The sequence below is a fragment of the Mesoplodon mirus genome (assembly GCF_964341445.2).
Source record: "Mesoplodon mirus genome assembly, chromosome: 7".
NCBI lineage: Eukaryota > Metazoa > Chordata > Mammalia > Artiodactyla > Ziphiidae > Mesoplodon > Mesoplodon mirus.
This window is the reverse complement of record NC_138983.1, coordinates 75,925,181-75,997,269: the sequence shown is the minus strand read 5'-3', so window position 1 is coordinate 75,997,269 and position 72,089 is coordinate 75,925,181. Positions and strand designations below refer to the sequence as shown.

At 38.2% G+C, this 72,089-nt stretch overlaps 1 long non-coding RNA gene and 1 pseudogene across 3 annotated transcripts; one reads left to right on the top strand and one right to left on the bottom strand.

Moving 5' to 3' along the window:
- Nucleotides 1–24,120: 24,120 nt before the first annotated feature.
- Nucleotides 24,121–31,901, top strand: LOC309808567. 2 transcript variants are annotated; one of them, XR_014294758.1, is made up of 3 exons: nt 24,121–24,523; nt 27,647–27,738; nt 31,854–31,901. It is a non-coding gene; the product is annotated as an uncharacterized lncRNA (long non-coding RNA). The 2 variants fall into 2 exon arrangements; XR_014294759.1 differs by lacking the exon at nt 31,854–31,901 and adding an exon at nt 29,054–29,500.
- Nucleotides 31,902–43,356: 11,455 nt separating this feature from the next.
- LOC309808810 (ferritin heavy chain-like) lies at nt 43,357–48,108 on the bottom strand (annotated as a pseudogene). Its single transcript has 2 exons — nt 48,032–48,108; nt 43,357–44,346 (listed from the first exon to the last, which is right to left on the bottom strand). The product of its transcript is annotated as a ferritin heavy chain-like (transcript).
- Between the last annotated feature and the right edge of the window lie 23,981 nt (nt 48,109–72,089).

Below are 72,089 nucleotides of genomic sequence, written 5' to 3'. Positions count from 1 at the left end.
AAAGCATGTGCATTTGAAGAAGAAAAAATGAACTGAAAAATATAAAACCAGAAGTTATTCTGTGGAAAATTATTTCAATCACCAGGCATGTGAAAGATAAGTCAAAGATTCAGTTTTCTTCAATGCTTAGTCAAAACGGAAATTTCCTGCTGTCAAGAATATACTCCAGGGCTTCCCTGGTGGTGCAGTGGTTGAGAGTCCACCTGCCGATGCAGGGGACACGGGTTTGTGCCTCGGTCCGGGAAGATCCCAAATGCCGCGTAGCGGCTAGGCCCGTGAGCCATGGCCACTGATCCTGCATGTCCGGAGCCTGTGCCCCGCAACGGGGAGAGGCCACAACAGTGAGAGGCCAGCATACCGCAAAAACAAAAAAACAAAAAAAAAATATACTCCAGGGGCTTCCCTGATGGCACAGTGGTTAGGAAGCCACCTGACAATGCAGGGGACACGGGTTCGAGCCCTGGTCCGGGAAGATCCCACATGCTGCGGAGCAACTAAGACCGTGTGCCACAACTCTGGAGCCTGCGCTCTAGAGCCCATGAGCCACAACTACTGAGCCTGCGAGCCACAACTACTGAAGCTCGCGTGCCTAGAGCCCGTGCTTTGCAACAAGAGAAGCCACCGCAATAAGAAGCCTGCACACCACAACAAAGAGTATCCCCCTGTCGCTGCAACTAGAGAAAGCCTGCGCACAGCGACGAAGACACAACACAGTCAAAAATAAATAAATAAATAAATAAATAAAAGGATATACCCCATCAATAATGTGTGTAATGGAATGGTGTGAATGAGTATTTTATCAGAATTCCTGTAATGCACAATCCTATAGCAGTACTGAAATCAGTAATGCATTTATAATAGTAAATATTTATGAGGAAGTAATCCATAGAGGTTTTCTCAAAGTTAACAATGAAAATTAATGTGACATTATCAATAATAAATTGTGACGCTGAAATAAACTTTTCTAAACTATTAATAACTAAAAGCAAACTCTAATCAACCATGTTAAAAGAAATCTATGTCTATAAACTACAAAGTTTATTTCTGAAAATTTTATTTCTAAAACACATAAACTGTCATATGAGGAGGCAGTTAAAGAATATATAGCTACAAGAGTGGGGAAAAAGTTTTATAGAGACACATCTGGCAGTAGTTAATTTTCAAATGTCATTTTTCTAGATTTTGTGACACCTATAGTATTGATATTTGAAAGCATTTAAAAAAATTGTAATTTGAAGATTTGCTACTTCCAGGTAGAGTAACATATTTTGAAGCAAAACAACATTTCCACTGAGAAAAATTTAAAAAGCCAAATAAAATAGTCAGCATTCAATCAAAAAGTTCTAGACATACCAAGAGATAGAATCATATGACTAAAATTCTAAGAAAGGAACAGATAATACAAAAATAGTTATATAAGATATTGTGTATCTTTATCAGGAAAAGTCTTTATCAAGAAAAGACTTTAAAATCATCAGAATTAATATTATATTTTATTTATTTGTATATTTTATTTATATATTTATATAAAGGACTTAAAGATAAAGCCCTAGTTAAGGCAGTGACAAAAGCAGTAGCAGTGGGAGTGAAAAGAAATGGTTATATTCAAGGATATTTTGTCAGTAAAAGTCCAAGATCAAATGTCTGACTGCATACATGGGATGGATAGATGGAGTGGGAAAAATCAAAGTTAACTATAGAGGTTCTAGTGAAGATGGGGTTGCAAACACCCAACCCAAGGGGTTGCGATCATCCCCAAGGTCTAGGAGACTCAAAGGGAAGGTCATGGTCGAGGAAAAGTTAATTGCTGGGAAAATAAGACTCCCAGTCTCTCCATCTCCTTATACTAGTTTTTTTTTTAACATCTTTATTGGAGTATAATTGCTTTACAATGGTGTGTTAGTTTCTGCTTTATAACAAAGTAAATCAGTGATACATATACATATGTCCCCATATCTCTTCCCTCTTGCATCTCCCTCCCTCCCACCCTCCCTATCTCACCCCTCTAGGTGGTCACAAAGCACAGAGCTGATCTCCCTGTGCTATGCGGCCGCTTCCCACTAGCTATCTATTCCTTATACCAGTTTTGTTTTTCTGCTCATATACGTAGCAGCATTTCATTCAAGGGGAAAGTCATTGATCTGACTGGTCAAATGAAACACCATAGTTCAAGGCACATTTACAGTGGTTAGTTCCTCCACAATTTAGAAAGGAACGTTCACAATTTCCCTCTTCCTACACCGCAGAACACATTGGCCATTCCTCCAAAGTTTCCACTCCATAGAGTGGACCAGAGATGACGTTAGCCCAGAACTGAGAGCTTGGCATGAGATGGTGTCAACCCCACCTAGAGCTCTGGCATAAGTTATGACCCAACCCAGTTCTACAGAGAGCTCTGCGTGGAATCTTGTCTCAGCCATAATAATGTGATTCTGCTTTTCATTTGGTTGTCTTCTTTGCTTAACTTTCCCTGGCCACTCTGACAAACAAAATTTCAGGCAATCCTGGGCCACTCACTAACTTTATTCCATCTAATGTTATCCAGATTCCCAAGAAAATTACTAACAATAAAGGGGGAAATTTGGAACATGGTGAGTTTTAGGTGCCTGAAATATACAGGTAACTGAATCCAGTTAAGTAGCAAATTATTTGGATCTCAAATATGCCAGTAGAAGAGCAGACTAAGCTCAATTTAATGTACTCTTACTGGAGACACATGTAAATTCTGGGTCAATTTTGAAAAAGTTAAAAGCACATAGCTGAGATTAAAAGAAAGAAAGGAACACCTGCATGTTTCAGAAAGTAACAGAGAAATTAAATCCAGAGAAATAAGAGCAGACTGATGTCTATGGGTTCCGTTCCTTAGTATAGGCCTTATGTAAATAGGGGCTGGAGCTAGAAATCTAACATTACCTTGAGGCCAGGAATTTAGACTCAGGATGGAACAATATTGAGAAGTTAGTACAGATATCCTACAGAAATTTCATGAGGAACTGCTTAGTCCATTAAGAGGGCCAAGGGAGGTGGTGAGGAAGACTGATATCTCTTGAAAACCTTCAGGTACAGAAAACATCAACACCTCTGAAAAGTAGGCCTGTCCTTCCCAGAGTTGTGATGGCCAGCTTGTCACTAACCTGGAAGGCCCTGTAGGAATCAGAAACTGCAAGGAGAGTAATTCAAAGAAAAACAGATGCAGGATGGGTGTGGCAATAAATCCTAGGACCCTACCAGAAACAAAATTAAAACCACTCTAGAGGGAAATTTTAACAAACCAGGGCAGAGAGTATCCTAACCAGAATAGAATAATAATTCTGAGGAAGTTACTTTACTTATTTAAGTAATATTCAATGCATTTCCATGGCCAGGCCCTTTTGAAGAATTCTAAAACATATACAAACAATTCATTTACATCTTATATATCCCACCATCCAGAGCAAAATTCACTTAAGAACTGTACTGGTGGAAATTGGGCAGCACTATGGAGAAAATAAAATGTGTTTACCATCAAAAAACATGAAGGTAAGAAAGATAATGTCTAATTTTTTAATTATCCTGTGGTTTCTTGAAATCTTTTGAAACCCAAATTAGAGAAACCTAGGAGGAAATGAAGATTTAAATATTTAGAGATTTATCAACTCATCTCTAAAAGCTTTATTAATCTCTTCTTTTAATAACATTCCTGAGAGGTATAAATGTGTCCAGTGATAGGGTTGAATAAGCCTGAGAGAATTTCAATTGTTTACCATTCTTGGTCAGCTCTTAAGACCTTTCAGGAGCATCTTGATTTTCATGGCCTCATCCAACAAAAGCAGGATATTTTACAGAAAGTCCTGGCCCACTTTTTGGCTTGCTTTTGTGTCTATGTTTTTGGTTTTTTCACATCGGGTGGTACATTAGGCTACCTATTGCATACTCCCTCATTCATGCATGCATTCATTCAAACAATATTTACTGAGTTGAGACATTTAATTAACACTCAATAAATGATGTTTAGATGAATGAATGCGCTTTCTATCAAAGTAAGTGTAAGTACTGAGAAAAATTACAGAATGTATGATCCCAGCCCCACAAAAGCTTATAACTGTGTTGAGGATATAACAGATGCTGATGAAATAACTAATATATCATATTGGACAGTTTCTAAGTTCAAAAATGAGTTTTTATAAATAATCAGAGCCTAAGGAGGACAAAGAAGGGACAGTTCATTATGGGTTGAATCTATCAATAAATGTACATTTCAGATGAGATTTGAGATTGACCTCAAAGAAGAGGACTTAGATATATGAACAGAGAACAAAAAAGGCATGGTGATAGCATGTGCATAGATAGTGTGGCCGATATTTATGTTCTTCATTAAAGATAGTCAGAGCTAACCCAAATGTAACTGTTTCCATGGGTCCATTCTCAGTATCCAAACAAAACGGCAAATCCTATCTTAGTCAAACTAATGAAAAACACAGTCTTTAACAAAGAGATTGTGAAGGAAAGGGGGAGAGAAAGGCTTGCATCCCACACCACACAACAAAACTTATTGAATTCTTTGTTTAATTTTCTCCCTCTGAAAATTTCCTCTCCCCCCTCTGTACGTGTCTCTTCTCCCACATCTGGCCACACTCTACCAGCCATCTTTCCAGATCTTTCCAGAACTCTCCATCCTAGTTTCATTAGGCCACAATTTAAACATCTCACAGGTCTCCAGGATGCATCCCCATCACTTATTCCACAAAGACAAACAAAGGACACTTCTCAGGATCACGTTTCTTTGAAGGAAGAGGTCATGAGGGTGATTATAAATAATATAAGGTGGAGAGCAGTGACTTAAAATACCATTTTTCAGCTTAGAATGTGAATACAGGGAACTTTGGGAAACTAGAAAATCTAGAAAGGATTCACTGATAATTATTTATGTTCAATGAATAAAATTAAATGTAATAATACGGCTAAACTCTGACAGATAAACTTTTTCAAAAGTTGCTTTCACACACCGTCACTATTGGGATGTTTGATAAACACACCTTTCCTTCTTTACTTTCTTCTTTCTTTGCAGATACTGGCACCAAACTTTCAAACAGTAAGAACCTTCCCATAAGTCCCTTGCCAGGCAAGATTAAGGTATAACAATCCAAACAAATTTTTGAAGAAGATAACTGGTTGAAAGCATAAGAAAAGAGCTGGGTTTCTCTTATTCAACAGTCACATAATGAGTAATGTGGGAATTGGTTTAAAAAGTCTCTCTGCATGAAGGGCTAAGGTTAAGATTAGAACTTCTGAGGCCAGAAGAGCAAAATGACTACAACAATCCACATATTTTCAAGAGCCGCCCTTTGGATGTGAGGGATTGATTTTTCCCACTACTTTTTCAGCAACCCAACTGGTGTCTTTATTAAACGACATAAGAGAATACAGTGTGGCCAAGAAGGCTTAGATTTCCTTAGCCCCAAGTCAGATATTCTCCAATGACTGTCCACTCTAATTAAAAAGAGAGATTTACAGAAGGAAACTGGATACAACTGAGTGTACCTTAATTTCAACCCTTTACCTGAGTTATTTGTTTTGCTTTCAATTCTCCGCTGAAGTGCCTACATTAATATATTTTTAAGAACATTTCCTTAAGTTGAAGTATTCATTCAGTATATTCATTTACTATAATTTAGAAAAGCCAAATGATTTAGGCAAATTCATTTCTATGTTGCCACAGCAGTGTACTGTGAACTAAATGACACCTGGCAGTTCTTTACTCAGATACTAACTCAATTAGAAGGCAGAACAAGGATACCTACCCATTCAGGGAGGGAAAGGTCACTTAGCCTCTGTAGCTGTCTTAGGTCTCATATCATCACAGTAACAAATTGAAGCCTAAAAACCATATGATCATCTCAATAGATGAAGAAAAAGTTTTTGAAAAAAATTCAATATCCATTCATGGTAAAAACTCTCCAGAAAGTGGGCATAGAGGGAACATACCTCAACATAATAAAGGCCATATATGACAAGCTCATAGCTAACATACTCAATGGTGAAAAGCTGAAAGCATTTCCCCTAAGATCAGGAACAAGAAAAGGATGCCCACTCTCACCACTTTTACTGAAGGTAGTTTTGGAAGTCCTAGCCACAGCAATCAGACAAGAAAAGTAAATAAATAAAAGGACTCCAAAATGGAAAGGAAAAAGTAAAACTGTCACTGTTTGCAGATGGCATGATACATAGAAAATCTGAAAGACACCATCAAAAAATTATTAGAGCTCAAAAATGAACTTGGTAAATTTGCAGGATACAAAATTTATATATAGAAATCTATTGTATTTCTATACACTAACAGTGAACTATCAGAAGGAGAAATTAAGGAAACAATCCCATTTACAATCACGTAAAAAAGAATAAAATACATAAGAATAAATCTGCCTAAGGAGGTAAAAGACCTGTACCCAGGGAACTATACGACACTGATACAAGAAATTAAAGATGACACAAACAGCTGGAAAGATATACCATAGTCACGGATTGGAAGAATTAATATTGTTAAAATGACCATCATACCCAAGGAAATCTACGGATTCAATGCAGTCTGTATCAACATATCAAGGGCATTTTCCACAGACCTAGAACAAATAATTTTAAACTTTGTATGGAAACACAAAAGATCCTGAATAGTTAAAACAGTCTTGAGAAAGAAGAACACAACTGGAGGAATCATGCTCCCTGGCTTCAGACTGTGCTACAAACCTACAGTAATCAAAACAGTATGGTACTGGCACAAAAACATCGATCACTGGAACAGAATAGAGAGCCCAGAAAGAAACCCATGCACTTATGGTCAATGAATCTATGACAAAGGAGCCAAGAATATGCAATGGAGAAATGTCTGGGCTTCCTTAGGGATGGTTTCATCAATTAATTTGTTTTCTTAAATGGACCATACTTTTCCATGTCTTTGTATACCTTGTGATTTTTTTGGTTGAAAATTTGTCTTTCAAATATTATAATGTGGTATCTATGGAAATCAGATTCTCCCACTTTCCCAGGGTTTCCTGGGCTTTTGATTGTTGAAGGCTGTAGTAGTCTGTTTAGGGACCTTTCCAAACTATTTTTGCAATGACTGTTTTCCTTATCGTATGTACACACTGAAGTCTCTGTTCCTTTAGTTCATGTTTAGCTAATGTTTTGACAGAGATTTCCTTGAATTCCTGCACCTAAAACAAACAAAAACAAATATACACAAGCACATCCACATGCACACTCAAAACCACACACCTCTGCCCATTGTGCAGATTGCTGGATCACTCCTTCAACATTTAGCTGACCCGCATTGAGTTCAGGGCTCAGCCCATGGTCAAAGCTTAGAGACTCCTCTGGTGTTTTCAGAACATGCATCTTATCTTGAGTATGCATGTGGCTTTCTTAATTTCTCTGGACACGTGTGTACTTTTTGTAGGTTCTAATTTCCCAAAGAATCTCCCCCAACTTTGGCTCCTGCATCTTCTGTGGTCTATTGTATTTCAATGCACAGTCTTCTGCCCCAGCCATCTGTGCTTTGTTAGTTCACCTTGCACTTTCTTTGAGCAATGACCGCTGCTTTTCCAGACTGTGTTCCAAGTTAGCTAAGACAGAGATAAGCATCTTGTGTCAGTCCTTCAGGTAGCTCCCAGACAGGTTAGAACAGATACACATGATAATCTGACAGTACGGTCTCTTCTGCTCCCTCCTGAAGCAGGATTGAGGGTCCCATACTAGGAATGGTCTGCTGCTACTTTAAGACTATCACTGCATTAAGACTCCACCACTTTAAGACCATCACTACACTAACAGTGGATGGGGCAAGGGCAAGTAAAAATGCCACAAAGCTTTCCTGCCATTTTCAAATTGCCTCTTCCCTGGTTCAGTATGTGTTTGCTTGCTATAAATCTTTGGCTGATTTCAGGACTAAGAGAAACTCAAAGAACTCCACAGCAAAAAACAGTATAATCAAACTCTCAGAAGCCAAAGGACACAGAAAGAATCTTTTCTTCCAAAGGAGAAAGAAAAAAGAAATTTGTTACAAAGCAGGGATCCTCAAAAAGATTAGAGCTGGGCTTCCCTGGTGGCACAGTGGTTGAGAGTCCGCCTGCTGATGCAGGGGACACGGGTTCGTGCCCCGGTCCGGGAAGATCCCACATGCTGCGGAGCGGCTAGGCCTGTGAGCCATGGTCGCTGAGCCTGTGTGTCCAGAGCCTGTGCTCTGCAATGGGAGAGGCCACAACAGTGAGAGCCCCGCGTACCACAAAAAAAAAAAAAAAAAAAAAAAGATTAGAGCTAATTTCCTATATGAAACCACGGAAGCAAGAGGCCAGACATATTTAAAGTGCTGAAAGAAAAAAAATTGTCCACCAAGAATTCTATATTTGGCCAAACTGGTTTCAAAACATAGGGAGAAATTAACGCATTCCCAGATGAACAAAGGCTGAGGGCATTTATTTTACAACTTCCTACCACTGCCCTAGGAGAAATGCTAAATTGAACCTTCAGGTTGAAATGAAAGGACACTAGACAGCAACTTGAAGCTGTAGAAAGAAATAGAAATCTCCAGTAAAGATAAATACATGGGCAAATACTAAAGCTAGTATTGTGTTATTGGCTTGTAACTCTACTTTTTATTTCTTACATGATTGAAAAAACAAATGCATAAAATAATCATAAATCCATGTTATTGGGCTCACAAAGTATCAAGGTGTAATTTGTGACAACAATAATGTAAAGAGGAGGAATGGAACTGTAGAGGAACAGAGTTTCTGTGTGCTACTGAAGTTGGTTTCAATTGAAATTATATTGTTTTAACTTTAGAATGGTAAATGGAATCTTCTTGAGAACCACAAAGAAAATATCAATAGACTATATGCAAAAAGAAATGAAAAGGGAATCAAGAGTTCACCACAAGAAAATCGGCTAAGCACAGAAGTCAGTAATGGAGTAAATCAGGGGCAAAAAATGCATAAGACATACAGAAAACAAGCAGGAAACAGACAGAATTAAGTTCTTCCTCATCAGTAAGTTTTGAAAAAGTAAGTGGATTAAGCTCTCCAATAAAAAGATAAACATTGGCAGAATGGACTTTAAAAACAACCATAATCCAAGTATATGCTGTCCGCAAAAAACTCACTTGATTTCAAAAGACACAAGTTGCTTGAAAGTTAAAGCATAGAATAAAATATCCCATGCAAATAGTAACAAAAAAGAAGGAAAGAGAGACAGAAAAAGAAAGGAAGGAAGGAAGGAAGGAAGATAGATCTGGGATGGCTATGTTACTATCACACAAAATAAACTTTAAATCAAAAACTATCACAAGAGGAAAAGGAGGCCACTATATGTTGATAACAAGTTCAATCTATCAAGAAGATATAACAACTATAAACATATATGTACCAAACAACCCCCAAATATGTGAAGCAAACATTGACAGAATTGAAGGAAGAAATAGATAGTTCTAAAATAATAGTTGGAGATCAATACCTTGCTTTCAATAATGGAAAACACATCTAGACAGAAGATCAGTAGAGAAGTAGGGGGACTGAATGACACATTTAACCAACTAAACCTAACAGCCGTATATAGATCACTCCACTCAACAACAGCAGAATACACATTTTTCTCAAGTACACATGGAACACTCTCCGGGAAAGACCATATTTTAGGCCACAATACAAGTACCAATACATTTTTAAGAAATTGAAATCATACAAAGTATCTTCTTTAGCCACAGTGAAATGAAGGTAGAAATCAATAACAGAACCATTGATAGCCATTTCCCATCATGCCTGCCACACATGATATAAAGCAATGAAGGGAAAAACATAATTTACCACTTAGAAAAGTGGGAAAGAGGACATACCATTGACCCAGAGTGTGTGCTGTTTCCCGTTGTCAGGGATAGAAATAAATTAGCATCATTTATTCATTAGTGTGTAAATTTCTTGGTCAATCATTGGGCAGCCAGTGTTTCTGCCTGATGGGAAGATTTCCTATACTCAGTGTTGAGTGGAGCCAACCTTGAAAGGGACATTTTAAAGGATTATACTGTGATGGGCTTCGCAGTACCCTTCCTCCTATGCCAGTATTTAGGCTGGGGTATTTCCATGGAGTGTGTACAATCGTAGGCCCCAGTTCACCAGAATTTAGTTTGACTCGTTTTGTTAATACATTCCCTCAGTACTTTGTCTTTTGTAACCTTTTGCATTTACTTCATTCTTTATTATCACTGCAAAACAACTTTGTTTCCTGTTCAGATGCCAAAAAGTGGATATCAATACCTCCTGAGTTTTACACATCACAGATCAGTTTTGGATATCAGGGACAGAGACAACAGCTATTTCCAATAACTTTGAGACATACTTTGAACATGTGATTAACATCTTGAGTGTTGAAATGTGTGTCGAGCTCATTATACGTGCTCTAAAAGGTTTCAAACTGCAAATATTTAAAACTCTCTATCTTTGAATAGTTTTCCTGTGCTGTCCCTTTGTGTCAGACTGTTAATGTGCAGTCTGGCACCTTCAAATAATGTGGCTTTGTAACCAATTACTTACATGTTGTTTTATCCACAGAGAATCTTTTTTAAAAAAATTAATTTATTTATTATTTATTTTTGGCCATGTTGGGTCTTTGTTGCTGCACAAAGGCTGTCTCTAGTTGGGGCGAGCGGGGGCTACTCTTCGTTGTGGTGTGTGGGCTCCTCATTGCTGTGGCTTCTCTTGTTGCGGAGCACGGGCTCTAGGCGCTGGGGCTTCAGTAGTTGTGGCACGCGGGCTTCAGTAGTTGTGGCTCATGGGCCCTAGAGCACAGGCTCAGTAGTTGTGGCACATGGGCTTAGTTGCTCCGCGGCATGTGGGATCTTCCCGGACTAGGGCTCGAACCCATGTCCCCTGCAGTGGCAGGCGGATTCCCAACCACTGTGCCACCAGGGAAGTCCCCACACAGAGAATCTTAAGGTCAAAACATACAACTCGATTAACTACACTTCCTCCTGTTCACATTTCCCTCATCTTTTCTTCATCTTCTGTCTATGTTTCCTTGGCCCTGTTTATATTAAGTGCTTTTGCCATTATATTTGATTGTCTGTATTCCGGTGAGTTACCACAATGCTTTATGAGACACGCTAGGATATAAATGCATTTAAGTAATATGTATATATATATATATATATATATATGTATATATATATATATATACACATATATATGTAGTTTGCTTGAGTGCAGTGTTTTTTGTTTTCTGTACTGAATTCATTAGCATGGGTCAGTATAATATTTAGCATAGGTCGATATGTAATTTGTAAACTAATGAAGTCTTAAAAGTGAGGAAATAAGTCTTTCAAATTTAATTATTTATTTTAAAGAGCAGAATAGCATACATAAACAGGTGCCTAATGAAAACTTGTATTCTAATTTGGAACTCTCATGAACACCTATTTTTTTGTTCTCCTAATGGTATGATAGTAGGCCATTTGATTATTTTTATTTTTATGGCTTTAACTTTAGAACAATGAAATATTCGTAAATTTTAGAAAGTATTTTTCTTTATTTGATGGGGTTGGGATACTGGAGAAATGAAAGGTCAAACACCTATTGAGGAATCCATACTTGTCTATATAGTGTGTACTTTTATTTCAATAACTGATTTAAAATTCCTAAAAGGATGCTATAATAAGTTATTATGCCATTTTACAGACTGCATTAAGTGAATTTCAGGGAGGTATGAAACTTGCCTAAGGCTATCCAGCTGCCAAGTGGTAGAAGTGAGAATTAAATCCAGGTATACCTATCGCCAAAGTTTCTGCTCATCTCTTTACGTCATCCACTTTTAATAGCCAATGCTTTTCTGCTTACAAATATGACTGAGGTTTCCAGACAGTCAACATTGCTTTTTAATCAGATAGAAAAATTACTGTTGCTTCTCTAAAGACATATTCCTTTTCCATTAAGTGACTTTAGTTGTTCAGATAATACTTCCAGACAGTAGTCATCATACAGTTGGAGACTAAGAACAGAACTCAGGGACGTGTCTAGCAGTCAGTAAAGACCAACTGGGCTCACTGATGGTACCTACGGTCATTTCCTCTAGACTAACATAATCTTATTAATAAGACCCTAATAATTCACAGTACTGCCCTTGCCTGATTGTTTGTTCTTCTCCCTCTATCACTCTCTCCTTCCCCATATTATTATTATTTTTGACAATTTTTGGTGAATTAAATTCAGGGATTAGTATTCAGGAGCGCTAGTCACAAAAGCAGAGAATCTTAGCTCACACCAAAGGAAGAAAATAGAGAAAAAGTATAAATTATATGAATACACACATATCACACATGTACCAAATATATGTTGCACTTCTCCAAAACCTATTCGGTATCTGCACATTTATTGTATATTAGCAGTAAGACAAGAAATGAGCGTAACGCTCTGTTTACAAGATACAGAAAACAGACCCAAATATGGAAATTACTAGCAATGAGAATGGGGAAGAAAGACTACAACAAGGAATGTAGATGATATTTTTGTTTCTTAGCTATGATGCCAAATATTGAACTTTCAACTTGAGACAAGGAGGCCATAAAAAGTTGTATTAGTTTCCTAGAGCTGCCATGACAAAGTACCAGAGACTGAGGAGGTTAAACAACAGAAATTTACTCACTCACGGGTGTAGAGGTTAGAAATCTGAGATAAGGTGTCAACAGGATTGATTTCTTCTGAGGTACCTCTTCTTGGTTTGTAGATGCCATGTTTTCCTTTTGTCTTCACATGGTCTTCTCTCTGTGCATGTCTGTGTCCTAATATTTTCTTTTTATAAGGACACCAGTCATATTGAATTAGAGCCCACCCATTTGACCTCATTTGACCTCAGTTACCTATTTAAGGGCCTTATCTCCAAATACAGTCAGATTACGAGGTATTGGGGGTTAAGACTTCCACATATTAACTTAAGCAGGACACAGTTCAGGTGATAATAGAAGATAAGAGTAATTTAAGCAAGTAAGTAACTATTGTTTACAGTGAGTTGCTTAAGGATATGAATTTACTCAAGAAAAACAAGAAGAAATTACATAACACTGCATGTTATACAAAGATATTAAATTAATCATCATAACATCCTGTGAGATGGGCATTAAATTAGACTAAGCAAGAGTAAGCAACTTATCCAGAATTGTATAGTTGGTACTTTCCAGAATTTAACCCAGGTATTTTCCCAGTTCCATTCTACGTTATATATTCATTTCATTATTTGAAATGAATTTTGAGTCTTCATTTTGCTTAGTTCCTGAAGTTATATGGGGATAGAATGGAGTTGGATATTTTCAGTGACATTCACACATGGGGAAGGAAATTGAGTCCAGAAGCTTCAGCAATGTTTCCATGGAGAACACTAACAACAGAACCAGAAACACCATTATCCTTTTGGTTCAGTGATCTTTCCTAAAGCACTACAAGAATCAATTTTAAGAAGCCCAATGTTTTCCAAACTTTCACCAATGGGCTCTGTAGGGTCCTCTAACAATATCTAAGAGACTAACTAGTTTCACATTCCAAGCCACTTAAGACAAGGAGTTCTGATTGTTCTCTGAGGAAATCAAGTGACAATCATAGCTGGTAATTTAGGAGAGTTTCTTCAGGGCCCAGGCAAAACCTAATACACAAGTAATAATCATTGTTAAGTGCATCTTTGACAAGGATTCATCAAGTATCAAAGAGGTCTATAAATTGGGAGAAATTATGATCAAAGACAAACATAGACCACAGATATTTAATTAATGCTCAATTATTTATGAGTTTAACTTTGGTTAACCTCATTTTCCTTCTTCTACACAATTTCCAATTCGTCTCTACAAAGAGACCATAATACTTACCTTCCAAAACAAGATTTATTTTGTTCCTTTAATTCAAAGCATACAGTGACTTCTACTTTCACTCCACCAAGTTTTGCTAGGAGAGAAAAGGAGACATTATATTTTGTCTTGAACTACATATGCCACCATACTTGACTTAGCCCATCCTACTGGAAGCACTTTGACGCAGATTCTACAGTGTTGTCTTACATCCTCTACGGAATCAAGCCAAGGGAATCACACATAGTTACAGCTGGAAAAACGTTTGTTCTGGGTTGATACTTTTAGCCTTTACCACCAAGACTTTATCACCAGGATCTATCTTTACAGTCTCTGAACAGGAGACCTTCTTGCCTTCCATTTTTATATTGACAAGGAAGGTAAAGGGAAGAACTGAGAAGTACCCAAAGTCAGCTAGCAGCCAGCACAGATAAATCATCTGTGGAGATATTGTTTCTTTCCAAAGATATAAACATGAGAGGAAGTCCTAGTGTTTGAAACAATTGTGCATCATAAAATTCCATGAAAACCTAGAAATCCAGATGCAGATCAGTAACATATTGGCTAAATAAGCTGTTATGTTCATGCAATGGACAAGTGTACAGACATTAAGAAGAACGAGATACTCATTTCTATGAGATTCTCTTTTCACTGAACTCATCAGTGCTGCAAAAACAATGTTACATAATACTTTTTCTTTAACATTATATCAGGCATCCTCATCTTGTCCTGCGTTTATTGCCAGTGTTACTAAAGTTTATCATTTACCTCTTTCTCTTTTAGACATATAATTTCTTCTTATTTTGGAAGCATTCATCAATCCCTATTTTACTCTTTCTTTTAAATTACAAATGAATATTGAATTTTATAAACTATCTTTTGGGGGATATTTCAAGTGATTGTATAGTATTGCTCTCCTTGGACCTTGTTATATGGTAAATTATATTTTGTTATTTTATATATGCTATTTATTATATTTCATATTATGTTTACTAATTACATTTATTATATTATAATTACATTATAATTAAGGTAGCATTTTGTTTTAGATAGACAAAACAACCAGTGGAATAGGAAGCATCTTAAAATTAGATGCAAGAGCATAAGGGAATTGAGATTAAACTAAAATTCACATTTTGGATCAGTAGCAAAAATTATTCAACAAATGTGGGAAAATATGGCTATCATTACTAAATTCTAGATACAGCAAGTAGTTAAAAGTTAAAAAATAATGAAACTGTGAAAGTATCAGAAACCTGGGAGACATGAAATAAAGTATTCATGAGGAATACCTTTCTAAGATACAAAGAAAAAAGGATACATTTAATTATATAAGAAATAAAATTTGCCTCATGGCAAAATGCACTACAAAGGTCAGAAAACAAGCAAAAGAAATTGGGAAATATATTAAGAAATGGGTATGCTTTCTTTACAACTTTTGAGAGAAGCACATGTTTCTTTTTCCTTTAACCTGTTATGGGGGTATTAATCTATAATGTAAGTGCATGATTCCTTTCCTTTAACCTGTAATGTGAGATTTAATCCATATGGTAAGTGCATGGTTCCTTTCCTTTCATCTGTAACGTGAGTGTCAACATGGGGCAGTGTTTCCAAGCACAGACTTTGGATGTTCCTGTACTGGTCCCATCACTGACCATCCACAAAACTTACAAATGTTGCTTCACTTTCCTGGGGGTTAGAGTCTTAGCTAAGAAATGGAAGCAAAATAGAATTTTCCCACAGGGATGATAGAAGGTTTAAAGGAGTAAATATGTAAGTGACTTAGCACAGTGCCTAGTACAAGAGAGATCAATATAAGTACTTATCAATTTTTTAAAGAGACAGATGAAAGAAAGAAAATGTGGTGTTTTCAATCTATTGATATATATTCTTGACATTAAACTACCTTTTCATTCATTGGATGACCTAACTTGCTCATGCTTTTTCTTACTCTAGTGAACTTGGGTAGCTAATATCATAGTTTAAAATTTTTGCTTTTATATTTACAAGTAAATTTGACCTGTAAATTTCTTTTTCCTTACAGTCCTAATCTATTTTCAGTATTAGGATTATATAGACTTCATAAGATGAATAAAGAAGCATTCTTCCTTCGCTATCTCTAGAAGTTTTTCGTTGTTAATATTGATGTTATCTGCTTAATAGAAGTTCGATAGAATTCACCTCCCAAATGATCTGGCTGGGTCTGGTATTTTCTTGGTGAAAGATTGTAAACTATTGACTTCATTCCTTTACTGGTGAAAGAACTCCAGCTATAGATTTCCTCTTGTGTCAGTTTTGGTAAACTTTAGGAGCTAGGAAATTGTCCACTTTACAGAAATGTTCAAATTTACTGGCATTTTATATATTCTCTGTTTGTACTCTCTGCTATAACATTGTCCTGATTCTTTCTGTATATTATTTACTTATGTTTTTGTTTTGCTTAATCAAAGTGTGTTTTTTAAATCTTTTCAAAGAATATTCTTTTGACCTACTAAATCACTTCAATTTATACTTTTTTCTGTTTTATTAAGTTCTGCTCATATCTTTATTTTCTATTTTATCTATGTTCTCAGGGTTTATTGTTTTACTCTTCGGATGTCAATTAAAACACTTGGTTATTAATTTTAAGAAATCTTTTTAGTTATAAATAGTTGAACTTTTTGAAGATTCCAGCTTAGTTGTAAGTATCTAAGGGTCAGCTCGTCCACATTGTTGCTAGCCTAAGGCTAAGTTCACCCTACCGCAATGTATATATTGACATTTTTTCCCCTCGACTTTCTGTGTTTTGCTACTTCTCACTTTTCTTTGGAGAGAAGCCCTTTGAAATACCCTTAACTTATTTTACAGCCAATAAGTCTTTAAAATAATGTGTATTTTTAAAAGATAAATCTACTTATATAATTAGGCAGGGCTTCCCTGGTGGCGCAGTGGTTGAGAGTCCGCCTGCCGATGCAGGGGACACGGGTTCGTGCCCCGGTCCGGGAAGATCCCACATGCCGCGGAGCGGCTGGGCCCGTGAGCCATGGCTGCTGAGCCTGCGTGTCCGGAGCCTGTGCTCCGCAACGGGGAGAGGCCACAACAGTGAGAGGCCCACACACCACAAAAAAAAAAAAAAAAAAAAAAAAAAGGCAGAAAATCTGACCTGCCATATTTTTAAAAACAGCATAAATTCACTCTTCTCCATGATTAATCTGCTGTATTACACAACCTTCGAGTTTTTAGCTTTATCAATGACATGTACTTGAAAAATGTTTTAGAGATCCTACCCAGTCTTTTAAAACATCCTTGTTCCTTGTTTCAGTTCTAGTTTTATGTATATTTTCTGCCTTGCACCTGATTATTCCAACATCTGATGGATGGCCTTGGGAAATCTAATTCTGCTATTGATTGGTTTTTGCTGATTCTCTCCACTTCTAGCTGATTTCTTCATTATTGTGTAAATTTAGATCATGAGCTCATGTTTACCTAAACTTTATCTGTGGGAATGCTATAGGCCTGTGTTGAAGGTCTACCACTCCAGAAAGGGTTTAGTTTTGTGTTTGGAATACCACCGATTTGGGAGCATTTTAAGTTAATTTCTTAGCTTCTGTTTGCAAGACCGCACATAAATTTGCAACCCAAACACTGGGAACACGGATTTGGGGTTCAGAATTCTGAACATTTCCTACCTGTTTCCTACCCAGAGCAGAGGCCAAGAGAATTTGGTCTTAGTCTCCCTTTGCCAGCAGATATTTTTTCTCCTGGCACACCCTTTCATTGAAGGTGAAGCTAGGGATAGATAGGTTTAGTTCTAACTTCCCATCTAGTAGGGATGGAGTTTTACCTCCTGCCTCTCACGTGGTTATGGCCATTTAAAAACAAGTCTCTATGTCAGGTGTGTCATTAAACCATGGCCTGTATTACAAATCCAGACAGATGCCTATTTTTATGGCCTATGAGCTATGAATAATTTTCACATTTTAACTGGTAACGTTTTAAATGGTTACATAAGTACCTAAATAATATCCTCAATTTTGCTCTTTGGTCTACAAAGCCTAAAATATTTGCCACTTGGCTCCATAAAAACAGGATTTCCAGCTTCTGTTCTAAGCTATCAAGATCTTCAATCCACTCCTAATATAGCTATAACTCTCACACATGTACCACCCTTCTTTCATGGGTCCTGGAAATTTCTACTGCATACTTCAAAAATCAACCACACACTTAAAAATAAGTTGTGTACATTTAACCTAGCATACCTAACCCTTTTCCTTTAGGAGAGTTTTTCAAGTAATCTTGCCCACCGTATTCTTTAGAGCTTCATTAATAATGGCAAAAAAATTAAAACAACTTAACATTCAACAAATGGGAATTGTTCATAACAATTATAGAAGCACATACAGTAGAAAACTATACACTGTTATTGAAACAGTGAGACATAACTAGTTTTATTCTTAGAGAACTATGTTTATTTGGGTCCCTTTTGTTTAAATAAGTATATTTCTGTGTATGTATGTATATAGTCATGTATTTATATACACATACATTATTTGTATGATATAGTTATATAAACGTATGAAATACCTACCTATACACATACCTTTGATTTATATTTGTATACATACACAGGAATATAATTACATATATTATATAGTTATATACATTGAACTGAAAAATGGTAGTATACATATATATCATGTATAAATGTGTGTCATCTATGTGCATGTGTAGAAAAGCAGGTTGAGAGATATGGAAGCATGAGTTAGACAGGGTTCACGATTATAAAAGTACTTATGTGTAGATAGTGAGGTTAAGGCCCATTTGATTGAAAATATTGCATATTTTTAATCAATTGTTATGATGAACAGATTCCTATGCAAATAAAATTATAAATAGCTATACATACTTGTATGTGTAATGTTTAATTAAAATATATATAGTATTATAGATGTATTATATTTATATTACATAATATAATTGTCTTATACTCATACATTATGTATTGTGTTATATAGAATATATTAACTATAGTGTATTATATCAGATAATAATAATTATATATTTATAATATATATAAATATATATTTATAATTTATATATTATGATATAGTTGTTTTATAATCAATATTACAGGATATATCATATTAATATTATGAACATACTAACCATATAAATATACTTCATTACCCATATATTTTGTATATAATATATGCTAGGCAAAAATATATATTAATATAATACATAATTGTTATACATTAATATAAATATTAGTATATTAAATTTATATATCCATATAATATTTAATATTGGTATATTTATATTATATTTAATATATACATAGCTAATGCTCTTTAAAGCCATCTGCTACAAGTAGAATAAGACCAGGAGTATGGCCAAAGCTAATTCTAAAAATATTAGATTACTTATATTCATTTATATGTCATTTTCCTGGAATCTGCATCTGGCTATTAGAGAGGACACACAGCAAAATCAACAAAAAGTGCCCAGGAGGACATAGGATCCTTTATTTATCGGAACCTCAAAGGAAACACAGTGCTATCCAGTCCCCCATCAAAGAGCCAAGAGCAAACCTTGAAGCACCCAGTAAAAGCCCATTCAAACAAAAAAGCTTTCCCACTTAAACAGGAAAAAGTTAAGTTCCCAAGAGACCCCCTACATCAACCACCGAAGCTCATTTGGTAGTAAAAACAATAACGTTCACCGAACAACAAGAAACCCCAAACATTAGTTGTTTTAGCACAAACACAAAAAAGCAGCTAATTAGTGTCTCCTGTTTGAAAGAAGGGGGTGGGAAGTGGGCAGAAGACCTGATAGGAAAGATAAAAAGAAAAGGAAAAGGAAAATAAGTTTCCAGTTTGACACTCAAGCTGTCTTCTGCATCCATTTCGTCAAGACCACCAAGTCAATGTGGAGGCTTTTTCCTCCTTCCCTTTCTTTTCATGAGACTGATCACAACCAGCACTGCAGAGTCCATCGAATTAAGGAATGCTGTTGCCTACATGTGTGAATGAGCTGTGAGTAAAGTACTGAAGTAGAGGACACCTAAAGTGAAACGTCTTCATCAATGTCCACGTGGCTGAGCAGGAAGTTAACCTTTCATAGATGTGCTAAAGAAGAAGAGTTGGCTTTTATTTTATTTACTTTTCCCTGGACTGTGTTGAATGAGTATCATCTACAAGTTTAGGCTACTTTTTGCTGAGGATTAATGCACTGGGAGAGCTGAGAGAAAACTGAACAGTAGAGCTGTCTTTTTCTTGACCAGTTCACCTTACTTTCCCAAACTCTAAGTCTTTCCCTAATTCTTTCTCCTTTTTAGTGTAGTAAAATGAACAGAACACAAAATTCACCATTTTGATCATTTTACAATTCACTGTACCATTCAGTGGAATTTAGTACTGTCACAATGTTGTGCAACTATCACCACTGTCCAGCTGCAAAACATTTTCATCCCCCCAAGAGGAAACCTACACCCATTTTAAGGACTCATTCCCTATTTCCCCCTGTTCCAAACCCCTGGCAACCACTAATGTATAATATTTGCCATGTGTATGGATCTGCAACTGCTGGACATTTCGCATAAATGGAACCATACCATATGTAGCCTTTCGTGCCTGATGATAAGTTGTGCAGTGGTGGGAAAAACTAAAATGCGATGTACTGTATGATGTATGTTTTACTGAAGTGGCTTGGTCAGATTATAATGATTTATGATAAAATCACGTAAAGCAAGCATCACAATTCTCCAGGAATGTTCTGAAGAATGCTAATGTTAATTATGAATATGTGAATCCCAAATCTTTCATTTGTATTGACCTTATCTCATTAATTCTTCTCCCAACACTGCTATAACTAGAGTTGAGTTCTAAAATATACCTTCCTCTTTTCCCATAGAAATTGTCCCACAATTTCAAAAAGTTCTCAAAGGTGAAAAAGTGCACACGACACTTATCACGTTTGCAAATGCCAATGGAAATGCTAAGCTAACGCTGTCCAAAATGCAATATTCTTCTGTGAGAGCACCCAACTTTAAACAAATACACATATTCTAAATACAGCTTAGATCTGTGACATGTTTTGGTCACTGAAGTATGAGCAGACATGATGGCCTTAAATGAGCAGAAGAGGCCTTAAATGGGCTTGTGCGGTTGGGCTCACCTCTTATGTTTCAGTGAACTTTTTGAGAAGACAGGGCCTGGGAGCTGAGGCCTCACAGTTGGGCTCCAGAGGAAGATGTGTGTGACAGACCTCAAACTGACCCAGGACACGGAGCAAAACTAGCCATCTAGAGGTCTAAAAGAGAGCCACTGCAGCTAGCCCATAGGTCCAAGAAAAATAAATTCTTGTTTATGTAACTGAGTTTGGGGTGATTTGTTCCAAAGCATTATCACAGCAAGAGCTGACTAACACAACATCCTCCAAATCATTGCTATGTAAATGGATGCCACCATGCCTACATTTAAGGCAACTGTGTCCTCAAATTGTGAGAAATCTTGAACTCTTGGTGCCTCTCCAACACAATGTACATGGCTAAATTTCCACAAATAAGTTCACTAATATGCCACAAAGATCTCCCTAAACTTGTATTAAATGTAATGCAAAGTTCTTTCTTTTCATTTTCTGCTTCTACATAGTTAAAATGCTGTTTATCAATGGAAAACGGTTCTTGCCGTTTGGCTTCTGTTGTTAGAGTCTTTTGAAGTCTTTGGCTTTTCAGCTCCTAGGCTGTAACATTTGAATCAGCAAATGCCCCAAGGAGAAAAGCTGCACCAAATGTCAAGCTTGCGTCGGTGTTTCCCTTCTCTCCAGAACTTGGCCCACATGTCTTGGTGTCTCTCTAACATTCAGACGCCAGCGAACAGAAGTTCTCCTACTCTATCCAGCTTTTCTAAAATTTCTTTAGACTTCGCCTGATCTTATGTTATTATTCAACTATCATCTCAATTACCCCTAGGAAGAAAATTTACAATTTTTAGAGAAAACGGAATCCTGGTACACTCTTGGTAGGAATGTAAACTGGTGCAGCCTCTGTGGACAAAAGTATGGAGAGTTCTCAAAAACTAAAAATAGAACTACCATATGACCTAACAACTCCACTCCTGGGTATAAATCCAAAAAGAACAAAAACACGTGTTTTCAAAAACATGTATTTGAAAAGATACATGCACCCCAATGTTCGGAGCATCAGTGTTTACAATTACCAAGATATGGAAGCAACCTAAGTGTCATCAAGTGATGAATGGATAAAGAAGATGCGGTACATATAACCAATGGCATACTACTCAGCCTTAAAAAAGAAAGAAATGTTGCCATTTGCAGCAACATAGATGGACTTGGAGGACATTGTGGTAAGTGAAATAAGTCAAACAAAAACAAACACCGTAGGATATCACCTATATATGGAATCTAAAAAATACAGCAATCTACCGAATATAACAAAAAGAAGGGGAGTCACAGATATAGAGAACAAACTAATGGTTGCCAGTGCGGAGGGGGAGGAGGGGGCAATACGGGGTGGAGAAGTGAGAGATGTAAACTACTGGGTGTACGATAGGCTCAAACATGTATTGTACAACACAGGGAATAGAGCCAATATTTTGTAATAACTGTAAATGTAAAGTAACCTTTAAAAAGTATATAAAAAATTTTTAAAACAGAAATCATACTGAAAATTGGAAACAATTTAAATGTGCATCAACAGGAAAATGCACATATAAATTATTGTATTTCCCTACATGGGAATCCTACATAGTGAGGAAAGTACATGAACTAGACAGATCTTTACGTGTCAGCATGGATGAACCTAGCAAAGATAACACTAAAAAAAGCAAGTAAGAAGAGAAAACATAGCAGAATACTCTATGAGGTTTAAGAACACTTAAAAATGTAGCCTAAGTAGAAAGACATCCATGCAGTGATGGAGACCAAGTTCAGAAGAGTGGTTACCCAGGGTCAGCTGGGGAGTGGCTGTGTTTGGGAAAGTGGTCACAGCAGGCTCTTCAACAGGAATGGTCATGTTTCAGTTCACACGCTGGCTGGAGGACGGAGGAGTGTCTGCGATGTTATAATGTGAGCACGCTGCATGTGAAAGCCATTGCTGACCACATCTAGGGGATCTGATATGCGGGAGCTGGTAGTGGGTGGAGGCATCCAGCAGGTGGTGGTAGAAGAGGAACGTTGTATGCATAACGCCTAAGGCCTCACCAGAGGACGACCACTGTTCTAGAAACTGGACACAAATCCAACTTCTACGGCCAATGTTAAAAGACAAACTGAGGCATGTTTAAAAGAAGACTTTACGTGAGCAAAACTAGATTCAATTCAGGCACCGCCAAAGCGGAAGTGGTGAGGAGCACTCCAGCCACAGGAGCTGCAGAGATTTTTAGTTTCAAAGGGCAGAAGCAAAGCAAGGAAGTGACTGACTTGCTATCGCTTTAAAGCCTAGTTGGTGGTTTGTGACTGGTTGTCCTCAGCGGTGTGCGTCACCCTGAGGCATTGACAGGCTTAGATTTCGGTTGCTTTACGTAGGCGGCCACATCACTAGAGCCACCGCAGGCTAACGGCCTCCTTGCAGGGTTCATTTACTAACACCAGTTGTCTGAGTCCTTACTCTTACTCGGTCACTTCACTTCCTACGCCTCACTTTCTCTTCTGTAAAGTGGATATTCAGTAGTAAATTCTCTGTGGAGTTGTCAGTACAAAACAAAGTGATTATTAGTAACCACGATCATGTCCTGAATGCATGGAACACGTCACCATTTGCCAACTACCGTGTCAAGTTAGCAGAAACGACAGAAATTAAGAGCTCTCCGCATAAATTCACACACCCGTGCACCAGGTAAGGGACCACAGGCAGACGTTCACTCAGCCTTTCGTGTGTCCCTCACGGAATACACGCTCTCTCCTGGGCGGGGGGAGCACAGACACTTACGGGAGTTTACTTTTCAAACGCGTTGATACAACCAGGTCTCACTTTTGTTTGGATGAGTCAGCAAACGCTTTTTGGAAACCCCAAAGTCTCCACACCTCCAACGTTTCGCGCTGCCTTAGTCTCAGAGCTCAAGCCCCTGCTCTTCAGGCCGCGTCACCATGGGAGACAGGCTGCATGCGGACGCGACGCACGGCGAGCGTGCTGACGTCCTCGAGCCCCGCCCCCACGGTCCCGCCCGCTGACTTAAACGGCAGCCCCGCGGCGTGGAGGGCGTAGATGCGTGCGCCAACACCAGGCCCTGCGGGGTGTCTGGAGCGCGGCATGGGGGGGGGTTTGGCGTAGCTGGGGCCCGTGGCCCTATGTCTTCTGGCTGCGACGCCGGTCCTGCGCACGCTGCGGGGCCGCAGCCGCCGGGCGGTGGGCGCCCGAGGGGCCGGGAGGCGAGCCGGGGCCCCCAGGCGGGTGTGGGCATCGTGTCCGCAGCCAGCGTCCCCGAGGCCGCGCTCGGGCCATGATCCCTTGGTGAAGCTGCGCCGGGACAGCGTGGCCGATATCTTTCCGCGCTCTGAGGACCTGTGCGCGCTGCAGGACTCGGTGCCTCTGCCCTCCGTGCGCGCTTCCCTACAGGAGGGCCTGCTGGACTTAAGGCCGACCGCCTCCGCGGGGTGCACTGGGCGCCGCTCCTGAGCACCCGCTGCCCCTGATCTGTATCCAGAGCTTCTTCCAGCCACGGCTTGTCGAGACAGGTTTGTACTTCCCGCTTCCAGGGCCCCTCGTGTGGGCGCTGAGAAGCGGGGTTTTAAATGGTGCAAGGTGGAGGGTGGGCACTAGAACCAGTGCCCAGTGACCGGGTGTGCGTGCACTAGACGGGGCGTGCGGCCTAGGACTCCTGCCAGCTCGGTGACCCCGGCCGAGTGCCTTAAGGCTTCAAGGTCTCAGTGTTCTCATCTGTAGCGTGGGCTTAACAGGACCCCATCTCTGTGGTGGTTACAAGGATGCACTGTGTTAATGCTTCTAGACTCTACAAAGTAGAACACTTAGCACAGTTTGGAGCATCGTTAATTGTTGCACAGATGTTACCTGGTCTGTTGAATGACTTTGCCTGGTACACACCAAAGCGATTAGGAAATGGATATATCCCAGCTTCATTTCCTTTCCATTAAAACAAGGCTCAGGGAAAAAAAATCTGTTTTTCAGTACTCGTATCATATAGTGGAAAGGGCACTGGTGTGAAGGCAGCCTAGGGTTTGAATTCCAGGGCTTATGCTGTCTGTGGCCTGGGCAGGTTACTTTTGCACTACAATCCCCACACTTGTAAAATGACATTAAAAACCACTCTTTCTGTGGGTTCTTAGAATTAATTAAGCAGGTTATGTGTGTAAAGTAGCCTGGCACTTGAATGAGTTGTCAGAACCAAGGGCTGCTGGAGACGATGCTTCTGCCCTAGGTAATCTTCCCTTCTACTGGGCGGTAGGTAAACACAAGCACAGTAGTCAGTGCTCTGGAAGAAGTGAGTTCTGGTGCTATAGAGCACAGAATATCTTTTTTCTTTAATTTTTATTTTATATTGGAGGATAGTTGATTTACAATATTGTGTTAGTTTCGGGTGTACAGTAAAGTGATTCCATTATACATATATCCATTCCTTTTCAGATTCTTTTCCCGCACAGTTTGTTCCAGGCTATGGAGTAGAGTTCCCTGTGCTCTGCAGTAGGTCCTTGTTGATGATCTATTTGATATAGAGTCGTGTGTCTATGTTAACGCCAAAGTCCTAATGTATCCCTCCCCCTCCCACCTTTCCCCTTTGCAGAGCACAGAATCTTGGAAGGGGAAGTTCAGGGTAGGATTCTTGGAGGAGGTGCCATCCTTTCTAAGGATATGTAGAAGCTCCTGGGGTGGCAGGAGAGAGCAGTGTGTGTTGAAGTTTGAGAAATATAAGAAAATATGGCAAAACTACTGTACAGGACTGGAACTCAGGGTTTGGGAAAGAAATGAGAGTTGATACTGGAAACTTAGTGGGGCCCAAGAGAAGGGGGCCTTGTTTGTCCTGTCAGAAGTTTGGATGTTTATCCTGAAGGCTGTGGGAAACACCAAAGAACAGTGAGATGAACTTGTGGTTTAGAGGCTCACTCGGACCTCCATGTTGGGAGGCAGTTGATCTGGTGCAGGGTGAATTGTAATCTGAGGGTCCCACTGAAGTTATGAAAGGTGGGACTGGGTTTTGCAGATCTGAGAGAGAATGGGTAGGGCCTGGTGACCAGTTAGAAAAGGGAGGGCAGCAAGCGTGGGTGACAGTTTACAGCTGCATCTTTTTGAGAGATACAGAGCCCAGTAGGAAGGGATTGGGGGTGGCGAGAGGATCTTACTTCATCTTCAGTGCTTTAGAGGGGCCTGGTAGATGGGTCTGGACCCAAGGTACAGATCTGGGCTTTTTGGGAGGACAGGTGTTTGAAGGCATGGTAGAGACTTAGGTTATCCACAAGAAGATCCAAAGAATCATAGGTCTGAGAGATTTTTAAGTGGGTGTATTTGAGGATGTTTATAAGCTGTGAGAAAGTAGCCAGCAGAGGAAGGGTGTAAAGATCTAGGACAGGAAATGATTGTTCATTTGATTTTGAAAAGCTGAATACTTATCGTGTGCCTGGCCCTTTTCTAGGATCTGGGGTTCACACCATCTGTTATCTCTTCTGCAAGGATAGTTCAACTCCTCCCCTGGTGAAGAGAAGTCAGATTATTCTTTGCGTCCCATTCAGGTATAAGAACTGTTCTGTACCTCTGAAGGGACTTGACTTAACCAGAGTAATAAGTTAGAAATCAAAAGAAATTAGAGCTGGAAGGGACCTTAAAGGCCACTGTACTTAATTTTGCCTGATATTTGACATTGAATGTAAGAAAAATTTATTGTAGAGCCCATTCTCTTCAGAGTTCCTTCACTGAACTTTCTTTATGTCTTGCATCCAGTGGGTCTAGCTTGTAAATTTTGGCCTCCTCCTAAATTTGCTTCTTCATCCATATTACATTTTGCCCAGGCTGTGGCAGAAACTCCTGGGTGGTTTCACGGCCCCTGGGTTCAGTTCCTCTAAGTTCATCTGCCTCCTCGGGTTAAGTGATCTTCTAACAGAAAAAGATGTGCTTAAAATAATGCTGCTAATGGCTTTCCCACACAGAGTTAGTGCATACTAGCCGCCCAGCATGTGCTCTGCACGGAGGCGAGTAGTATGAACTGTGCTCGGCCAAGCCTTATAGGGCTCTTTGCCCTGAGGAAGGGGAGCTTTTTGTGATCACTCCCTTTATCTAGTCGGTCCTTCAGCAGCGGGGAGCCTTTTTCTAATCAGCAGAGAGCCTTTTTCTTACTCAGCTAGTGGTAGCCCCAGGTCTCACCACCTGTGGGATACAAGCCATGCTCTCTCCCAGGCTTGCTTGGACCAACATCTCTATTTTCATTTCTGTCTCTTCTCACACTTGGACCCCTGGCCTTTAGTCATCCCCACCTGCAGCATTTACAGTGCCCAGCAGGAGTCAGGCTTGAGTGTCTTTTCACACATGTTCCCTCTGCAGCTAATGCACCTCCTACTCCACCTCTGCATAGCCTCATCTTTCCAGACTGTACTTCAGGGTTATCATGAAGCCGTCACTTAGATATAACTTTTTGCCTCCATAGGAAGCTCTGTGCATAAAGGTTACGTTTATTTATCTCATGTGATTGAAATTTTGAGTTTATACATCTTCCTCCTTAATGAAGGCTTTAAGGGCAGGAGTCGTTTCTAATCCTTAGCCCAGAGCAGATGCTTTTGTTTTTATTTAGATACTTTTTAATGATGATAAAATGTATGGTTTAAATCACTCATTTTACAATAATTTTGCTTTAGGTTGTGACAGAAAAAGAGTTTACAGAAGTCGTGTTCCTGCGATAAGAAATAAAGATGTGACCTTTCAGTTGTGTAAAGCTCATAAATGCTGTGTAAGTGCGTCGGGTGCGCTAAGGAACATGGAGCTAAGTGGGCTAGTTGTGTGAGAGAGAGACTTCACTATGTTAACAAACGTGAGCCTTCATTGTGTCCTGCCAACATTTGATAGTTGCTTTTGGGGCTAACTAAACCAGTAAAAGTTTAAACTGTTCCTCCCCATTAAAGGGATTGAATAATTGGCTTCTTTGGTGCACCTGTGTCTTGTGAATTGTCCAGTTGGGGATGGAGGTTTAGAAAGTGGGTTTCAGTCTTGTTTAAGTGTCTTCCCATCAGACTGGTCTCGTGATTTCCTACACACCATGTCTGTCTACCTTTTCCTGTCTACCTTTTGTTGGTAGTGTTCATGCCTGGATTGTCTCCTGTACCTGCTCAAACCTTGGTCCATTCTCATTTGTACCATGGAAGTTTGTCATGCTGGATACTGTCAGAATTAATCTTACTTAAGTTTGTGTTAAGCCACAAACTACATGTTTTGTATATTTTCTGTTTTCTCTGTTTGTTTATATTTTTATGGTTTCTCTTCAAGAAGTATTATGGGAAGGGAAATAGCAAGATGAAGAGCAAAAAAGTCATCATTCTCTTTCAATTGTTAGAACATCTATCTGCAATCATAATTATGAGGCACTGTGGTATGTGTTAAAATAAGAGATAGATGTAACGTCCCACAGGAGCAGCAAACTCAGTGGTGTTGGTGAGGGTGTGTCATGGAAGTAATCACAAAGCAGGTGACTCTTGATTAGGGTCCTGAAAGGTTAGTGTGCCTTCCCTGTGTCCAGTAGTGGTCTGGAGGGGTCAGGAAGCCTGCCTTTCAATCTGAGGGAACAGAGAGTTTGAGGTCCTCTCTCTTCTATTGCTCTAGTATACTGCATAGCAGCTCATAAAATACTAGGTTTATAGTTGACATTTAAATCGCTGATTGATCATCAAGATTGGCATGTATCATTGGAAATGAAAATCGGAGGAGTCTTATGCTTTTTAGGTTTTTCTTTCTTTTTCCTTTGTCTCAAAAGTATGTAGTACTTTACTGAGTGGTTGGGAATAAAGTTTGCAGTATTCAGTGTATTCAGTTTTCGTACCTAAATAGAATTAAACTGTTGCTGTAAACTGGAATAACACTTTGTTACTGATGAGTTTTAGGATGCATCAGTTCATCAATTACCTGTTTGGGAAGATTGTAGTTAATGATTTTAAGAATGTGGCTATAAACCTCCAATTGACTCAAGAAAAGCAAATAAGTCAAGATTGACAAAGGTATAGGCTCTTCATCTTATTGTGTGTGTGTGTGTGTTTTTTTTTTTTTCCTTTTAGTTACTTGTCAAGGTATAAAGAACTCTATCACTGTTAAGACAGTAAACTTCACAGGGTATAATCTGACATGGCAGGGAACAGATCACATGGTCAAGATCTTAAAGGTGATTTGATGTTTAAACTTTCATGAAAACATATGTGATTGAAGCACATTAACATATTGATACAGATGGCAGTTAATTTTTGTCTTTTCATACATGTGAGTGCAGCTTTTGTTTTGTAGAAAGAATATGACCAAATGGTGATGTGAATTGCTGTTGCCTAAACTATAGTGTTGAATCCCCAATGTTTGCACTTGAGTTTAACAACTCTGTGGTTTCCTATCTTCTTCCTGAGACACTTAATCTCAGGTCCATCCTCGTTACACAGAGTGGTAAATTAGAGAACAATTAATATCACCATTTAAAGAAGTGAGACTGAAATCTCAACCATCCTGAACATAGGAACTGAAGGGGGCTCTCAGCCGTTCAGAGAGTTATTACCAAGCCAGTCGGCTTAATGCTGTTCAGTTTTCTCCATAGCAGAGCTTTCCAGGTCCTTCTTTTGAGCTTATTTATTTTTATACACAATTCTACAGTATGGATACTGTACATAATACTAAATAGTTGTATTAACTGGGTTTAACTGGTGATGTATTTACATGAAGATCTAACTTCGTCTTGTTGATATCTTTTTAGGGGCTTTCCATTCATCAAAGCTCATGATGTATGTAATCAGTTGGTGGTGTGTAGCTATCATATTTATGATATATAGGGCTTGAATTGGGAAAGGTGGATGGTCATTCTTCTTGCTTTTTAAACTGACAGAGCCTTACATGAAGCATTTCCCTCTCTGAAATAAATCCATGTAAAACATGTTTGGTCGCTCTCCCAATGCAACTGTGTAGTTGTGTGGATTTGGCACACAACGGGCAGCCTTGTGGTGATGTCTGTAAACAAGGAATCCTGTTTTCCAGTCCGCAAATCAGCTGTTACCCAGTGAGACGAACTTGACTGCCATTTCTGACCCCTCACATGGAGCTGTCATACTCAAGAATATTCGCATGTTTTCAAGAAACGTTGTTTGAGGGCTGTATGTACAAATTCCTGATCTGAAAGCCAATATAAAGCAACATCTCCCAAACCTCTGCTCTCTCACCAAGGCCACACACATTCCCTCGCTTATGGCCTCGTGGCAAGCGAATACTGTCAGTATCAGATTCTCCTTCCCAGTGGTCTTGGGAGACTGCATAGTTGCTCTGTGAATGGCACCACTGCTGAGGTTGAGGGAAGAGCATCTTGGGTGTCAGTCCTGGCCTTGCGTTCCTGGAGAGAGGGGTGTGCACCTCGTTCTCCTGTTAGGGTTTTCCTAGGCTGCAGGGGTTGCTGCTTGTTGTCAACATGATGTCCTAGTGACTTGTCTTCTGCGTGGTTATATAATCCCAGCACAGCTCTTTATGATGTGTAGACTTTTATGGGGTTGTGGCCAGGTCAGTTTTAAATGTTTGGAAACGTCCTATTGAACAACACTGCAGTGGCAGTGAAGCTTGCTGGGAGAATTGTTGCCCTGGTTTTGGCTTAAGGGTGGTGAGAAGATGAAATTTTTGATGGGTCAGTTTTAGTTGTGTGTGTGTATGTGATTTATCTTTTAAAATTCTAATGTCTGTTATTCACAGCTTAGATATGTTGACTTCCTGATTATTCATCAGTCCCTTTACTGATGTATTTTCCTCTGAAAAACTACATTTTCTTCCAGACTGTTTTTTTTTTGCCTTATTTTATTTTATTTTTATTTATTTTTTTAATTAGTTTCTGCTTTATAACAAAGTGAATCAGTCATACATATACATCTGTTCCCACATCCCTTCCCTCTTGCGTCTCCCTCCCTCCCACCCTCCCTATCCCACCCCTCCAGGCGGTCACAAAGCACCGAGCTGATCTCCCCGTGCTCTGCGGCTGCTTCCCACTAGCTATCTACCTTACGTTTGGTAGTGTATACATGTCCATGCCTCTCTTTCGCTTTGTCACAGCTTACCCTTCGCCCTCCCCATATCCTCAAGTCCATTCTCAAGTAGGTCTGTGTCTTTATTCCTGTTTTACCCCTAGGTTCTTCATGACATTTTTTTTTCTTAAATTCCTTATATATGTGTTAGCATACGGTATTTGTCTTTCTCTTTCTGACTTACTTCACTCTGTATGACAGACTCTAGGTCTATCCACCTCATTACAAATAGCTCAGTTTCGTTTCTTTTTATGGCTGAGTAATATTCCACTGTATATATGTGCCACATCTTCTTTATCCATTCATCCGATGATGGACACTTAGGTTGTTTCCATCTCCGGGCTATTGTGAATAGAGCTGCAATGAACATTTTGGTACATGTCTCTTTTTGAATTATGGTTTTCTCAGGGTATATGCCCAGTAGTGGGATTGCTGGGTCGTATGGTAGTTCTATTTGTAGTTTTTTAAGGAACCTCCATACCGTTCTCCATAGTGGCTGTACCAATTCACATTCCCGCCAGCAGTGCAACTTAATAAAATAATATGGGAAATTCCCATTACTAATCCTAACCACGTACAACAGAGGTCTGTACAGTAACATAGCAAAAATAAGTTCCTGTAATTTTACTTAGTCATTGCCTGTTTTAGACTAAGGAGCAGTGAGAGACATTTATAAATAATGATACCGCAGATCACTTTTGTTAAATGCCCTTTAATATTTGCATATTTGGATCTGGCTTGTGTTATCTATTTTACAATCTTGTCTTCTTTCTTTGCACTTTAGTGTAACAACTCTGTGATTTCGTATCTTCTTCCTCAGACACTCAGGTCCATCAGAATTTCCTGTGACTGTGGCAGTAGAGAGTCCTTCCTCCTCAGAAATCGAAGAGGTCGATGATTCCTCAGAACGTGTTCAGGAGGAGCCAGAGAAAATCCGTTTGAAACAAGAAGCATTGCAGGTACAAAGTTACCACTTTAAAGCTATAGAGAAGATTATTTTTCAAACGGAAGGCTGATTGCAACACAGCACAGCTTGTGTGAGGGTTCTGTTTTCTCCTCCCACCTGCATTGTATCCCCTTGAATGGTTCCTTAAGCTTAGACCAAGGTGAATGGTGGACATTTGAACTCTAAGAAACGGAAATCAAAACATGTCGTTAGTAATATATTTTCCTTTCCTTAGAACCTTAGTATATTAGATTTAGGGAGAAGCTTAGTGATCATAAGATAAGGAAATTGAGTTCTGAATGAATACAGTCAGCTGATTCAGTGCTCTTGTTTTACAGATGAGAAAATTGACAGTTCTAGTTGAACTCTCTTTTTATAAGAGGAAAATATGGCCTCATTTTAAATAAAAGTAAAGTTGAAAAACGTTTTGATGTTGATACTCTCCTTTCCTAAAATCAAAAATATCAAGAAGCTACATTCTTTTTTTTTTTTTTTTTATAAAGGTGTCACATTTTATTTATTATCTTCGGCTGTGTTGGGTCTTTGTTTCTGTGTGAGGGCTTTCTCTAGTTGTGGCGAGTGGGGTCCACTCTTCATCGCAGTGTGCAGGCCTCTCAGTGTTGTGGCCTCTCCTGTTGCGGAGCACAGGCTCCAGATGCACAGGCTCAGCAGTTGTGGCTCACGGGTCCAGTCGCTCCGTGGCATGTGGGATCTTCCCAGACCAGGGCTCGAACCCGCGTCCCCTGCATTAGCAGGCAGACTCTCAACCGCTGCACCACCAGGGAAGCTCCAAGAAGCTACATTCTATTACCAAATAAACCTGACCTCTAACGTCATTCCATACTTTTGTTTGTATAGACAGAAAAGAAAAATGGATTTTCATAAGAAATTTTTGCACCTCAAAATTAATATATTTATTTTATTTCAACTTCAATGCAGAGCTGAACACTTCTAGTAAATAAAGCAATACCATTTGGGGGGACCTTGTCTTTGTGCTACAAAGTCCATGTTTAATTTTTAAAAATTATTTAAATTTAATTATTTAAATTTAAAAATTATTTAATGTGATTTTCTTTTCATAAGAAACATGAAACTTGACAGGTTTCAGAACTAATTATCCCATTATTGTAGGACTATGGGAATTACTCTTTGATTTTCAAAAGAGAAAGTTAGATTTTTATTTTTTTATTTTATTTAATTTTTTTTTCAGTACACGGGCCTCTCATTGTTGTGGCCTCTCCCGTTGTGGAGCACAGGCTCCGGACACACAGGCTCAGCAGCCATGGCTCATGGGCCCAGCCGCTCAACCGCATGTGGGATCCTCCTGGACCAGGGCACGAACCCGTGTCCCGTGCATTGGCAGGCAGACTCTCAACCACTGTGCCACCAGGGAAGCCCGATTTTTATTTTTTTAATGAAAATTAATGATAATATAGAGAAATTTTAAGAAAAGAACTTAGAAAATTATGATTTAGAGCAGGAGAAATCTTTAGTTCATGTAGAGTTACCCCCTTTCGTTTTATAAATGAGCACCTACAATTTGTAGCACGTAAGTGGTTTATTAGTAAATGGCAGAGTACGACAAGACCCTAGAGCATGTAACCCGCATTCCTTGTCATTTTAGATGTGGTGTATTCATTTCCTTCACGAGTAGACCAGGAGATTGTATTTCTAAAAGCAATGATAGACACTGGGGAAGACCAAGAAGTTTAAACACTGGGACCACAGAATAGCAGATTCAGAATGCACTGAGAACCCTTTTAGCTCTTCTCCATTTTGACAAGACACAAAAATGATGGTATCAAAGTGTTTAAGTATATAAGCCCACAACAATCAAGAGATTTCAACATAGTTTGGAAAGACGGAAGACAGGTGGAAGAGTGTGAAACTGAAGCAGTAGAACAGAGGAAAAGCATCACCTAGAATATGCACAGGGACCACGTGCAACTGAGGAGGATTCTGACCCCACCTGCAGAAGTAGCTCCGTGCTTTGATGCGCATGTATGAGAGAGGGTGGAGTTAGTTAAAAGTGTGACTGAAATAGGGGAGCTCATTGAAGGGTTGTGTTTGGAGGAGTGGACACCCAGCCCCGCCCTCACCCTCCTGAAATGAGATGATTTCATTTTGAAAACAGTGAAACTGGCGAGATCTAGGGCAGCTAGTGTGAGTTTTTACACCCGAGAAAATTGTGTTTGGGGGGGATCCTGTTACAGTTACTCCCCGCTTCTTCCTGCATAAGAAGCCAATCAATCGTTGACTTCAGGGAGCTTTCTGCACTCATTCTTTTTTTTTTTTTTTGCTGTACGGGGGCTTCTCACTGCTGTGGCCTCTCCCTTCGCGGAGCACAGGCTCCGGATGCGCAGGCTCAGCGGCCATGGCGCACGGACCCAGCCGCTCCGCGGCATGTGGGATCCTCCCAGACCGGGGAACGAACCCGTGTCCCCTGCATCGGCAGGCGGACTCTCAACCACTGCGCCACCAGGGAAGCTCTCTGCACTCATTCTTAAATAGAAAATAACTGTCATTTGCCTGATAGCTGAGTAAAGCTTACAACATCAGAGAGGGGGAAAAAGAGTGAAAACATATCCTAGTAGGACCAGGGACAATTTAGGGAACAAAATAATTTAAGGAAAAACCTTAATTAATATCCTGAGAGAGGTTTAAAAACAGCTAGAAACTATAAAATAAGACTAGGGAGTTAATTAAAAAGAGAATGGTCAGAAATCAAGAGAGGTCTCCTGGAAATGAAAATATGGTTGCCGAAATAAATTCAGTAGGAATCTAAAAAATTTCTCAGTGTATAAAAAAGAAAGACACAATGGAAAATGTGATAGAAATATGTTAGAGAGGCTGCATCTGGGAGATCCCACATGTTACTATTAGAAACTCCAGACCCAGAAAAAAACTGGAGGGAAGCTATCAAAGGGCAACAAAATTCCCCACAGCTGAAAGTAGACATCAGGCCTCAGACTGAAAATAGTTATACAAGACGAGCAAGAATAGCCTCATACCTAGGCACCCTTCCTTGTGAAACTTTAAAATACTGAAAAAATAAATTAAAATAAAATAAAATACTGAGAGGATACATCCATTCCAGAGAGAAAAATACTGGCTACCTAAAAAGAAAATTTAAAATCTGACTTTATCATACTTGTCATGAGCACCATGGATCCTGGAAGGCATTAGAAAGATACCTCTAAAGTTTTTCAGGCACATACTTTTCACCCTAGGGGTTTGTATCCAGCCAAACTATGAGTCATAAGTGGAGGCTGAAGAAGATATTTTGTACAGAAAGAAATTTGAAAAATTGACCTCCTGTGCTACACCTTAAGCTATTTATAGAAATAATCCAGCAAAATGAGGCAATAAACCAAGAAGGAAGGTAATAGGGCATTCAGTGCAGATTGCAGCTAGTCTAGAGTGGAGAGGCTTCTATTGATTGTGTGATTGAGAGCTTAGAAACACCTTGAGGCATATTGTACTTACTAGGTATTAGGCACTGTTGGAAGGGAGGAGGGAGAGGAAGAGGAGAAGGAACTTGAACTCCAGAGGAGAAAAGGCTATACGGACATAAACATAAAGCCAACTAAACTATGGTTGATTTTTAACCTAGTATTGGTGAGGAAAGGAAGAATCCACTTCAACGTGACACTATAGATGTCCCCCTTTTCAGTGACACACAGGGGTAATGACCACGGATCTAATTTGTTGTCCAAACCAGAACTTGTCCAAACTCCTTACACTTCAATAGTGTAAGGAGGCACTCTAATGCTGTAACATCAGGACAACAGGTATAAACTGGAACAGCCCAAGGCGGCTTGGGGTATGTGGTCACCCTGCACAAGGGCAGTGACACTGGCACAGTATGGAACGAGGTGTAGTCTATACACAGAGACACAGTACATCTGCAGTGGGCAATATTAATTTCATTGTAATAATGGCAATACTGTCTTGGTTTGCAGCTTTTATTGTCAATTTGCATGTAAACACAAATAACTAAAGTAAACTGTACTTAGTATGTATGAGTATTAACTTGGTATGTACTGAAATGTATACTGGTATGTACTTAGTATATATTAGGCTCTAAGTGTTTTTGCATATATTAACTCATTTAATTCTCTGAATTGCCTTATGAGGTTGGTGCTAATATCATTCCCACTTTTGAGAACAGGAAGCTAAGTCAGGGAAGGAACTTGCCCAGGCTGTACCTAATTTAAGGTTGGATCGAGCCTTTGAGTTCAGGCTCTCCGCCTGTTCTCTTAAACCTTACTCCGTACTGACTCTCAAATAACAGAAGACTTAACTGCACATAGAACAGAATATAAATTTCAACTTTGACAACTAGGTTTGGAAGGTAGACAGGAGGTAGAAAAAAGGGAAGATGGTATGAATGTCCTCATTTTACAAAGTGTGACGTTGAGAGAGTTTCTAGTTGATCAACAATGTAGGTTTTTAAGTATATGACTACAAGTCAAAGAGATCATGAGCAGTGGAATAACTCATGATGACATAACTTTACTGAGCAGTGTGGACATAGGAAAGAGTGTAAAGGAACTAAACCCTTACTTATTAGTAAGTTAGAAAATGAAGAGATAATGCCTCCAATTTAGTGAGAAAATAGACATGTAAGAGTATTACTTGGAAATGGAGAAGAATTCAAAATAACAATAGTTGGACTTCCCTGGTGACGCGGTGGTTAAGAAACTGCCTGCCAAGGCAGGGGACATGGGTTCGAGTCCTGGTCCAGAAAGATCCCTCATGCCGCGGAGCAGCGAAGCCCATGCTCCACAACTACGGACCCGGCGCTCTAGAGCCTGCGAACCACAACTACTGAGCGCACGTGCCACAAGTACTGAAGCCCGTGCGCCTAGATCCTGTGCTCCCTAACAAGAGAAGCAACCTCAATGAAGAGTAGCCCTCGCTCGCCGCAACTAGAGAAAGCCTGCACGCAACAACGAAGACTCAACACAGCCACAAATAAATAAATAATAAAATAATAAAAATAATAATAAAAAATAACAATAGTTGATGTAAACCTCATAAAAAAGGAAATCCAAACAGCCAGTAAACAGAGAAAAGCGTACGACTTCGTTAAGTAATAAGAGACAAGTGAGTCAAAACCAAGGAAACTACATGCCAATGAGATGGACAAATACATACAATCTGGTAGTATCAGGTATTGTAGACCTCGAGTACTATGGGAATCTTCTACCCTACTTATACTGGAGTATAAATCGACACAACTACTTTGGAAAGCATTTAGCCCTCTCCATCAACTGAAGTTATATAAATAGCCTGTGAGCCAGCAGCCCTCACCCCTGCCCTGTGTAAATGCACCAGAATAACCGGTACAGCAGGATTCCTGTCCATGATTTGCATTAGCACAAACTGAAAACAAACGAAATGTCCATTAAGAGTCAAAAATTAAAGATGATACAAATAGATGGAGAGATATACCATGTTCTTGGATTGGAAGAATCAACACTGTGGAAATGACTCTACTACCCAAAGCTATCTACAGATTCAGTGCAATCCCTATCAAACTACCACTGGCATTTTTCACAGAACTAGAACAAAAAATTTCACAATTTGTATGGAAACACAAAAGACCCCGAATAGCCGAATCAATCTTGAGAACGAAAAATGGAGCTGGAGGAATCAGGCTCCCTGACTTTAGACTATACTACAAAGCTACAGTAATCAAGACAGTATTGTACTGGCACAAAAACAGAAAGATAGGTCAATGGAACAGAATAGAAAGCCCAGAGATAAACCAACACACATATGGTCACCTTTTCTTTGATAAAGGGGGCAGGAATGTACAGTGGAGAAAGGACAGTCTCTTCAATAAGTGGTGCTGGGAAAACTGGACAGGTACATGCATGTAAAAGTATGAGATTAGATCACTCCCTAACACCATACACAAAAATAAGCTCAAAATGGATTAAAGACCTAAATGTAAGGCCAGGAACTATCAAACTCTTAGAGGAAAACATAGGCAGAACACTCTATGACATAAATCTCAGCAAGATCCTTTTGGACCCACCTCCTACAGAAATGGAAATCAAAACAAAAATGAACACATGGGACCTAATGAAACTTCAAAGCTTTTGCACAGCAAAGGAAACCATAAATAAGACCAAAAGACAACCCTCAGAATGGGAGAAAATATTTGCAAATGAAGCAACTGACAGAGGATTAATCTACAAAGTTTACAAGCAGCTCATGGAGCTCAATACCAAAAAAACAAACAACCCAATCCAAAAATGGGCAGAAGACCTAAATAGACATTTCTCCACAGAAGATATACAGACTTCCAACAAACACATGAAAGAATGCTCCACATCTTTAATCATTAGAGAAATGCAAATCAAAACTACAATGAGATATCATCTGACACCAGTCAGAATGGCCATCATCAAGAAATCTAGAAACAATAAATGCTGGAGAGGGTGTGGAGAAAAGGGAACACTCTTGCACTGCTGTTGGGAATGTGAATTGGTACAGCCACTATGGAGAGCAGTATGGAGGTTCCTTAAAAAACTACAAATAGAACTACCATATGACCCAGCAACCCCACTATTGGGCATATACCATAAACCATAATTCAAAAACCATAAATTCAAAAAGAGTCATGTACCTAAATGTTCATTGCAGCTCTATTTACAATAGCCAGGAGATGGAAACAACCTAAGTTTCCATCATCGGATGAATGGATAAAGAAGATGTGACACATATATACAATGGAATATTACTCCGCCATAAAGAGAAACGAAATTGAATTGTTTGTAGTGAGGCGGATGGACCTAGAGTCTGTCATGCAGAGTGAAGTAAGTCAGAAAGACAAATACCGTATGCTAACAGATATATATGGAATCTAAGAAAAAAATGTCATGAAGAACCTAGGGGTAAGACAGGAATAAAGACACAGACCTACTAGAGAATGGACTTGAGGATATGGGGAGGGGGAAGGGTAAGCTGTGACAAGGTGAGAGAGTGGCATGGACATATATACATTACCAAACGTAAAATAGATAGCTAGTGGGAAGCAGCCGCATAGCACAGGGAGATCAGCTCGGTGCTTTGGGACCACCTAGAGGGGTGGGATAGGGAGGGTGGGAGGGAGGGAGACGCAAGAGGGAAGAGATATTGGAACATATGTATATGTATAACTGATTCACTTTGTTATAAAGCAGAAACTAACACCAAATTGTAAAGCAATTATACTCCAATAAAGATGTAAAAATAAAAAGTGTAGGCTGTTTTTATTATTGGATGCAAGCTAGTGATGCTGTAAAAGCTTTCAGCAAGTATGTGTTTCTTTCTTATATAAAGAACTGCCATTAAGGCTGCCCTAATATTTTTTAGATTACATTTACCTATAGATTACTTACAGGTTCAAATCTACAGTGGAAATAACTTTTTTTTTTTTTTTACTAGTTTTGGAATGATGTTTTTAAACCAGTTCCTTAGAAGACTCCTATGTGACCCACACTAGTAAAATATACCTTCAGGTGCCTCCTCTGTCTGTAGGGAACAGCAGTGTAAAATATGTAAACAAATGAGTGTCCTTGTTTGCTAAAATTTAGTCTGTTGATCATGTTGTATTATTGCTCTTCCCCAAATTCTCTCTCTCCATCAGGTAACATTCCTTATTATTAGGAAGAGGAAGTTCCTTAACATGTTATTTCGACAGCATAATTTACCCAGATGATGGTCATTATGATGATGCTTCATTTGTTTTTGATTTATTTTACTTTTTTTGATGATGCTTTAGATTCATTTAGAGTCCACCATTCAGAGAGGAAGAATAGCTGGCCTACATTATTTATCATACTTATTAAAAATTGCTGCATTCCCATTTGTGAGTTTGTGGAACGACTGGGTAGCATACCTCTTTATAAAGCTAAAATGGAGAGTAATAAATGAAAACACTCCCTAGCTATACTATTGATTTAATTGTTTATTAAAATAACCTCATATTGGACTTGTATTTTCCTCTTAGAAAATTGGCAAAGTGCTAATCTATTTAGTTTAACTGGACCAAGTACATGTCTTATTTAACTTTGATTCCCCAGCACAAACTCATTTATTAAGAATAACTGCTTGGGACTTCCCTGGTGGTGCTGTGGTTAAGAATCCACCTGCCAGTGCAGGGACACGGGTTTGAGCCCTGGTCTGGAAAGATCCCACATGCCGCGAAGCTGCTAAGCCTGGGCGCCACACTACTGAGCCTGCGCTCTAGAGCCCGTGAGTCACAATTGCTGAAGCTCACACACCTTAGAGCCCGTGCACCGCAACTACTGAGCCCACATGCTGCAACTAATGAAGCCCGTTCCCTCTAGGGCCCATGTGCTGCAAATACTGAAGCCCACATGCATAGAGCCCCTGCTCTGCAACGAGAAGCCACCACAATGAGAAGCCTGCACAGTGCAACGAAGAGTAGCCCCCGCTCGCCACCACTAGAGAAAGCCCATGCGCAACAATGAAGACCCAACGCAGCCAATAAATAAATAAAATAAAATAAAATAGAATAAACAGTCGAGAATATTGGACTTTATTTTAAAAAAAAGAGTGAATGCCTGTTGAATCGAATTAATCAGCCAAACAGTAGACAAATGAAAGTTGTGGTTAATAAGATGGGCCAGACTGAAATAGTATTCTTGTTGAGAAGCTTGCTTTAATCACCTTCTTATTTTCCAGCCTTATATAATCATGTATTAATGTGATAGAATATTTCTCATATTGAGAAAATAATAGTTTTGTATTACGCTGAATCTGCCTGGGAATAAAATAGACACCTTATCAAATTCAGTGGAGGTGTCATGAGAATTGATACCTAAGGGTTGTTGTGGGAACACATTTAAATTTTAAAAATATACAAGATTTTTGATATTGTCTCATGCCCACTATATTGTTTGGGAATCATGCAGTTTCAATTTATAGACTTGCATCATGTATTTTAGGGCTGGAGAGAAACTTGATAAGTCCTGCATTGAACCTAAAGAGGAATGCATTGCCATAAGGTGCTCATTCAAAAATCAAATAATGATGTGAATAATGTTGATCATCTCTGCTGGAGGAAAAACATGCTACACATTAAAGACATTACTTGTTATATATTTATTTAACAATCTTGGACTTTATTACTACAGTGTTTTGTAGTATGTATGCCTTATTTCTTTTCTTATAGTTAAATGTCTGAATTCTGAGAAATTTCAGCATGCTTTGGTGAGAGGAACAGTCATCTTATTTTCAAAAAGATGCAGGCACAGACTGTTTTTGACCAAAAGGTGTATTACTGACCAAAATTCAGCCATCTAGTCTGGAAAATAAATGAAGAATTCTGCTGCTGGTGAGATGAATGCATAGGTAGAGGGAGGTGAAGAATATAAACTACTTAGCAGCCTTAAAGTTTCTCTTGACTTTGATATAAGTGCTGGAGAAACATCAATGTTATCATTCCCAGAGACCATTCATTTAGAAATGGAAATTAGAACAGATGGAAAAATACAGTGTTGGGAGTTACCTATCAGGAAACAAAATGGATGTGTGTGATATCTACCCACTGTCATGGTGAGGGCCCTGCATTACACTTACTGTCTAAAGCTTACTGTGCTGAAACCTTCACAGCAAAGGTTCCCGTTCCTCATAATGACCTCTAAGTGAAAGTGAATGAGGTTTAGCTACCAGGTGTGTGCTTCTGGAACAACACACGAAGGGCCCTATTTTTTAATTTTATTTTATTTTTATATTATTTTATTTTTTGGCTGCGTTGGGACTTTGTTGCTGCATGCGGGCTTTCTCCAGTTGCGGCAAGTGGGGGCTATTCTTCATTGTGGTGCATGGGCTTTTCATTTCGCTGGCTTCTCTTGTTGCGGATCATGGGCTCTAGGTGCACAGGCTTCAGTAGTTGTGGCTTGCGGGCTCTAGAGCACAGGCTCAGTAGTGTGGCACATGGGCTTAGTTGCTCCGCGGCATGTGGGATCTTCCCAGATCAAGGATCAAACCCATGTCCCCTGCATTGGCAGATGGATTCTTAACCGCTGCGCCACCAGAGAAGCCCACAGTGGGACCTTTTAACGTTGTTTCCAAAGCTATTTTCTTTGGAATACTGTTCTGTGAGATTTGGTAGAAAAAGAATCCCATGAGAATGTTTGGGAAACACTGAATATTTTATCCCCACGTTATACATTCAAAATGTATATTTTTTACATCAGACATAAAATTCCTAGAATAAACAAAAACTGAAAAAACAAACCAAAAAATCCTGCTAATTCGATTAATACAAGTTTTCCACTGAACACTTGTGAATGTTTTTGAGGCACTGGCTGATACTGAACACAGTCTTGGGAAGGTTGATCTAAGGAATTAAAATTCTGTAAATTATGAGGAAGACACTTTTAGGTGAGAAGAGATGCATATGGTAGCAGGCTTCAGTATTCTGTATTTCCATTCGGGAAATTGTTCTTATTTGATCCCTTCCACCCTTGATCCTTTTTCCTTTCAGTGGACTCTGTAGTAGGGATAAAGGGGAGAATGTCATTTACTACCCTAGAAGAGCTATTTACTCTAGTGTAAATACAGTGGAGGCTGGTAAAAGTGTGTTGATAATAAGACATATTAGCTTAGGTTCTCTTGGTAGCAAATAACAAAAACTAAATCAAAGTTGGATATGTGAAACCCAAGGGCAGAAATACAGCCAGGCTCAGGAAAGGTCTAGGAAGCAGCTATATCATTTCCAGTAATGTGATCGCCGAACTGCTTTTCAACAAAGGGCGTCTTCCTAATGAACTTCAAAATGAGCTCTGCTGCTTGTTGGAGTTAAAATATATCTATATATCTATATATCTATATATATATGTTTATACATATATATATGTATACACACACACACACAAGCATGCATATATACATATGATACAAAGAAAGAAAACATATATAAGTGGATGTTTTGTTATTACAACATGCATGCCAGGCATTGGTGACCATGGGAGGTCACCTCCGTGTTTCTGAGCAAGACAGCCTAACACTCATTTTTCCATTATCACTGTTGCCCAGAGTGAACTTGTCAAAGAGATACTCCACCATTCAGACTTCCAAACCCCTCCACCCCCCATCTTGCTACTCATACTTAACCATTAGTATTTGCATAATTAATGCACATAAACATTTCAGGTGAAACTGCAGACACCCTTTATTTTAATCCCTGCCCAATCCCATTCCCTTCACTTGTTCCCCGGAGGCAACTGCAATCATGATTTTCAGGCTATGGTTCTATACTTTCACTATGCACATGCACCCACGTTCACCAGGTACCCCTACCTCACCCCACCCCACCCCAGTCTACCCCCATATACCTACATTATTTATAAGGGGAAGACTGATTTTGTGTTTTCCAGGGCCCCATGGAACACCTTCTCCCTCCCACTGTGGAGATCCTGAGCTGCATCTGGTTGGGGTATGGCTGTGTTCAGAAACTCCTGGATACCTGTTTTAAAACTTAAAAAATGAGAGATTTGCCCACATGAATCAACCAGAGACCTTTATTTATTTATGAACCAATAACTTTATTGGAAGAAACGGAAAAACTGGAAGAAAAAAACTTAAGTGATAAAATAAAGTCCAGGAAAAGAGAGTCCTGCCCTTGTTGCCAAAAAAAAAAAAACAAAACCAAAACTTAAGTGAACTTCTTCTGCAAGGGCACTCTTGCCGTCTGCATGGCAGGCATGGTGACCAGGGCTCTGGTCACCCCGTGGCTCTGGGGAAGTCCAGTCCAGGCTCATTTCTTCTTGTCGCTGTCGCCCAGGGTGAGCTTGTCAAAGAGTTACCCTGCCAGCTCGATGTCTGGGGCCCCCATCATGCTCAGGGTGGTGACATGACCCTCCAGCTGTCTGATGAGCGCCACCTACTGGCTGAGGTAGTGAGTTGCCAGGAAGTGGAGCAGGTGGGGGTCGCACTTGTCGGTGGCCAGCTGGTGCAGTGGAGCAGGCTCCGGGTCGCTAGCTTCTCCAGGAACAAGGCGCACTTCATGGCCTTGAGGCCGCTCTTGCACTCGTCACTGACTGGCTTCCTGATGTCTTGGAAGTTGAGGCGGCCCCCCGCGCTGGTTCTGCAGGCGCTTCAGGCCCTGGGCCCACAGTGGCGCAGGAAGAACCGGCTGAAGTGCTTCAAGGCCACGTCGTCGCGGTGGAGGTAAAAGGCCACGGCCAGGCACACGAAAGAGGCGTGGAGCTGCAGGGTGAAATGGCTGTTGACGGCGGCCTCGCAGTCGGCGTGGTAGCTCTGGCGCACCTGCGAGGGCGGCGCGGGCAGCGTGGTGGGTGTGAAGGCCAAGGTGAAGGCGAAGCCGCGGGGCCTGCGGTACCTGTCTCGGAGTCCCTTTCACGTGATTTAGCACTTTCCTTCGTCTTGGGTAAGTGCAGACTTCTCTTTTGTTTGTCAGAAAACAAAAGGCTTAGGTGTATTCTTAGAGAAAGAGCTTAACTGTGTGGATGTATTTATCCCCTCCAGCCTCATTTGTCCTTTCACTGCCACTCAGCAAGCATTTTTTTTAACCCCTCAATGATGTTGTATGGAATGAGCCACAGTGGTAGGAAATACCATTGATCTCAAATTATCTTTCATTCATTCATTCAGTAAATATTTATTGATTACTTAGTATGGCCCAGGCACTGGTATGGGATTTGGGCATATATTAGTAACAAAGAAAGACAAAGTCTGTTCCCATGAGGTTTGTATTCTAGTGGAGAAGCAGACCAAAACAAAACAAAACAAAAAACTACTGTTTTTCTCCCTTTCTTGTCTCCAGTAAATACGTATAAGATATTACACATGTATAAGTCAATATTTTCTTAGACGTTAAGGATGTTATAGTGGAAGACATAAGACCAATCTAGGTATTTATAATTAATTAATTCAACAGCCATTTCTAGACAGTATTCCAAATATGTGTCAGTGTTTGACTCTGGAGATACACAGAAGAATCAGACATGGTCTCTGTTCTCAAGGTACAAGAAAGAGTGATGGACTGTTTTAAGTGCTCTCAATGGTTTTAAAGTTTTTGGATAAAATAGCTGTTTTCACTTACAGTTTTATTACCATGACTTTGACTAATGTACTTTTTTGGGGGGTCCCTTTATTTCTCTTTGAAAGCTCATGCTGTGCTATAATCATTGTTTATGAAGGAAGCAAAGGATCAAATATCAACTGTCACTTTGTACACTTATCTGAGCAATTTTAGAGGCATTTAATTGTTGAGTCTGTAAAGAAATAGAATAATAACAATGTCTATTTGATAAGTTGATGTTAATGATAGGATCATACATTAGAGATGGAAAAGAACTACATGATCAGTTTCTCAGTGAGATAAAATTGTATTCTATGTTTGCTTAACACCAGTGTTTAGTCTTAATATAATTGCAATCCTTCAAAAATTTCCTTGGAAGAGTCCATTGTAGACTTCACTGGAAGAATCTATTTAAATAGAAGAAATCTTGATTTTGTAGAACATTTTCTCCTTATGTCCCAAGATCATTTAATAATTAATTTATCTGGACAACTTTACTCTTCAAATATTAAAATAATACTATTGAATGGTTGTATGTCTACTAAGGGGTGATAATGGTGTTTCTCAGATTTTTTATCCCTCATCATTACTCCCTAGGTTAGAAGATAATGTTAAAATACATGTTATAACTAAGAGAAACCTAAGGTTTAAAATCTAACTTTTTAAAGGGAAATCAATAAACTAGCATGAACTGGAACCTCAAATTTCCATGAAGGAAATATACATATATCTAAACAAAAACATTGCATCCAGTTTTTCTTTAATGAGGAATGTAAAGCTAAATACAAACACAGAATGAAAAAACTTCAGAGCAGATGATGTTTTTAGAAAAATTTTAAATTTTATTTTTTAAATGTATTTATTTTATTTTTAAATTTTTGGCTGCATTGGGTCTTTGTTGGATGTGGGCTTTCTCTAGTTGCAACGAGTGGGGGCTCCTCTTTGTTGCAGTGCATGGGCATCTCATTGCGATGGCCTCTCTTGTTACGGAGCACGGGCTCTAGGTGCTTGGGCTTCAGTAGTTGTGGCATGCCGGCTCAGTAGTTGTGGCACATGGGCTTAGTTGCTCCGTGTCATGTGGGATCTTCCCGGACCAGGGCTCAAACGGATGTTCCCTGCATTGGCAGGTGGTTTCTTAAGCACTGTGCCACCAGGGAAGCCCCCGAAATTAAAAAAATTTGATAATCAAATTTTATAGTTTATAACTTGGTCTGTGCTAAGATAATGTCTTTTAAAATATCAATATAGGACTATAAGATGAAGGTTTCTTTGAAATGTTTGTGGTCAGTGTTGGTATTATGTTAGGATTCTCCAGAAAAACAGAACCAATAGAAGATATATTTGTATATTATATAAAATAAGGAATTAGCTCACGTGATTATGGAGGCTGACAAGTCTCAAAATCTGCAGTTGCCGTACTTGAGACCAGGAGAGTCCATGGTGTAGGTCCAGTCCAAAGGCCAGGAGGCTCAAGACCCAGGAAATTCAAGTTGAAGGCAGGAAAAAACAATGTCCCTGCTCCAAGGCAGTCAGGCAAGAGGAGTTCCTGCTTACTCAGAGGAAGGTCAGCATTTTTATTTTATTCAGGCCTTCAAATGATTGTATGAGGCTCATCGACTTTAAGGAAAGCAATCTGCTTTACTTAGTCTACTATTTCAAATGTTAACCTCATGGAAAAACACCCTTTCAGGCACAAACGATAACATTTGACTAAATATCTGGGTACCCCCTTTGAAGTTGACATATAAAAATTAGCTATCACAGTATTACTCATGAGAAATGCAGAGTCAACAAATAAAAATTCTCATGCTATAATCTGCAAAAACTGTTTTGACTTTCAGTTCCCTTCATTAATTTACAAATGTTACAGAACTAATAGTTACACAACTGATATTAGACAATAAGTTCTGACTCCGTGTCAATGATTAGCTCTCATTCATTCATTCAGCATATTTCTATTGAGCACCTATTATATGACAGGTATTTTATAGGTACTAACATAAAAACTTGTTCTGTAAGCTCCTCATATTTGTATTTCTTTTGTAGCTAAGTGCTAGTAAATGTTACATATAATTCCTTCTTTGAAAATTAATAGATGAAGTAGGATCAATGGTATAATCGTAAGGAAGTAGACCATAAGTAGCAGCAGTCGGTGGCTTATCTCACTCTCTGTGTTTTGTGTGTGTGTGTGTGTGTGTGTGTGTATACATATGTATAAATCATTTAATGAGAGGTAGTGAAAAGTGATACATCAATATTCTATATCTCTGGGCTGTTCACTCTGCATTACCTCATTATTACAGATACTGGATTAGATTTGATTATTATTACCCATATTTCACAGATAAAGAAATTGTGAATTAAAGTATGTAACATGATCAAACACAGAGCTTATAAATAGCAGAGAGTGACACTCTGAATTGGATTCCTCTCTGGGTAGTTTGGGAAGTTTGGCTGGACCATGAGCTCCATTAGAACAAAGACTGTTCAACTTGTGATGCTAAATTTCACATAGTAGGGGCTCAAAAATATAAATTAAAATATTGAGTGGCCTATGAAAAGCTTTAGTCTCATTATTTCTCCAAATTAAAAAAATGAGTGGGAGTAGATGTTGAATATATATTTAAACTCTATTTCCTTTAGAAGGAAAAAAAATCAAAGACACCCAATGGTGATAAATTACTATTATAATTTTAGTTTAATATGCATAAACATAAAACCAGGCATAGAAATTGGTATGTTTTTATAACTGTAAACCAGACAATTTGTAAATATATGCAAATACAACTATAAAACTATTAAAATTAAGAAGTTCCAATTATGCACCCGATTATGCTTTTTGTCTTAAACACAGTCCCTTGTCACTGAGAACACACTAGTTGACGAGATGCAGGTTCCCTTTCGAGTGCGCCGTGTCTGTGTCCCGACATCCGTGAAAGATCTCAGTGCTCTACCGCCCTTCTGTACTGAAGACATGACGTACTTTAGCTCATATGATGATTCATAATGTATTTTTGCTTTCAGGTAGTGGAAGTCATCATTCAAATAGTGTCTGTCCATGTTCTTTTTTATTAGTTTGTGAAAAGTAATTCTGATGCAGTTTGTTGATTTCATGAAATACCATTAAAAGCCTCAGTAACTTCAATAACTGAAGAGGCTGTTCAAACTGGGAATTGAGGGGGAAGAGAACTACTGACAGAATTTTAAGGGATAACACTCTTCCCTTTGAGTTTCATTCTATTAAACTATTTTTCACCTCCCAGTCATCACTTTAAAAGGAAATTTTAGTGTTTGCAGCTGGTAAAATGTGACTATAAGGGTGGACATGCGACAGTTGTCCTTTTTACACTAGAACATGCCAGCCTAGCAGCAGTCACACTCAGTGTGATTCAAAACACACACGCAGGCATGGACAGTGAGTTTGTGCTGCTGCATTGAGCTATAGACAGATCCAGATAATTCTGAAAATGCTTCCAGTAATTTTTCATTTGGATGTAAACACAAGAACAGATCCATGGAATTCACCAATACAGGTAGAGAACACTGAGTTAGAATGGCATGGACACACCATATATCTAGTCAATAACTATCTAGGACCTAATATATTCCAGCTTTGTGCTAAATGCTGAATGATTGCAACAGGCGTTGACTTTAATCTCATGGGCCCTAGAGTCGGTTTCAGTTCACTATGTTCATTGACAGAATGTATATGTGATGGATGTAAAATTAGATGCTAATGAGTTGATAATAGAATATGTATATATATATTGAAATATTCATATATATTCAATAATATTTTGTTTGAAATCTTTACTACTATTGTCACAGATACAGAAATTGCTACAGACGTTCTCATACCTTTTCCTACATAGCAATTAGGTTTAGGGAAAATAATTTTGGTGGAATGGTGTTAGTCAACCTACAAATCCAGAATGTCTTGGTTGAAGGTGTAGATACTTTGTTTCACTAAAATCAAGTGTAAGTTTTTCCAAACAAGTTAGGAAAAAAATGCAAAATCCTTATAAAATGTTCCTTATGATTCCATACCTTACTATACTATTAACCCAATGTGTTAATAAGCTTGTATTTAATGTAATCATTATTCTTCATAATTTGACATAAGTAATGTGCTCTCACATTTTAATTTTCTAAATTTTTTTTTTTTGCAGGACGCGGGCCTCTCACTGTTGTGGCCTCTCCCGCTGCGGAGCAGAGGCTCCGGATGCACAGGCCCAGCAGCCATGGCTCACGGGCCCAACCGCTCTGCGGCATGCGGGATCCTCCCGGACTGGGGCACGAACCCGTGTCCCCCGCAACGGCAGGCGGACTCTCAACCACTGCGCCACAAGGGAAGCCCTAATTTTCTAAACTTTTAAACCATATTCTCAATGACTTATTTGCTGATTTCCTTTTTTATAAAAATATGATACCTCAACCAACCACTGTTAAACTCAGCAAAAAGCAGTTTCCAAAGTAAATGTTTTGTAAAGTGTTTCCTGTGTATTACTCACATTTATTACTTTTCCTCTGACCTTTTTATATTTCAGTTCATACATGAAAAATAAACAATGTCCTTTTGACTTATTTTCTTGAAGTCTTTTGCCATTTTCCAAATATATCTGAGTAGTTAAGGTCAGTTAAACCTATTTAAAGTTTCAAATTTCTAGGAAATATCTGATATTTAGTAACTTTCTGCCCAAATGATTTTAAATCTCATTTATTATAAAGTGAATTAAAAGATTGGCATACGTTCTTTAAATAGAAAGATTATCAACCTGCTTTTGCTAATGTAGATGGTGCTCTTCAGTTCTGATTTCATACATGACAAACAACCCAGGATTAAAGGCTCATTAATAATCTGCCAAATACTGTCAGCTGTATGACTCAATGCTCCATTAGTAATGTAATCCATTGATTTTCTTCTGCCAGAAAAGTGATTCTTTGAAACCATTGGCAGTAATATAAATTTATACATTATATGTGTGTGTGTGTGTGTGTGTGTGTGTGTGTGTGTGTGTATCTCTTGGAAGAGAGACTGAACGCCAAGACAAAACCTTGCATTCCTTTACAGGACGTGCAATGCAGATCTATTGTGGAGTAACTGCTGGATCTGGGAAGGAAGGTGAGGCTAAAGGCAGCCCATTAGAAAGGGAAGAGGCTGTTGGAACTGGGAGTTGAGGGGAAGAGAACTACTGACAATTTTAAGGGATAACACTCTTCTTGCCTTTGAGTGTCTGTGTGGTAGAGTCCATGGCCTAGAGTAGAAGGGGGAAGCTGTACTAGAGCAGCTTCTGGTGGCGGGAATATTATTTTCTTACACATGCAGCTATTGAAACATTGCTTAACATTCCTCAGATCTTAACTGTCAAGGACAAAAAACAGTAATGATAACTGGAAATGTCAGTTCCACATCCACAATAATCTATTTACAATTGCTTCCCTCTTTCACGAGTTCTCTATCAATTATCCACGCTTTTATCCCACCCCCCCAAATCATCACTTTTTCCTTAATCACATGTATTCCTCAGTTATGCTGTAGAGAACTGCAGTTTTCCCTTCGTGGCCCTTCCCCCTTAATCCTTTTTTTTTTTATTTTCCACATTAACAATCCCTAATTTTTAGAAAAAAAGACAATAGTATATAAATGAATCAAGGTGCAGAATTCCTCAGATTATAAAAATCAATTCCTGGAGCGTTATTGATTGGTAACTATATTGATCACATCAATGTAAGTATTTTAATCAGTCTGTGTACAGAGATTGCAGCTACAAGATAAAAAAACATAATCAGTTTATTCAGTTGTTACAAATGTAGGAGGGGGAAATGGAAATAGGATTAACAAGATTTTATGCAGAACCAAGAGTCCACTTCCTTTTCTTTCCAGAGACACTATTCTATAAACCATGGTATTGCTTCTCCTAGCCAGACTATGAAGCATGTTTGGTTAGATTACATTTTGAATTATACCAGTTCCTTGGAGTAAATGTCTCTATGGGACACTTGGGTTTATAAAACTCTGTTTCATAGCTGGATGATGTAGAGCATCCCTCAGACTATCTTGTTGCAAAAGAATGCTGTTGGGTCAAATGAACAAGAGAAAACAGGTAATAATATAATATTAGAACTCTCTACAAAATAACATCTCAATTCACATTTTGCGCTACGTTCAGTGACATCTTAGAAAACCATTCTGTGTGTATGTATGTATGGAGTGCACAGATTCGTACGTACATATTGGGCTTTGATCACGAATGTTAATGTTCGCTAAAATTTGTACCTTAATGTGGATTGTAGTATGAATATATATGTAGTAAATTATTATAAAGAGATATGATTATTAATATAAAATAGTATTCTGTATTTTATAATTAGGGTTAGAGTGGTATAATTTAAAAATAATAATAATATTGAATATTTTTGCCTACCCTTCCAATATTGGACGTTAGTTAGGTAAAGCAGACACTAGTGGAAACATGCATCTTAGCTGATTGTGTATGTATATACTCTGTCCATTTTTAATTCTTTAAAAAATACAAATGTTGTATTAGAAGCCATGGAGTGTTAGAAGTCAGCGGTAGTGAAAAACTGAGGTTATTGATTATTTTGTGTTTTCATATCCACAATATGAAGTGATTTTGGAAGTTTTTTGCTAGCTACTAGAAAATAAGCTAAGATTTATGTTAGCTCTTTGAATGCATCTACCGAAGTTCCATCACTAGGAAAGTGAGGTCACCCTTCTTTGATTAAATCATCAAACATAACATAGTACCATTTACATGTCCTCAAAGTTTTATTACAACACAATTAATAGCCAAGATTTTAGCTATTTACAAGGTCTTCTAACTATATACCAGATAGTTTGATGTGTACATGGCATGAACTACCTTATAAAATAGAGCTGCCTCTTTTTATTTTCTAAATATTATAATCTATCTATATTAGTGAACTGGAGCTGTGGATCAGATGATAAGATATGCATAACTGTGTGCACTGAGTGATTGGAATGCCACTTGTTATCTTTTTTCTGGAAATGTCTATATAAGAAAATAAAAGGTACTTTATAGAAATATGAAAGACATAGCAGCCTGATACTGTTCATTCTTACCCTTTTTGGGAATTTGAATAAGTAATTTATTCTCCCTTAACCTCAAGTTCTCTATTTAAAAAAGTGACCTTGGACTAGATCCTGTTGCAGATACTGTGGTCAAATGATTTTATGCCCAGGGATTCCAGCCGTTGGCTGTGAATCAAAATCAGTTGAGGAAATTCTGATTCAGCAAGTTCGGGGTTGAACTCTGGCATATGTACAGTTGACCCTTGAACAACTTTGGGGTTAAGGGTGTGGACCCTCACACAGTCGAAAATTCAAGTATGACTTTACAATCGGCCTTCCGTATCTATGGTTGAACATCTTCATATTCAGTCAACCCCAGACTGAGTAGTACTGTAGATTAAGTGAACCCACCCGGTTCAAGTCCGTGTGGTTCAAGGATCAACTGTACTTTTAAGAAGTGCCACAAGTGATTCTGATACTCAGCCAGGATATGGAATATTGATTCTATGCTATTTGATGCAAAGAACAAAATGGGAATCTCTCAGTCTATATATTGATTATAACTTATCTAAATATCATACCTTACTAAGAAAAAATATCATTGGGTGTAGCAATGGTAAAATAGCTACAGTGTATTTCATTATAAGAGAAGATGGTTACAGTGTTACTGGTAGAAAAATGATCAGAATAGTGTATTAGTTAGGGTTCTCCAGAGAAACAGACCTAATAGGATATTTATATTATATTGTATTGGATTGGATATATAATAGGTTATGGGTAAGCTATCGTATTGCGGTTGACCCTTGGACCATATGGGTTTGAACTGTGTGGGTCCACTTATCCACGGATGTTTTTCAGTAAATACTGCAGTGCTACACGATTCGTGGTTGGTTGAATCTGCGGACGCAGAACCGGATTATGCAGTTTTTAACTGCACTCTAACCCCCATGTTGTCCAAGGATCAAATGTATATATGTGGGGAGGGGAGATTTCTTTTAAGGAATTGTCTATTGGCTTTGGTTTATGTGATTTTGGGGCTTGGCAAGTCAGAAATCTGCAGGGTAGGTCAGCAGGTTGGAAATTAAGGTAAACGTTCATGTTGCAGTCTTGAGTCCCAAAGCTAGAAACTCAGACAGAGTTTCTCTATTGCAGTCTGGAGGCATAGTTCTTTATTCATGGGAGGACTTCAGTCTTCATTCTGAAGGCCTTCAACTGATTGGATGACGTCCAGCACACTAGGGAGGAATCATCTGCTTTTCTCAAAGTCTACTGATTTACAAGTTAATCACATCTAAAATACACCTTGACAGCAGCTTCTAGACCAAAGAACCAGGCACCATAGACTAAGTTTACATGTAAAATTAACCATCATAAATGGTAAACATGAGTGAGGGCTAGCTGATGCAGGCAGAAGAATGCCGAAGTGGGTTCATTCAGAGGGAATGTGATTGGGTGTCAGAGGAGGGCTGGCATATGCTGTGTGGGTGGAGGAGGCAGCAAGGTTGTGGACTACTTGAATCTGTTGGGGCTCAAAACTGGTGCCCTGAGCCAGCATGAAGTCTACCACAGTAAATGTGGTAGGCAACTGAGGGTGGGCAGAGACACACAGGATGTCATACTTGAGACCAATTAGGCTTCATTTAACCAGTGAGTTTCATCACGTTGATTTTCATAGTTTATTCTCATTCCCTTGTTCATCTGTTCATTATAGAACACTCCAGTCAGAGCCTTTCAACTTGCTTGAGCATTTGTTTATTAGCTTAGTGGTGTTGGTTTTGGTTGTCAGTACAGCACTCTTCATTTTTGGAGTAGTATCACTTCATACTAAGGCAGTTGTTGCCTATTGATTGAACAGGCCCGTTGTAATTTCTCTGCACTCCATAGCAATATCACTTTTCTTCAACCCAGGAAGGGTTGATTGAATAAGCAAGTTGCTTCCACTTTTAGTCTTTGAGCTGCCACTTGGATACTTACCATACTTTGAATCCACTTGCCAAACTATCATGACCCTGTTATCCTGTGTGCCCACCAGTTATATACATATTATCTTTCCTTACTATCTTGCATATGCTGAATTTTGACTTTCTTCAAATTTGGTTACCTTGGATAATACCATTACTACTTTGGTTTTTAAAGCCTTTAAAAGTCTTTTGGGACTATAAAAGGCACAAGGCTCTAGAAATGGAATCCTCAGATTTTGGTGTGCATAAGATTCACCTATAGCTATATGAAATGCAGGTTCTTGGCTCCATTTCTAGAAAATTCTGATACAATTTATATGGAGAGAGGGGGTTTTGCAAATCTGCAGTTTACAGGAGCTACAGTTTCTACTATGCTTAATAGCTATTCTGTGTTGATTCATCATAATGCAATGCAACTATGCACTTAAACAAAAACTAAACCTTCTTTTGAGAATATTAGATTCATCAAACAGTTGCAGAAATAGTACAGAGAGTTCTCATATACTCTTCACGCATCTTACTCTAATGTTACTATTTTACGTAGTACATATGTTAAAACTAAAAAGACAGCGGTGCATTACTTTTAGCTAAACTCCAGACTTCATTCAGATTTATCGATTTTTTTTTTACAATTATGTCTTTTTTCTGTTCTCGGACCTAATCAAGTATATCACATTGAATTTAGTTATCATCTCTCTTCTATGGTCTCTGACAGGTTCCCAGCCTTTCCTTGTTTCCCATGACCTTTATAATTTTGAGAAGTACTGGCCAGCCTTTTGTAGAATGGCCCTGAATTTGGCTTTGTTTGCTGTTTTTCTCATGATTAGACAGACCAGGGTTTTGGGGGTTTGGGGGAAGATTACCATAGAGGTGAAATGTCTTTCTCATCACCTTGTGTCAGTCATGACTTACTGGTGATGTTAACCTTGGTCACTTGGTTAAGGTGAGGTCTGCCAGATTTCTTCACTGTGAAGTTACTATTGTTCCCTTTCCATAATCTATTTTTTGGAATCCAGCCAATACTCCGAAGAGGGAGCTTAAGCCCCATCTCCTGGAGGGAAGAGTATTTACATATGTTATTTGAAATTCTTTGTAAGAAAGATTTGTACCTTTTTCCCCATTTATCTATGTATTCAGTTATTTCTATCAGTATGGACTCATGAATATTTATTTTATATTTCTCTATAACTTTAAAGTTTAATTAATTTTATGACTCAAATTGTTCCAGCTTAGGCCATCAGGTGCTCCTTCAGTTGGGTTCTTGTGTCCCTTTGATCTGCCTCTATCCTTTTGATTTTTGAGTGCTGCCTTATTTCCTGTCCCTACATAATGCTCCAGGCTCATCTTGTGTTTTCATTGCCCCAGGCCTAGAATTATTCATTTCTCCAAGGATGTCTGGTTTTTGTCATTTTGGAGAACCATGTTTAGAAACTAAGGCCTGGATGCTAGCTGTGTTTGTTGCTACTTGGTGTCATTGTTTCTAGTCTCTCCGCAGAGTTATGGAATATATGCATGTATATTAACCAATGTATACACATATCTATAATCCTTTCTATAGGTGTCTATCTCTATACCTATTAAACTAAACGTGAGTTCATACTAATGTCTGACTCTAATCCAGTATCACATGGTTCATTCTAGCTTTTGCCTCTTGCTTATTTGTAACTTCTTTTTACTAACAGTGAGAAACCTGACTCAAATTATTTACCATTTATTTACTTATTTGTTCTACACTAGTGTAAATGTGTTTTCATATTTCTTAACTGTATTCCTGTGAGAAACAAACTTACCAACTAAAATGGTGTTTATGTACAGTTATTTTTGCACCTAGTCTTAGATTTACCAATCAGAACATCATTTTCCAAAGTCACTTATGTCAGTTCCTTTTTCTCCACCCCCTTCAGTGCCGTTTTATCATATATTGGGAATACAGTTAAATTTATTTGTCCCAGTATGCATTACATCCAGGATACTCTGATTAAAAATTGCATACATTAAAGTTCACCCTTTGATGTACTATTCTACGTGTTTTGACAGATGCGTAGTCATGTATCTTATGCCTAGTACCATACAGTACAGTTTCATCAACCTAAAATATTCTTTGTGAGTGGCCTTTGTAGTCATTCACTCCCAACCTCTGACAAATGCTGATTTGTCTTCCATCCCTATAATTTGTCTTTTCCAGAATGTTGAATAAACGGCATCATACAATATGTAGACTTTTGAATTTGGCCTCTTTGACTTAGCAACATGCATTTAGGATTCATCCATGTTGTTCTGTGAATCTATAGTTTCTTCCCTTTTATCCCCTGAAGTATCCATCATCTTGAGTACCAAGTTTGTTTATCCATTCACCTGTTGAAGGATAATATGATATGATTATTTCCAGTTTGGGACAATTATAAAAAAAGCTGCTATAACCATTTGGGTATAGGCCTTTGTGTGAATATAGGTTTTCAATTAGCTGGGGAATATGATTGCCTGATCCTATTGTAAAACTATGCTTAGCTCTGTAGGAAACTGTCAAACTGTCTTCCCAAATAACTGTATCATTTTATATTCTCACTAGCAATGAATGTATGTTCTTGTTGCACTTCAACAGCATTTGGTATTGTCAGTTATCGGATTTTAGCTCTTCTAATAGGTGTGTAGTTATATCTCATTGTGGTTTTATTTGTATCTCCCTAATGACATATGATGTTGAGCATCTTTTCATATGCTTATTTGCCATCTGTATATCTTCTTTGGTAAAAATATATGTATATGTATTTTTCTTTCTTTTGTTCTTATAGATTGTGTGTGTGTGTGTATACACACATATATAAAGTTAGGTTGCTTGTTTTCTCATTGTTGAGTTTTAAGAGTTCTTTATATATCCTAGATATGAGTCCTTTATACAATATATTGTTCTGGAAAGTAAAAAAAATGAAATGGATACAAGGTACAAATAAAAGTTTTAATCAACAGTCATATGAAAAATTTTGAAGCTGTCCAGTTGAACTTTAGGATATTTTAGATGAGGGAATACTCATTAGCTTGCTAGTTACAGTATTATTAAAGGGAATGGTTGAAACATTGGCTCTTATATAAGTTCCTCAGAATTTTTCTAAGTAAGGAAGCTAAAATTATACCCTTATGAAAATTCTCTTACTATATAAATAAACATGAAATCTACTAAATGTCTTGAGACTTTAAAGCATATTCCTATAAATAAATGAAAATATTTGTGAGATATAAGAAGATCTCTATGACTTTTGCTTCCCCTTTATGCGTTGAATATAGTGTACTTCTGTTTTCTAATTCTAATTATACTGTATGAAATAGCAATATTATACTGGATGCTTATTCTGAGACAGATAACATGCAAAACCATGTTATATAAATTATATTGATTTACAACTAACCCATTTGTTTGATTTCATACGAAATTTAGAAAGAATCTATATTGTGTCCAGTTTACAGAGGAAGAGCCAGAGGCAAAGGAGTCATTTATCATTCCTCATTCACAAGGAGAAACTAAGGCATACTTGTTAGTTAGGTAGAAAACATCATTCAGCTACATCTAACAAAGGAAATGATAAATATTCCCTTGACAAGTTAATAAACATGTTTAGAACAATTAATTCTGTCATGAAAAATACTGTGATAAAAGAATAATCCAAGATGAATTCAAATCTTTAGAAAACAGCTTTTTCATGGGCATTGTTGTAAGCACCATGAAAGAGATAAAAATCTAACTGTTATTATTCATGGAAAAATCAAGGATTGCAATTGGATCTATAGAGTAACAAATATAAATCTGTGATGTTAATCACCTACTGCTTAAGAGGTAAATGTCGAGAAATACAGCTACACGTGGAACAACTCCTACAGAACACCTACTGAACGCTGGCAGAAGACCCCAGACATCCCAAAAGGCAAGAAACTCCCCACATACCTGGGTAGGGCAAAGCGGAGAGATCCGCACACAGAGGATCGGTGCCGAGCGGCACTCACCAGCCCGAGAGGCTTGTCTGCTCGCCCGCCGGGGCGCGCAGCGCTGGAAGCTGAGGCTCGGGCTTCGGTCAGAGCGCAGGGAGAGGACTGGGGCTGGTGGCGAGAACTCAGCCTGAAGGGGGCTAATGTGCCACAGCTAGCCGGGAGGGAGTCCGGGAAAACTCTGGAGCTGCCGAAGAGGCAAGAGACTTTTTCTTCCCTCTTGGTTTCCTGGTGCGCGAGGAGAGGGGATTAAGAGCGCTGCTTAAAGGGGCTCCACGGACGGGCGCGAGTCGCGACTGAAAGCGCGGAGCCCAGTGACAGGCGTGGGACGCTGGGGCTGCTGCTGCCGCCGCCAAGAAGCCTCTGTGCGAGCGCAGGTCACTGCCCACACCGCCCTTCCGGGAGCCTGTGCAGCCCGCCACTGCCGGGGTCCCGGGATCCAGGGGCGGCTTCCCTGGGAGAACGCACAGCGCGCCTCGGGCTGGTGCAACGTCACGCCGACCTCTGCCGCTGCAGGCTCGCCCCGCACTCCGTGCCCCTCCCTCCCTCCCGGCCTGAGTGAGCCAGAGTCCCCGAAGAGGCTTCTCCTTTAACCCTGTCCTATCTGAGCGAAGAACAGACGCCCTCCGGCGACCTACACGCAGAGGCGGGGCCAAATCCAAAGCTGAGACCTAGGAGCTGTGAGAACAAAGAAGAGAAAGGGAAACCTCTCCCAGCAGCCTCAGAAGCAGCGGATTAAAGCTCCACAATCAACTTGATGTACCCTGCATCTGTGGAATACATGAATAGACAACACATCATCCCAAATTGAGGAGCCCGGAGTCAGTGCTGTGCCTCTGAGGTGGGAGAGCCAACTTCAGGACACTGGTCCACAAGAGACCTCCCAGCTCCACATAATATCAAACGGCGAAAATCTTCCAGAGATCTCCATCTCAACACCAGCACCCAGCTTCACTCAACGACCAGCAGGCTACAGTGCTGGACACCCTAAGCCAAACAACTAGCAAGACAGGAACACAACGCCACCCATTAGCAGAGAGGTGGCCTAAAATCATAAAAAGTCCACAGACACCCCAAAACACACCACCAGACGTGGACCTGCCCACCAGAAAGACAAGATCCAGCCTCATCCACCAGAACACAGGCACTAGTCCCCTCCACCAGGAAGCCTACACAACCCACTAAACCAACCTTAGCCACTGGGGACAGACACCAAAAACAACAGGAACTACGAACCTGCAGCCTGCAAAAAGGAGACCCCAAACACAGTAACATAAGCAAAATGAGAAGACAGAAAAACACACAGCAGGAGAAGGAGCAAGATAAAAACCCACCAGACCTAACAAATGAAGAGGTAATAGGCACTCTACCTGAAAAAGAATTCAGAATAATGATGGTAAAGATGATCCAAGATTCTATTTCCCAGATACAAAATCTTGGAAATAGAATAGACAAAATGCAAGAAACAGTTAACAAGGACCTAGAAGAACTAAAGATGAATCAAGCATCGATTAAAAACACAATACATGAAATAAAAAATACTCTAGATGGGATCAATAGCAGAATAACTGAGGCAGAAGAACGGATAAGTGAGGTGGAAGATAAAATAGTGGAAATAACTGCTGCAGAGCAAAATAAAGAAAAAAGAATGAAAAGAACAGAGGACAGTCTCAGAGACCTCTGGGACAACATTAAACGCACCAACATTCGAATTATAGGGGTTCCAGAAGAAGAAGAGAAAAAGAAAGGGACTGAGAAAATATTTGAAGAGATTATAGTTGAAAACTTCCCTAATATGGGAAAGGAAATAGTTAATCAAGTCCAGGAGGCACAGAGAGTCCCATACAGAATAAATCCAAGGAGAAATACGCCAAGACACATATTAATCAAACTGTCAAAAATTAAACACAAAGAAATCATATTAAAAGCAGCAAGGCAAAAACAACAAATAACACACAAGGGAATCCCCATCAGGATAACAGCTGATCTCTCAGCAGAAACTCTACAAGCCAGAAGGGAGTGGCAGGACATACTTAAAGTGATGAAGGAGAAAAACCTGCAACCAAGATTACTCTACCCAGCAAGGATCTCATTCAGATTTGATGGAGAAATTAAAACGTTTACAGACAAGCAAAAGCTGAGAGAGTTCAGCACCACCAAACCAGCTTTACAACAAATGCTAAAGGAACTTCTCTAGGCAAGAAACACAACAGAAGGAAAAGACCTACAATAATGAACCCAAAACAATTAAGAAAATGGGAATAGGAACATACATATCGATAATTACCTTAAACGTAAATGGACTAAATGCTCCCACCAAAAGACACAGAGTGGCTGAATGGATACAAAAACAAGACCCATCTATATGCTGTCTACAAGAGACCCACTTCAGACATAGAGACACATACAGACTGAAAGTAAGGGGATGGAAAAAGATATTCCATGCAAATGGAAACCAAAAGAAAGCTGGAGTAGCAATTCTCATATCAGACAAAATAGACTTTAAAATAAGGACTACTAGAAGAGACAAAGAAGGACACTACATAATGATCAAGGGATCGATCCAAGAAGAAGATATAACAATTGTAAATATTTATGCACCCAACATAGGAGCACCTCAATACATAAGGCAAATACTAACAGCCATAAAAGGAGAAATCGACAGTAACACACTCATAGTAGGGGACTTTAACACCCCACTTTCACCAATGGACAGATCATCCAAAATGAAAATAAATAAGGAAACACAAGCTTTAAATGATACATTAAACAAGATGGACTTAATTGATATTTATAGGACATTCCATCCAAAAACAACAGAATACACATTTTTCTCAAGTGCTCATGGAACATTCTCCAGGATAGATCATATCTTGGGTCACAAATCAAGCCTTGGTAAATTTAAGAAAATTGAAATTGTATCAAGTATCTTTTCCGACCACAATGCTATGAGACTAGATATCAATTACAGGAAAAGAGCTGTAAAAAATACAAACACATGGAGGCTAAACAATACACTACTTAATAACGAAGTGATCACTGAAGAAATCAAAGAGGAAATTAAAAAATACCTAGAAACAAATGACAATGGAGACACGACGACCCAAAACCTATGGGATGCAGCAAAAGCAGTTCTAAGAGGGAAGTTTATAGCAATACAATCCCACCTTAAGAAACAGGAAACATCTCGAATAAACAACCTAACCTTGCACCTAAAGCAATTAGAGAAAGAAGAACAAAAACATCCCAAAGTTAGCAGAAGGAAAGAAATCATAAAAATCAGATCAGAAATAAATGAAAAAGAAATGAAGGAAACGATAGCAAAGATCAATAAAACTAAAAGCTGGTTCTTTGAGAAGATAAACAAAATTGATAAACCATTAGCCAGACTCATCAAGAAAAAAAGGGAGAAGACTCAAATCAATAGAATTAGAAATGAAAAAGGAGAAGTAACAACTGACACTACAGAAATACAAAAGATCATGAGAGATTACTACAAGCAACTCTATGCCAATAAAATGGACAACCTGGAAGAAATGGACAAATTCTTAGAAATGCACAACCTGCCAAGACTGAATCAGGAAGAAATAGAAAATATGAACAGACCAATCACAAGCACTGAAATTGAAACTGTGATAAAAAATCTTCCAACAAACAAAAGCCCAGGACCAGATGGCTTCACAGGCGAATTCTATCAAGCATTTAGAGAAGAGCTAACACCTATCCTTCTGAAACTCTTCCAAAATATAGCAGAGGGAGGAACACTCCCAAACTCATTCTACGAGGCCACCATCACCTTGATACCAAAACCAGGCAAGGATGTCACAAAGAAAGAAAACTACAGGCCAATATCACTGATGAACATAGATGCAAAAATCCTCAACAAAATACTAGCAAACAGAATCCAACAGCACATTAAAAGGATCATACACCATGATCAAGTGGGGTTTATTCCAGGAATGCAAGGATTCTTCAATATACGCAAATCAATCAACGTGATACACCATATTAACAAACTGAAGGAGAAAAACCATATGATCATCTCAATAGATGCAGAGAAAGCTTTCGACAAAATTCAACACCCATTTATGATAAAAACCCTGCAGAAAGTAGGCATAGAGGGAACTTTCCTCAACATAATAAAGGCCATATATGACAAACCCACAGCCAGCATCGTCCTCAATGGTGAAAAACTGAAACCATTTCCACTAAGATCAGGAACTAGACAAGGTTGCCCACTTTCACCACTCTTATTCAACCTAGTTTTGGAAGTTTTGGCCACAGCAATCAGAGAAGAAAAGGAAATAAAAGGAATCCAAATTGGAAAAGAAGAAGTAAAGCTGTCACTGTTTGCAGATGACATGATACTATACATAGAGAATCCTAAAGATGCTACCAGAAAACTACTAGAGTTAATCAATGACTTTGGTAAAGTTGCAGGATACAAAATTAATGCACAGAAATCTCTGGCATTCCTATATACTGATGATGAAAAATCTGAAAGTGAAATCAAGGAAACACTCCCATTTACCATTGCAACAAAAAGAATAAAATATCTTGGAATAAACCTACCTAAGGAGACAAAAGACCTGTATGCAGAAAATTATAAGACACTGATGAAAGAAATTAAAGATGATACAAATAGATGGAGAGATGTACCATGTTCTTGGATTGGAAGAATCAACATTGTGAAAATGACTCTACTACCCAAAGCAATCTACAGATTCAATGCAATCCCTATCAAACTACCACTGGCATTTTTCACAGAACTAGAACAAAAAATTTCACAATTTGTATGGAAACACAAAAGACCCCGAATAGCCAAAACAATCTTGAGAACGAAAAATGGAGCTGGAGGAATCAGGCTCCCTGACTTCAGACTATACTACAAAGCTACAGTAATCAAGACAGTATGGTACTGGCACAAAAACAGAAAGATAGATCAATGGAACAGGATAGAAAGCCCAGAGTTAAACCCACGGACATATGGTCACCTTATCTTTGATAAAGGAGGCAGGAATGTACAGTGGAGAAAGGACAGTCTCTTCAATAAGTGGTGCTGGGAAAACTGGATAGGGACATGTAAAAGTATGAGATTAGATCATTCCCTAACACCATACACAAAAATAAGCTCAAAATGGATTAAAGACCTAAATGTAAGGCCAGAAACTATCAAACTCTTAGAGGAAAACATAGGCAGAACACTCTATGACATAAATCATAGCAAGATCCTTTTTGACCCACCTCCTAGAGAAATGGAAATAAAGACAAAAATAAACACATGGGACCTAATGAAACTTAAAAGCTTTTGCACAGCAAAGGAAACCATAAACAAGACCAAAAGACAACCCTCAGAATGGGAGAAAATATTTGCAAATGAAGCAACTGACAAAGGATTAATCTCCAAAATTTATAAGCAGCTCATGCAGCTCAATAACAAAAAAACAAACAACCCAATCCAAAAATGGGCAGAAGACCAAAATAGACATTTCTCCACAGAAGATATACAGACTGCCAACAAACACATGAAAGGATGCTCAACATCTTTACTCATTAGAGAAATGCAAATCAAAACTACAATGAGATATCATCTCACACCAGTCAGAATGGCCATCATCAAAAAATCTAGAAACAATAAATGCTGGAGAGGGTGTGGAAAAAAGGGAACACTCTTGCACTGCTGGTGGGAATGTGAATTGGTACAGCCGCTATGGAGAACGGTATGGAGGTTCCTTAAAAAACTACAAATAGAACTACCATATGACCCAGCAATCCCACTACTAGGCATATACCCTGAGAAAACCATAATTCAAAAAGAGACATGTACCAAAATGTTCATAGCAGCCCTATTTACAATAGCCCGGAGATGGAAACAACCTAAGTGTCCATCATCGGATGAATGGATAAAGAAGATGTGGCACATATATACAGTGGAATATTACTCAGCCATAAAAAGAAACGAAACTGAGCTATTTGTAATGAGGTGGATAGACCTAGAGTCTGTCATACAGAGTGAAGTAAGTCAGAAAGAGAAAGACAAATACTGTATGCTAACACATATATATGGAATTTAAGAAAAAAAAAATGTCATGAAGAACATAGGGGTAAGACAGGAATAAAGACACAGACCTACTAGAGAATGGACTTGAGGATATGGGGAGGGGGAAGGGTAAGCTGTGACAAAGTGAAAGAGCGGCATGGACATATATACACTACCAAACGTGAGGTAGATAGCTAGTGGGAAGCAGCCGTATAGCACAGGGAGATCAGCTCGGTACTTTGTGACCGCCTGGAGGGGTGGGATAGGGAGGGTGGGAGGGAGACGCAAAAGGGAGGGGATATGGAAACATATGTATATGTATAACTGATTAAATTTGTTATAAAGCAAAAAAATAAAATAAAATAAAATTAAAAAAAAAAAGGAATGTAAAAAAAAAATAAAATAAAAAAAAAAAAAGAGGTAAATGTCTCAGTTTCCAAAGTCTTGTGTATTTATTTATTTATTTATTAAATTTCTTTATTTTAAAAAATGTATTTATTTATTAATTTATTTTTGGCTATGTCGGGTCTTTGTTGCTGCACGTGGGTTTTCTCTAGTTGCAGCCATAATGTATTTATTTTTATTTCTTTGGAGATTTATTTTCTTCTTACAGATCATATGGTATCACCACTGTCTAAAATTCTCATATTATTCTTTCATTTAAAAATTATTTTGCTAAAGTACTTAAAATTTTTATACAACATTAAAGGTTACTTTCCATTTACGGTTATTACAAAATATTGGCTATATTCCCCGTGTTGTACAATATATCCTTGAGCCTGTCTTACACCCAAGAGTTTGTACCTCCCACTCCCCCACCCCTATAATCCCCTTTCCCCTCATGTCTGGTAAACACTAGTTTGTTTTCTATATATGTGAGTCTGCTCGTTTTGTGTTATGTTAATTAGTTTGCTGTATTTTTAGATGATACATATAAGCGATATCATACAGTATTTATCTTTCTGATTTATTTCACTTAGCATAATGCCCTCCAAGTCCATCCTTGTTGCTGGAAATGGCAAAATGTCATTCTATTTTATGGCTGAGTAGTATTCCATTATATATATATATTTGTATATATATATATATTGTGTGTATATATATATATATATATATATATATATATATATATTGCATCTTCTTCATCCATTTATCTGTTGATGGACACTTAGGTTGCTTCCATACCTTGGCATTGTAAATAACACTGCTTTGAATATTGGGATGCATGTATCTTTTTGAATTAGTGTTTGTTTGTTTGTTTGTTTGGTATATACCCAGGAGTGGAATTGCTGGGTCACATGGTATCTCTGCCATTCGTTTTTTGAGAAACCCCCACTGTGTTTTCCACACCGATTTACTTTCTCAACAACAGTGTACAAGGGTTCTCTTTTCTGCACATCCTCACCAACATTTGTTATTTGTTGACTTTTTGATGATAGCCATTCTGACAGGTGTGAAGTGATATCTCACTGTGGTTTTTATTGGATGGGCCAAAAGGTTCGTTCAGTTTTTTCTGTAAGATGGCTCTAGTAGCACTTAGTTGTCTTTAACTTTCTTCAAAACAATTTTGTTAGATTGTATGTGACAGCTGTCATATCAGCATGCATATAAAGAAAGACTTATCAAAATTGGTAAATTTTTGTGTAGCCATTTTAATATTGAAGATGGAAGAAAAAAGCAACATTTTTGGCATATTATGCTTTATTATTTCAAGAAAGGTAAAAACGCAACTGAAATGCACAAAAAGATTTGTGCAATGTATGGAGAAGGTTCGGTGACTGATTGAACATGACAGAAGTGGTTTGCGAAGTTTTGTGCTGGAGATTTCTTGCTGGATGATGCTCCATGGTCAGGTAGATCAATTGAAGTTGATAGCAATCAAATCGAAACAGTAATTGAGAACAATCAACATTATACCACGTGGGAGATAGCCAACATACTCAAAATATCCAAATCAAGCACTGAAAATCATTGGCACCAACTTGGTTATGTGGCTCGCTTTGATGTTTGGGTTCCATATAAGTTAAGTGCAAAAAATCTTCTTGACCATATTTCCACCTGCGATTCTCTACTGAAACGTAATGAAAACGTTGCATTTTCAAAACACATTGTGATGGGTGATGAAAAGTGGATACTGTACAACAATGTGGAATGGAAGAGATCGTGAGACAAGCGAAATGAACCACCACCAGCCACACCAAAGGCTGGTCTTCATCCAAAGAAGGTGATGTTGTGTATATGGTGGGATTGGAAGGGAATCCTCTATTATGAGCTCCTTCCAGAAAACCAAAGGATTAATTCCAACAAGTAGTGCTCCCAATTAGACCAACTGAAAGTGGCAGTCAACAAAAGCATCCAGAATTAGTCAACAGAAAATGCATTAATCTTCAACCAGGATAACACATGTTTCTTTGATGACCAGGCAAAAACTGTTACAGCTTGGCTGGGAAGTTGTGATTCATCTGCCCTATTCACCAGACATTGCACCTTTGGATTTCCGTTTATTTTGGTCTTTACAAAATTCTCTTAATGGAAAAAATTTCAATTCCCCGGAAGACTGTAAAAGGCACCTGGAACAGTTCTTTGCTCAAAAAGATAAAATGTTATGGGAAGATGGAATCATGAATTTGCCTGAAAAATGGCAGAAGGTAGTGGAACAAATGGGTGAATATGTTGTTCAATAAAGTTCTTGGTGAAAATGAAAGATGTGTCTTTTATTTTTCCTTAATAACTGAAGGCACTTTTTGGCCCACCCAATATTTGCATTTCCCTGATGATTACTGATGTTAGGCATCTTTTTATATGCCTATTGGCTATCTGCATTTCTTCTTTGGAAAAATGTCTATTCAGTTCTGCCTTATTTTTTAATTGGGTTGTTTGTTTTTGATGTTGAGTTTTATAAGCTGTTTATACATGTTGGATATGAACCCTGTATTGGTCATATCATTTGCAAATATTTTCTCCCATTCAGTAGGTTGTCTTTTCATTTTGTGGATGGTTTCCTCTGCTGTGCAAAAGCTTTTAAGTTTAATTAGGTCCCATTTGTTTATTTTTGCTTATATTTTCTTTACTTTAGGAGAGGAATCCGAAAAATAGAGCAGAAATAAATGAAATACAGTCCAAAAAATCAATGAAACTAAAAGCTGGTTCTTTGAAAAGATAAACAAAATTGATAAATCTTTAGCCAGACTCATCAAGAAGAAAAGAGGGCCCAAATCAACAAAATCAAAAATGAAAAAGAACTTACAACGGACACCACAGAAATACAAAGGATCCTAAGAGACTATGAGCAAATCTATGCCAATAAAATGGACAACCTAGAAAAAAATGTACAAATTCTTAGAAAGGTACAATCTCTGAAGACTGAACCTGGAAGAAATAGAAAATATGAACAGACTGATTACCAGTACTGAAATTGAATCAGTTATTTAAAAACTTCCAACAAACAAAAGTCTAGGACCAGATGGCTTCACAGGTGAATTCTACCAAACATTTAGAGAAGAGTTAACACTGATCCTTCTGAAACTAATGCAAAAAATTGCAGAGGAAGTACCACTTCCGAACTCATTCTTTGAGGCCACCGTCACCCTGATACCAAAACCAGACAAAGATACTACAAAAAATGAAACTTACCAGCCAATATCACTGATGAACATAGATGCAAAAAGTCTCAACAAAATACTAGCAAACTGAATCCAACAATACATTAAAAGGATGATACACCATGATCAAGTGGGATTTATCTCAGGGATGCCAGGATTTTTCAGTATCCCAAATCAGTCTGACACACCACATTAACAAATTGAACAATAAAAGCCATATGATCATCTCAATTGATGCAGAAAAAGCTTTTGATAAAATTCAACATCATTTATGATAAAAACTCTCCAGAAAGTGGGTATAGAGGGAACCTACCTCAACATAATAATAAGGGCCATATATGATAAGCCCACAGATAACATCATACTCCACAGTGAAAAGCTGAAAGCATTCCCTCTAAGATGGGAAACAAGACAAGGATGCCCATGCTTGCCACTTTCATTCAACATAGTTTTGGAAGTCCTAGCCACGGTAATCAGAGAAGAAAAAAAAAATAATAAAAGGAATCCAAATTGGAAAGGAAGAAGTAAAAACTGTCACTGTTTGCAGATGACATGATACTATACATAGGAAATCCTAAAGGTGTCACCAGAAAACCACTAGAGCTCATCAGTGAACTTGGTAAAGTTGCAGGGTACAAAATTAATATACAGAAATCTGTTGCATTTCTATATGCTAACAATGAAATATCAGAAAGGGAAATTATGGAAACAATCCCATTTACCATTGCATCAAAGAGAATAAAATACCTAGGAATAAACCTACCTGAAGAGGCAGACCTGTACTCCAAAAACTAGAAGACATTGATGAAAGGAATTGAAGATGACAGAAACAGATGGAAAGATATATCGTGTTCTTGGACTGGAAGAATCAATATTGTTAAAATGACCATACTACCCAAGGCGATCTGCAGATTCAGTGCAATCCCTATGAAATTACAAATGGCATTTTTCACAGAACTAGAACAAATAATTTTAAAATTTGTATGGAAACACAAAAGATCCCGAATAGCCAAAACAATTTTGAGAAAGAAGAACAGAGCTGGAAGAGTCATGCTTCCTGTTTTCAGACTATACTACAAAGCTACAGTAATCAAAACAGTATGGTACTGGCACAGAAACAGACACATAGATCAATGGAACAGGATAGAGAACCCAGAAATAAACCCACATACTCATGGTCAATTAATCTGTGACAAAGGAGGCAAGAATATATAGTGGAGAAAAGACAGTCTCTTCAATAAGAGGTGCTGAAAAACTGGATAGCTACATGTACAAGAATGAAATTAGAATGTTCTCTAACACCATGTACAAAACTAAGCTCAAAATGGATTAAAGACCTTAGTTTAAGAGTGAACACTATACAACTTCCTAGAGGAAACCATAGGCAGAACACTCTGACATAAATTGAAGCAATAGTTTTTTGTAAAAATACTTTTAATAGAATTTTAAAAATATGAACATGTGGGAAAATTTTCTTCGCATTTGCATTTTTTTCTTCTTTCACAGAATTGGTCATCTGACTGGGTATAAACTATTGGTATAAAATAGTTTTTATCAGGCATTATTCTGTTGACGTCCAGTATCCAGCAGTTCTGGTAAAGGGTTAGATGCACATCTGATTCCTTAGTAGGTCCCTTGTTTTTCTGCTCTGACATCTTTTTAGAAAGCCTTATACTTAAGTTTCTGAAATTTCATCAGCGTATGTTTCGCTATGAATCTTTTTTTAACACTTTGAACTCTGTAAATTACTCTGTGGACCTATTTCAGTCTCAAAACTCAGATATTTGTTCAGCTAAGGGATATTATTTTATTAATGTCTCTGATTATTTCTTCTCTGTTTTTTATGTTAACTGATTTTAGAACTTCTGCTAGTTTTGTGTTGGACTTAATCACCATATTTCTTAATTATCCCTCATATATTTAATCACTGTAACTTTTATTTAACATTCTGTAGTATTTCCTCAATTTTATTTCCCTTTTGCCTGATTCATTGCATTATTCAGTTCATATACTGAAGATTTAAATTCCAGAAATAGTATTTTAATTATTTTTTTATAATATATAAATGTAATATTGTGTTAATTTTTATAACTTGCTTAATCTGAATTGTAAACACAGATAATATTCTCTTATCTGGTGTTTTTCCAAAGGATGTTCCACTTGATATATGAGAGTTTCATAGGTATTACTTGAAAAAAAGGTCTTTTCTGACATCAAATGAGTTTAGGAAACACTGCGCTTAACAAATATTAAATTTATTTCTTGAATCCGTTATTGTAAATGGCATTTAATGAACCCATGGGCATTGGGAAACTCTAAGAAGCGATTTTATAGGGCGAATTTTTCAGATTTATTTTACTAAAATATTTATAAATTAAAGAACATATTAAGGCACAGGGCAGTTTAAGAAATGGAACCATGTCACTTTAGAATATACAGCATTGGAAATACATTTTTTACAATCAAATTTTGTTAAATTTAATCTGGTATATTATTAGAAATTTCTAATATCTTTGTATTAAATAAATAAATTAAGAAGTACTTTATGAAGATAGGAGCAAGGGAATATCATTTTTTCCTCCATGCCCATTTCATTTCCTCCTCCAGGATTTTGAAACTAATTTATCACATCTTTATTTTGGTGACAGGTTAAAGTTTGGTTGTCTTTTTCTAGATGATAGTAATTATATTAAATGAAGGGAATTAAAGTACTACAGGAAGGCTTGACTAAGTTTACTTTAGCTTTCCTCCTTATCACTATTAGGAAAACAGTATTCAATCAAGATCTGTCGGTTTGGAGACTAACTGTTGACAGGGTCTAAAAAAACACTGTGTTAAGATTATTTCTGGTATAAAATTTATTATAATCAGATCAACAGTGGGCCACAGAAATAGCTTTTTAAAAGTAAAACCGATCAGTCAACATACGTATTGACTGCCTATATATTTGTAATAAGAAGAGCTGTATTGTATATTGACTGTTTTGTTGCCAAATTACAAGAAAAACCACAGTTGTTTACAGCAGTGACTTTTTTACCCAGCAGGATAGAGAATACATTCTCAGAAATGTTATACATATTTTCAATGTAGTCAATTTTGTGGTTGCAACTGTATTTATTTTGATTGATTTAACTCATGGTTAAGTGTTTGCAAGGCCCTTTGTATGTAAGTCTGTGGTGCATTATTGTGCATTATTGAACTAGAGTTCATTAGGTAATGGAGTTTTATGAACTTTATTAACTTTTTCATTTTCTTACCCAGGAGTAAATAAATAAGGTTTTTGCTCTAAATAATAATTTCATAAACTATTGGTCAGATGACTTTAATTTTAAAAAGGCTAGCAAAAATAAATGAATGAAAAGCTTGTTGCTGTGTTCTGTCATCATCATCTTGCAGAACACAAATTTCATATTCACATTAAAAAGACATATTGCTCAAGTTGATCATTAACTGGGAAAATGAGCCATAGGGTATACGCTATGCTAAAGAACAGTGAAGAGAGAAAAATTCCCAAGACATTTGCCTCTTGAAAACAGCCTATAAGTAAAATCTTTTAAGCACCATGCTGTCATTTGATAAACTGTTATACTGAAAAGGTAAAAGTCAATACCCAAATTTGAGATGTCACCACACACATATACTGTGTGACTTCACTTGTCTGTAAATTGAAGTCCTCTTTTAAATTTCAGTTATAATAGTCAATATTCTGGTAGTTAGCAGAAAGTTAACAATAATAGCTTAATGATATAATAGCAGCCCTGGGAATTGAGATAATTCATGATCTATATATATTCTCAGTGTACTGCTCCTTCATTTAAGATATATAGGTACAAAATGAATGCAATAAGCATTCTTTATTTCTTTCGCAGGTATGAAGGACTTGGGCTTCTGTGTCAAAAAGTCCTCAGTTGAAAGCTTGTTCCAAGCTATGTGAACTTGCATATAGTGATTTACTCATCAGAAGAATGGGGCTAATAATACCATATATTACAAGTATTAAGTTAGATGATTCATTTAAAATGATGCTAATGTTACACTTAGCTCATTGGCTTCAATGAATATGTGGTAGCAATTATTTTTAAAAGACTGACCTTGATAAAGTAGTCTATTCATTATGAAAAAACTCAAGTTCATTTTTAAACTTTAGGTTCTTCTGCTGTGAGTTTGGAAGGCTAACATAATACCTTTCCCCCCTTTTTTCTTTTTTTTTCTTTTCCAGCTGGTCCCTGAAATCTCATTTATATTTTTTCTTGTAGAAGTGTTAGTAGGTAGCACATTTCCAGCATGTGAGTAGCTTTTGGAATCAATAAATCCTGAAGATTAGTTTGAGACAGAGGAACTAAACTTCAAAAAGTAGCTTATCAAGGGCTACATTTATATGGCCTTTAGACATTTCTTATATTATT